The sequence below is a fragment of the Octopus sinensis genome, linkage group LG4 (assembly GCF_006345805.1).
Source record: "Octopus sinensis linkage group LG4, ASM634580v1, whole genome shotgun sequence".
In the NCBI taxonomy this organism is placed as follows: Eukaryota; Metazoa; Mollusca; class Cephalopoda; order Octopoda; family Octopodidae; genus Octopus; species Octopus sinensis.
Genome location: NC_043000.1, coordinates 66,117,244 through 66,189,332, shown reverse-complemented (window position 1 = coordinate 66,189,332; position 72,089 = coordinate 66,117,244). Strand labels below are relative to the sequence as shown.

At 33.8% G+C, this 72,089-nt stretch overlaps 2 protein-coding genes across 4 annotated transcripts in view; one reads left to right on the top strand and one right to left on the bottom strand.

The window, feature by feature from the left end:
- The first annotated feature begins 17,876 nt into the window (after positions 1-17,876).
- LOC115210750 (glucocorticoid-induced transcript 1 protein-like) lies at positions 17,877-54,657 on the top strand. Its single transcript, XM_029779463.2, has 7 exons — positions 17,877-17,986; positions 18,246-18,347; positions 33,983-34,204; positions 40,361-40,414; positions 44,314-44,641; positions 51,191-51,329; positions 53,826-54,657. Exons 1-7 carry the CDS (start codon positions 17,975-17,977, stop codon positions 54,013-54,015), a joined length of 1,047 nt encoding a protein of 348 aa, XP_029635323.1. The 5' UTR covers positions 17,877-17,974; the 3' UTR covers positions 54,016-54,657.
- An 11,522-nt stretch (positions 54,658-66,179) lies between these two features.
- Positions 66,180-72,089, bottom strand: part of LOC115210683 (rac GTPase-activating protein 1) — a 39,524-nt gene continuing 33,614 nt past the window's right edge. For all 3 annotated transcript variants that reach the window (XM_029779358.2, XM_036502086.1, XM_029779359.2), the window contains 7 exons: positions 71,141-71,204; positions 70,275-70,389; positions 70,034-70,139; positions 69,751-69,883; positions 68,470-68,581; positions 67,165-67,252; positions 66,180-66,992 (listed from right to left, as the gene is read on the bottom strand). In XM_029779358.2, coding sequence (XP_029635218.1) covers positions 66,920-66,992; positions 67,165-67,252; positions 68,470-68,581; positions 69,751-69,883; positions 70,034-70,139; positions 70,275-70,389; positions 71,141-71,204 — 691 coding nt within the window. In that variant the 3' untranslated portion in view covers positions 66,180-66,919. The remainder of the gene's footprint in view (positions 66,993-67,164; positions 67,253-68,469; positions 68,582-69,750; positions 69,884-70,033; positions 70,140-70,274; positions 70,390-71,140; positions 71,205-72,089) is intronic.

The following is a 72,089-nucleotide window of genomic DNA, read 5'->3' as shown; positions in this document are numbered from 1 at the left end:
AAATTTCAATTTCAACAGAAAAAAAATTTCGGTCTTTTTGGCTACACATACCAAAACACCATGTGTCTCAAAAGGGTTAAAGAGCTAGTGTGTATTTTGGTCTGATGATCATTGGTTTCTCACAAATATCTCCCTCAGAGATATCTCAGAAGTCATATATAACATTCATGAATTTCATTTCATGAGTACTCCCCTACCTAAATATTACTGCAAAGCAGTAATACTTAGGTATTGTAACACAGTTTGTCCTCTTCCCTAAATATTTAAATCAAACAGAAGCTGATTTTGCTCATTAGTTTATTATTTATATGTCCATATATTTCCCTGTCTGTCATGTACATTTTTCTAGGTTCGTGTTGTACTACCAGTTATGTTTCTATCCACTGACAACACAAGGTCCTACACATATTCTAATCCTGACAAAAGATTTTTGGTATTGTAAGTGGTTTAAATATTTTATGAGAAAAAATCATGACCGTTGTAAATCCCAGTATCCCCTTGACATTTTCCACTCCTTTGTGAGGTTTCAGCCACTCTCAGATTAATCACTGCTATAAATTTACTGTTTTGGTTCTCCCTAAATCTTTTAGAAAACCCACTGTAATTTTTGAGTACACATTTTTGACTACAGCCTTTTGAACTCTATACTATTATCCTAGGTTTGTAATTTTTGTCTGCAGCTCATCGTTGTCATCAACATTTAATGTCTGTTGGACCACTTGACAGGAACTGGCAAGGCCAGGGGCTGCACCAGGTTCCATAATCTGTTTTGGCTTGGTTTCCATGGCTGTATGTCCTTCCTAATGCCCAACACTTTACAGAGTATATTGGATGCTTTTTATATAGCACCAACACCCACACCAATGCTTTTTATGTGGCACCTTGATTTTAGGATCTCGATTCTATTGTGGTGGATGGGTCTTCTTGAGTATAGCAATTCACCACATCTCTCAGTCCTCTGCCATCTCTTTCATGAGGCTCAGTATTTTGAGATCAGCCTTCAATACTTCATCTCATGTCTTCCTGGATCTTCCTCTTCTACAACTTCTCTCCACTTTAAGTGATCAGGACTTCTTTACACAACTGTCCTCATCCACCCACATCACATAACCAGACCAACATAGTCTCCTTGCACACTACTTATAATTCCTCCTATGTCCAACTTCTCTCTATACAACTGTACTCTGTCACACAATCACACTGACATCACACATCCAGCAGAGCATACAAGCTCCTCGTCTCCAGCCTTAGCATGCCCTCCACATTCAGGGCCCATGTTTCCCTACCATCAAATGGTAGGGAAATGAAGTTAACATCTGAGGTACTTAGAGCCTATTATGTATGGAGTGTTTGGCCATATGATGAATTTTTACAAATGTAAATTATAATTATTTGTTCAGAAATTAAAAACTTGTTTCACAGCTTTCACATTAGAAAAATGAAAATGCATTCATACTGAACTAATGGAGGATCTGCATAGTTTCCTGATCTGCTAAAAATAACAGTCAAATCACCTACTTTGAGACTTCATCTTAAAAAAAGAATGGGACATATTGTATATAGTTGTCTGAGGTGCATTGCGTTTCAAAACTGTTGGGATGATTATGGTTAGATTGCCTTTGACTGTACATCTCAATAAAGATCAATTTAATTTCTAACCAATGAGTGCCTAAACTGAATTGTATCCAAGCTGGCCCTATTCTACACTAATTTTATTATGACACTCTCAACTGCTTTCAGAATTTAATCTTTCAAAGTAATGAATGAGAAGATGCTGTGATAACACATCTCTGACAAATCTGTGTCCTTATATTAGTTGATGATGATACTGTTATGTCAGTTACTGGAGGTAAATCATAATTTAAATTACTAATTTTGATTTTAAAAAAAGATTAGTGAGACAAACCTGGAATTTTAATTATAGGATACTAGAAGTGAGTGTTATTTTTATCAGTAGGTAACAACTTTGAATATATGTTTTAATCTTATTAGACCTCCTCAGTGAAGTATTGGTCTAACTGTAACTACAAGGTTTTATAGAATGACTAGAGAGATAGATTTTTCATTAGTGAACTCACCAAGTAAATGGATAACTTAGAAAAGTGACCAGAAAAATACCCTAGGCCTCTTGCTGCATGGAAATTTGGTAATTGCCATCATACTGCTAAAGATCAGACACACTCTTCATTACATTCAATATTTAATTTTGATTAATTAAAATTTTGGGGTTGTCTCCCCAGCTATTTTTAAACAGTGTTTAAATAATTCTAATTTTGGCACAAGGCCAGACATTTTGATGGGAAGGATTAAAGGTAAAGTCAGCTTTGACAGGATTTGAACTCAGATAATAAAGAGCTGCAAAAAAAGCAGCTAAACATTTTGTCTAGCACTTTAATGATTCTTCCAGCTTGATACCTTTAACTATAGTTTAGATCAGCATTTCTCAACCAAGGTTTCCCAGAACCCTAGGGTTCCACAAAAGGTTACTAGGGATTCTCCGAGAAGGAATGAGATAAGCTAATGCTAATTTCATGACTAATATTACTATATATGCACAACATATTATTGGTTAGTGTAATATAAACATCATCCTGTCTAACCTATTATGTTATCAAAAAATATAACAACCATATATAGATATATATGATATTTACCAAGTGAACTATGATGAAAAAAATAGGAGAAAGGTATATTATATAATTTTTTTTGTGCAGATGTTCCTTGAGACATGTAATTTATTTTAAGGATAATCAAGGGTAAAATGGTTGAGAAACACTGGTTTAGATGATGACTTTTTATCACTAAGAATACAATTTTGATTAAAATTTCTTGCTTTACTACATCAACTGTGCTTGCACCCACTTTACTGTAACAATGGCTGCATTGTAAGACAATAGGGTAACACCATTAGTAGGGGAGTTTAGAAAGGTTCAGAAATTTATTTTTTTTAAATCTCAAATCTCAAAAAAATTTCAAAAATCACTTAAATTGCAGCATTTTACTGTAATACAATTTACAAGTTACTGTAATACAATAGGATTCAATGGCCAATTTTACAAAACAACTACCTATCTTGACTTGTATTGAAGATTATACAGAATGGAAGAAAGGCTTGGGAATATGGTTGGTATATATATAAAGATTTACCAAGTACAAAGCATAGAACTGCTGTGTTCTTATTACTGTTTGATATACATAAATGTTTATGTAATCTAACAACTGCTGATTTTGGTAAAGACACTGAATTCAGACTAACTCATTACTGATAGGCTTCATAAGCTTTATCTTCATAATGACAAGACAAAGGCACACATGGCATTTAAAGAATTTTATTCTTTCAAAAGATCATCAGACAAAAGTTGGAATAATTTCTGCAGCTGGTATAAATTTTTTTTTTATCAAAAACCTATTACAATTTAGAATTGCTTTATCTGAAGATGTTCAAGAATTCTTTCTTCTTAACACTGTTAACATATTAGAAGAAAATGAAAAGCTAGCAATTATATGAGGAGTACTCCACTTACATTTTGGGAATTAAAAAATTCTAAAAAATAACTTGATTTTCTTCTATCACTGAGTTTGCTTCTTAGGGTAATTATCTTTCCAGAAAATTTATTCATTATTTTATTGTTTAATTATGACCTCATGTATTGTTGTTAGAATAGCTCTTGAAGACATCCATTGTTCATTTTTATGGTGTGTTGCTAGATTGGCACAAGCAAATTGAACCAAATCTTTGGAATTCAGTGTTAGGAAGTAGGGAATCCCAATGGTGTCTGGGAAAGGTATGTCAATATTAACATTTATGGAATCCTTCCTTCACCCAGTTTCAGCAACCAAATGACATAGTGGTTTAGTTGATGCAGCAAAATTGTTGTTCAAAAAATTGAGAACTCTCATATTTGTCTGGATATGTAAAATTTTGCATTGACTCCAAATGGAAGACTTTTCCATGCATGTTTCAGTTAGCAAAAATCATTGAACTTTATGGACTACTGGGAGAATTCATTGAAAATTTCCTCTGAGGATTATTAATTTCCCTCTTAGAATTTTCTCTTTGTTCATTACATCTTGGAGTACACAATTCAAAGCTTTGAGATGTTGATACATATTGAGAATTCATCCATCACTAACAGCTGAGCATCATGGAGATGGTGACAAGTTGCATCATGGAGATGGTGACAAGTTGCATCATGGACAATATACGATCAGCTGATATAAAATTTAACAGAATGGGAAACTTGATAGAATATTTCTTGCTTCTGGATCTTCAGTGTTTTTATTAAAATAAACTGTGGGTTTAGTCAGTTGAATGTGTGGAAGGGAATTTGCTACTTTGTTTGGGCAAAAATTTCTTGATTAGGTATGTGGATCAGAGGAGATTCTAAAGAAAGATTTTTTTTTTTTCACAATATGGAATTTGAAAAGTTTCCAACAACATTAAGATGGTCCAATGTATCTGCAATTTTTGCATTTAGTGATCTCATCTTGCTGATTTGCATTACTGTTATCAAGAAGAAATTATTCTTCTCTTTCTAGTTAGGTCTTAGAATGATTTGCTCTTTTGAATATGTATTTATACAGATATATAACAGCTTTGACTGATGTGCTCCTTTCGACAATGACATAGATTTGTATCTTTGAGGTAATCAAGCATTATGGAGAACTACATGTTGGTTATTTACCTCAATGTTCCTAATTTCAACTTACACAGTAGGATTTTGCTGATGATACATACAGTGGATGGTGGTTGTTACCATTCATGAATAGAACTCATGGAGTATAACTCTTACTGCAGTATCCATTTAGCAAAGTTACATTCTGTTCTCCACATGATGCGTGTGTCATGAATTTCTTTACCAAACTATAAAGACCAGCTATATATGCATTATTTGGATTAGGAGTTTCAACAGAGACAAGTTTGTGAATATCTTGCTATGTGTTGTGGTTGTTTTCTGTTATAAAAAAAATAAGCCATTTTTCTTGAATTTAATTGTACTCACCATGCGCATTTGTTTTTCCCAAAATACCAGATTTTAAATCTGGTAGAAATTGCAGCACATCAGTTTGAAAACTTGTGCAGTTAGATCTGAATTAAGTTCTCTTGGATTGTGGGTATATGTCACAAATAATATTGGCTTTCCAAATTTCCTTTTGACATCCATCGTATCTTAGTAGTGCTTTGCCGTATATCTTGGACTGCCTGTAAGTGTGTTTGGGAGAATGTATCATCTTCCAATATTATTAGCATAGCCTGCAATGATTGCATCTGAGAGACTATTGTACAAGTCCACTTGTAGGATCTGTTGATTGTTTTGAATATACTGCAAGCAAGTAGGCTGGACTTTGGAATATTGATCTGTTAGAATAGAAGGTGTCTGTGATTCAGCTTTCTTCATTATCCAAAAGCATAAAATTGAAAAACATCTCGCATTTCTGTTGCCTCTATGGTTTAGTATACCAAGATGCTATCTATCTGAGCCACCAGGAGAAAAACATGGATCCATCATGAGCTAAAAGAGAATCACTAAATGTTTGAAGACTTAGCTGGTTGTTCTCTACTTGAAAGTTGCCTACCAACGTGCTTCCAGCTTGATGAATTTTCTCATCGTTATCAGGTATCAATACAGCAGTCTCATTGTATGTAGGTAAGTTACACCTAGTGGAATACTTACCATCTGGGTCAGTAAGTAATCCAGAAAAAACATTTTGTGGTATTATGCCAGCATCAATTTTATTTGAACAGACAGGAATAGTTGTAAATAAATGTTGTTAGCAGAAACTATTGAAGAATGAAGCTTACAGAAAATAACAGCATCAAGATTTTTTCTTCTACCTGTAACTAATCTCTGCATACACTTTGAATCTCTTTTTCAAAAAAGCAAGCTTGCACTCATGACAGTATTTTGAGGTGTTGCAAAAAATTTATAAACAACTGCATAAATTCTATGAATCTAAAGGTCCAAGCAGTGCAGTATCATTTGATTTTATAGCCATAGCACCATTGCATTTCCAACATGCTTCATGAAAAGATTTTGCTTCTGGTGAATCAAGTATGAAGAATTGAGGTAACAGATTAAAATTTTCTAAGGATATTAAATTTGATAAACTAAATATTGATTATTAGCACATTATTCTGAAATTTTTAATATTTTTAACTATAAATATTAATTGCATAATGAAACAATTCTCTTGGTAACATACATATGACAAAAATTAATTTGCCTGTCATTTTATTTCACTATTCTTATAAATATATACATATTTATAGTAAAATATACTTACTACTTTATAGAGTTGCAGTTCTTAAAAAATTATTTTATAATAAAATATATTTTTGATATCTTGCATTCCTTATAAAATAAAATTTTAAAAATTGAAAACTACCTCTTAAACAAAGTTATGCAAGAATTAAAATTTGCTTGTAAAGAGTTATGCAAGAATTACAATTTGGTTGATATATCATATTTTAACCCTTTAAACTGCCCCAAATATTTTACCTACTTTATGTTCAAATGAGCCATATCCGACTTCTTATACCTTTCCTACAATGTCACCCTGAAAATAAACAATCGCATCATTGAGGTAATGCAAGATTAGTTCAAAACAATGTGAATGAATAATAATTACATTTGACAAAGTAATCTGAATGCCAAAGAGTTAAAGACAAGTTATGTTAAGAACTACAATATTAAATGTAAGGATCATAAAACAGTTGAGATATTCTTATCTTTCAAAACAAGTGAGATTTATAATTACAAATTAATATATAGCACTAAATTGTAGGTGAAAGCTAGACAGCATGTGAATCCACTATTCTTATTCTTATTTTTCCAGAATTTTCTAATTTGTCTTATCAATGTAATGTTTTCTCTCCTATGTTCAATTTTAATATAAATAGAGGTTATAGCAAATTTGTAATAAAATCATAGTCTTTTTTTAAAATTTAATCAGTATATATATATAAGGCAAGATGTGTGTGTGTGTGTACGTGATTGTAGTTTATGCACATCCACAAATTAGCATGCATGTCGCTCAAATTTTAGGAGGACATTCGTCAACATCCTATCTGGGTTTTGTCAACTTATTTTTTTCCCAAGGCACCCACGGATAGCGGTAAAATTCTATTTTCAGCCATAAATTTTAGCCATAAAAAATATCAGCCATAGCTTTTTGACGGCGTCTGACAAAAAAAAAAGATAAAGAAAATTGGAAGAGAGGCAGAGAGTTTCACGGGAAAGAAAAAGTGAGAGAAGGAGAGAGAGAGAGAGAGAGAGAGAGAGAGAGAGTAAGGGACGATGTTCATAAAAATCTATTTTCAGCCATAGCTTTTTGAAACGGTGTCTAACAAAAAAAAACAAAGATAAAGAAAAGTGGAAGAGAGTTTCACAGCGTCTAAACAAGAAAAAAGGGAAAGACAAAGTGAGAGAGAGAGAGTAAGTGATGATGTTCAATGTAAAATGGTTTGTTTTTTTCTTAAACACGAGATATAGTGTTCAAATTCAGGATGTTTTTGAAAGACACACTATATAATCATAGTATATATACTTTCTCACACAACAATTACAATATATTTATTTTAAATCGTTCATCTCTCTCCCCCCTCTCTCTCACACACATTACTTTAGGTGTGAAAGAGTTTTGTTTTTATTTTATGCCGAGCAAAAAAGTGTTTTGTTGAGAATCCATGTATTTAACAACAAAGAAACAAAGAGGTGAGTAAACAATTTGTCAGTGAAATTACACAATATAAATGGGTATAATTTCCGAGGCTTCCACCACACCCCACTCCGTTTCACGGACCACAAAAAGGGTTTTGTAGCATATTAGGATGCCAGAGTAGTTGATTCCACACAAAAAAAAAACGATTTTTTTTCTTAGTGAAAATAGTGTGAGTATTAATCTACAAATTTAACAACATTTTTTCCATTCATTTCTGTTTATGAACATGTATGCATGCACAAAACATGCAATAAGTGTATGTACGTATGTGTGTTCATGTCTGTTGCCCATATATATTTATATTATATATATATATATATATATATATATAATATGACCAATTTCAACGGATTTTGCCCAAATTTGATGTCGATATTACATAGTTTGGTTTGAAATAAAGAACTTGATTAGCTTAATAATTGTAACTTAATCCCAGGTTATACTGCTAGTTATTTATATATTTCTTTTTAACATTTTAAACTTTTTCCTTGAATTCCATTTTACTAATGTGTTCTGTTATTTTATGTTGTTTGTTCCTTCTCGAGCCACGCCTGACTCATAAGGGCTGGTTTCCTTGGTGTATAGGTTCCCCCACCAGGACGGGATGCCAGTACATCACAGGTGAGCTGCAAGATGCAGGAGGAAAGAGTGAGAGAAAGCTGGGGCGAAAGAGTGAGCAGAAGTTCACCATTACCTTCTGCTGGAGCCGCATGGAGCTTAGATGTTTCGCTCATAAACACATACATCACCCCGTCTGAGATTCAAACCTGTGATCCCTCAACTGCGAGTCCACTGCTCTAACCACTAGGCCATGTGCCTCCACGTTATTTTATGTTACTCTCCTGTTATTCAAATTTTTCTTTATTTTTCTTTTTTAAAAAAGCATGTTCTGGGAGACAGCTGTAGGCTAAAAAATTTGCCTTTTGAACTTGTACTTAGGTGTAGGCATGGCTGTGTGATAAGAAGCTTGCTACCTAACCACATGGTTCCAGGTTTAGTTTCACTGCATGCCACCTTAGGCAAGTGTCTTCAACTATAGCCTCAGGCCAGCAAAAGTCTTGTGAATGGATTTGGTAGATGGAAACTGAAAGAAGCCCGTTGTGTATGTGCATGTGTGTGTGCGTGTGTGTGTGTGTCTTTGTGTCAGTGTTTGTCCCCTACCACCACTTGACAACTGGTGTTTACGTCCCACTAACTTAGTGGTTCGGCAAAGAAACTGATAGAATAAGTACTAGGCTTAAAGAAAAGAGAAAAAAAATTCAAGGTGGTGCCACAGTATGGCTATAGTCTAATGACTGAAACAAGTAAAAGATAAATCAGTCAAGTAAAAATCTGTCTAAAAGTATAACATTTCAGATAAAAAGAGAAGAAAGGCCATAGGATATTTCATTGTAGGTTATGTGTAAAATCTTAATGACAACCAATTTAGGAAATTAAATGGTTAAGTTAAAGGTGTGGAACCTGTAATTGTTGAGGACTTTAAGCATGGCCTTCTGGAAGAAGTACTGATTTTGCACAAAACGACAGCATTGTTAATTATTTAAAATCATTTATAATTTCTTAACTTCTCAAAAATGTCATTAAAATGTTAGTAAACATTATAATTTTTTAAACTTTAATATTTAAATTTTTAACAATAAATGTAATTACGTTTTTCAATTTTTCATAATATTTAATAAGATTTTCTTTAATGAAGCCTTACACTTAATTTGTGGCCCAATGTGAGAGTCTCTACACCAGTGGTTATCTTCTAGCTTTTACTTGTTTCATGACTGTGGCCATGGTGGGGCACCTCTTTGAAAAATTTTTAGCCAAATGAATCGCCCCGAGTACTTTTGTTTTTTTAAGTCTGGTTCTTTTAAGTCTTTTGCTGAACCACTACATTATAGGGATGTAAACACACCAACACTGGTTGTCAAGTGGTGATGGGGGATAGACACAAAGACACACACAAACCCCGTCATATTTACATACATACATACATACATACATGCATATATATATGACCGGTTTCTTCCAGTTTCCGTGAACCAAATCCACTTACAAAACTTTGATCGGCCTGAGGCTATAGTAGAAAATACTTACTCAAGATGCCACACAGTGGGACTGAGCCCAGAACTATGTAATCAGGAAGCAAGCTTCTTACCACACAGTCACTTTTTTTTCCAGTTTATCCTTTTTTTTAAAAATGTGATAGTTAAAATTGACCTAAGATGAAACTGCACATTATACAAAATGCAAGTACACAATTCTAGTGCAGCTCATCACTGTATACAAGTCTGTTATAAATTTAGTCTAATTGGATGGATGAAATTGTTTTGTCAATGCTAGATTTTGGTTGCATATTTGAGACTTTGACATGGTCATCTTCATATCTGAGTCTGAAACAAACTGGTTTCTTTTGAACTTGACATGGTATGTTGTCAAGAACCCAAGCAAGAAATGAAAGAGATACATCAGTAGCCCAAATTATTAGGGCTGGGTTTATCATTGCTTTTTGCTGAAACCAGAAAGAGGATACAAAAATTTAAAAGAATGGGATGTTCATAGTTGGAACACCTTTAGTTACAGGTATACTCAATCAGGACAGGTTAAGATTAACTACTAAAAACATCACTTAATTCAATATGGCCTTATAGAAAAGCTGATATAGGGACTGCATAGGTGCTGTACTTGTTGGCCAAATCTCTAAGATCTACTTACGTAACATTTCACTAACATTTAAAGATAAAGGAATGTTGTTGGTCAAATCAATTTCTATAAATTACAGGTACTTAGTAGGATGAAAGTGAAAATTGCGTACAATTTAAGACTAAATGAAGGTGGTGAACTGGCAGAATTGTTAGCATGCTGGGCAAAATGTTTAGCAGCATTTCATTTGTATTTATGTTTTGAGTTCAAATTCCACCAAGGTCAACTTAGCCTTTCACCCTTTCGGAGCAATAAAATAAGTACCAATTGATCATTGGGATCGATGTAATCAGCTTACCCCCTCCCCTGAACTTGCTGACCTTGTGGCAAAATTTGAAACCAATATTACACTAAATGAGAACCATTCATTTTAAAGTGTGAGTTGTTTGTTTGTTTGTTTTTTTCTTGGCCCATGTCAACAGTGATGAAGGAAATCTTTGAGCAAAAGTGCTCCTGCTACAACTGTTGCATTTTTTTTAGTTTGTATACCTAAAACAATTGCTTTCAGTGTTTTCTTTCTTTTCTTTTTTTTTCCTTTTTTTTTTTTTTTTTTTTCGTTTTTAAGACAGCAGTATATGATTTGAAGGAAATTACATTTTTTGATCCCCACAGTGTCAGGAAATCAAAAAAAAAAAAAAAAGAAGATTGAGAACCATTTCCATAAAGACTTTTGAGTACAAGACTATAGATGTGACAAAGTTTTGGGACTGTGTAATAGGTTGGAGTGCATTGGGGGTGAAGCCTTACCAATCAGTGAATATAATAACTGCTCCATCCCTGATATGTGAGCTGCGGTTATCTTATGTGTGTTGATGGTGATGATGGGGATGGGGATCATACTTGTGCCTTTTAGAATTCAGCAGCTGTTTAAAGCAGAAGTAATTTCTGGTTCTGAAGTGATGGCCTAGGTTTTTTTTTTTTTTTTTTTTTTCAAATATTGTTTTTGTTATGTTGTAGATAAGTGGAGGTTCTTCTGGCAGTTTTACAAACAGAAAATGAGAGAGATAGCACAAACAAGCAAGTTATTTTCTATCTCTTTTAAATTAATTGGCCTCTTATCTCACTGCTGGATCACTGTGCATTCTATACAACTGTATCAAATAGCACAGTTATGTTTATAGTGAATAATATGTGATATATATATATATAAATATATTTATATAATAAACACAAACAAATTCCTAATTATTCAGTGCATGAATAGTATGAAGTCTCTGGAGATTAGCATGAATATATGGTAGTGGTAGACTGGGGGCTAGGGTAGAAAGAAAAAAAAAACTGTTTGTGCTCTGGTCAATATCCTTATCCACTCAGATAGCTGTACTGGGTCACTCATATTCGCCAGAAGAAAGAAAATAAAGTTCACAGCAGATGGAAAAGCTGTAGTATCAGCTGGGAAAACAAACTTGTTCATAATGACCAAGTAATTTTACATAGTTGAAACTAGTTGTTATTACCAAAAGTGTTTGTATCCGTAGCATTCCAAAATTAGGATTAGAACAAAATGAAAAAGAAGAGTCAATGAGTGCAATCATGCCAAGACAGGGGTCAGGTAATGAATTCATATTAAATGATCTGCACTTCAGTTTTGATAGCTGTTGTAAATGAATGGTAAGCTGGAAATGAAAGGTTATCTCATTTTCAAAAAATGATTAATGAAAGTTATTGTAATAATGTCAAAATCCTTAAGTTGAGATCATCTCGTTACTTATTGTAGAACAGGTAAAGCTGGAATAAGATCATAAAGAGTAAATATTCATTTTACAAATATTTCCAAGTGAGTAGACATTATAACCAAGCTAGCATAGATAATTAAATGTAAACTGGTTTCTGAAAACACTCCATACTTTCTACTGCAAATTGAATGCTTTTCAGCTGCATAAATTATTCATTGTTTTATGACTTGACTTCCAAAGATTCAGAACATGTATATATCCAGGCAGTTTTTATTACTCCAGGGATTCATTCAAAGTATAAACTATTTTTATAGGCTGACTGAGTTTGAAAATGTTCTTTGGGGCTACGCATACTTGTTTATTTTTACTTGTTGCAGTCATTGGATAATGACCATGCTAGAGCACTGTTTTGAAGAGTTTAGTCAAACAAATCACCCCCCTCACCACCACACCAGTACTTATTTTATGTCTGGTATTTATTCTATCAGTCTCTTTTGTTAAACCATTAAGTTATGGGGGATGTAAGCAAACCAACACCGGTTGTCAGGCAATGGTGGGAGGACAAACACAAACACAAAGTCACATGTGTGCTTTTATGTATGCATGTATGTATGTTTGCATACATTGCCTGGAACTTTGTTGGTAACAATAACGAGTATTCCAGTTGGTACAATCAATCGAATAGTCTGCTCATGAAATATATGTGCAAGTTGCTGAGCAGTCCACAGACATGTGTACCCTTAGCATAGTTCTCAGCAAGATTCAGCATAACACAAAGTTTGATAAGACAGGCCCTTTGTACAACAAGTGCAACTCATTTTTGTCAGCTGAGTGGACTGGAGCAATGAGAAATAAAGTGTCTTGCTCAAGGATACAACATGCTGCTGGTAATCAAACACATGATCTTATGATCATGAGCCAAATATTCTAGCCACTAAGGCATGCACCTTCTCTTAATTCATAGATACATACATATAAGAGACCCATGTGGCCAAGACCTATAGGTCCACAGCATGCTTGAATATTAAGTACAAACTGTACACATGTTGTTTGAATATGTTTCTCCAAGTCCACTGCCAAACAAATGATGTAATAACTGATGAACATATAGGAAGAAAGAAACAAGTCTGGTGCTGTACTGAACAGTTCCTTCTCAACAAAGCTGTCTTTAAGGAAGCCAAATTACATCACTGTAATCTCTTAACAAAATAGCTAGACTACAAGAAAGCGTTCAACTCTGTGCCTCATTCATGAATGATAGAATCACTACACCTTACCAAAGTACCAGCTGCTATAGTGAATGCCATTGAAAAACTGAGCACAACATGGTCTACACTGACTACTAAAGCAACACCTATTTCTTACAAACAGAATTAAGCTATCAACAGACATATTCCAACGTGATAATTTATCTGTAATGTTGTACTGGCAGTGAACCACTTGTCATCCCTGTTAACAAAATGCCAAGACTATCTGCTGGGATATGCAGAAAAGAATAAAATTAATGTCACCCATGCATATTTTGTTGGTGACCTAAAGTTCTGATAATATGGTCAACATCAAGAGACAACTAGAACTAGTTGCTTCATTCTCACGAGATACAGGAATGGAGTTTGGGCAAGATAAATGCTCATATATTGTAGTTAACTGAGGAAAGATTGTCGACCAGACAGAGAACATGTACATCAATCTCCCCTATCTCTAATGATGAAAACTACAAGTACCTTAGAATTGATGAGAATGTTGCATACGTTGGTGTTGTGACTTGTCAGAATAACAAAAGAGTACTTCTGTAGACTCTGGAAAATATGGAACTCTGAGCTGTCTGCATTTAACAATGCTTTTGCAGTGCCAATGCTAGTACCAACATTTGGTATGTTGATACAACTTGGTAAAATTAGAGAATGTTTTATATACAGAGTTGCATGAGACAAGAATGATTCGCTGATATAGATAAATTAATTGAAGCAAGAATAGTAAAAAAAACAAGAAATATGTAGGAAGAAATTAGTACAAATGAGTGTACTTGTAGAAAATCAGGTGAAGGAAAACATGAATTTAGTTATTCATTTCAGAAATTGGTTGTTATGAAAGGAGAAGATAACTCATAGATATTTTCACTGTTTAGATTAGTGGATAAAAATAACTTGGTAAATTCATGTATAGTTTACATTGTTGCAAGTTCATGATTTGTAGAAAAACATGGTCTTGGAATCCATTGGAAAATTGGTGAGGGTTTGAATGACATTAAGTAGGCATACTGTGCTGGATGTATAATGTTAGAGTACACCAATAACAGAGCACAAAAGAGCTGGCTACAAGAGGAGTCAGATGTAGTGTGCAAAAGAGAAGACTGCACTGCTGTGAGCATGTAAAGCCTATTGAGGATGTCAGTTGAATAAAGATGTGCCGTGTACCCAATGTGGATGGAATATACTGATGAGCAAAACTTAGAAAGAGTTGGGATAAAATAGTTAAGATTGATCTCAAGTTGAACTTCACTAAAAAGATGACAAAAGACTGATAATTTCTGATACACAGTGCTGGAGAAAACCTGTCTGCCTATTTAAGCATGGCAAAATGGATGTTAAATGGTGATGAAGGTTGGAATGTATATTCACATTGGATCTCTCACCATATATATATTCCTGTTGTGTCTCCAAGTATTGCCTTCACACCTCTCCATTTAACCTCATGTCTAACACTCCACATCTTTTGTATTCACTGTACCATACCACCTGTGTAAAAAAAAGTTGGCTGAACCATCTTAGTATTATAAGCTTCTGAGCAAATCAGTGAACTTGGTCCTATAATATTTATTTATTGACTGCAAACCACATCATACATAGATCAAAATTGGGCTTTTAGACCTGTGAGGCCCCTAGGTTATGCCTTAAGATGGCTCTGAAGGTTGGTGTCTAATCTGTCCCTATTCAAGCCCCTACCATCACCCTTCTTTACTACTAGCTATCACTCTCTTTCCTCATCACTTCTCTCTTACCCACTTGTGTTGCTATCCACCACTCATTGTCACTTACTATCACCTATCTTTATCGATATTCTTCAATCTTTCATTCTCTTTCTCTCACCTTATTCACTCTCTATCACTTTTGTTGACATATATCAATCTATTTTCCCCCTCTCTTTCCATTTTCATTGACATTCCACTTATGTTGTTTTTCTAATCAATTTCTTTACCGACAATAAACATTTATAGTTACCTATCACTGTCTTTCTTTTCCTGTCTTCACTCCTATCACTCTGTTATACCCATCATATTCATACTCTCTCTCTTCCTTCACATTCTCACTTCGGTTCTCTTTTCATTATCACTTTCTCTCCTAATCACCCTCTTAGTCATATCTAAATGAAAGGTGTAATGAACAGCTTCCAAGGTTCTAAGCTAAGAGTTGAAACCAAATCTACATTTTTCTACAAGTTCTCTTATTGTTCTCAGCTTTTGCACTAGGAAATTTGAGTGTCAATTGTTAATGTGTAACCTTTTGAGTCAAACTTAGATCAAGGCTGATTACAGAGAAAAAATTTTTTGTTCCATCAGATCTAATTTAGTTAGAAAAAATATAAATACAGAACCCAGAATTGGTTCTGAGTCTTTGGTTACTTAACATCTAGCTGAAGAGCATTTATTTCTCTCCTCTTATGGCTTGTCATCGTGCAGCAATACAACTTTCACTCTGTCTACTTATCATCCCAGAGAGGTAGACTCTCTTACTTTTTCCCGCTCCTTTTCTATCAGTCTTCTAGCAGTCAACAAAAGGAGAAACTAATTACCTACAGAATGGAAAATTATCATTATATAACTACGACTTGAAGAAGTTGTATCTTATATTGTAATGATGACGATATAAACATAGAGCCGTTTCAATTAACAATATTTTTTTCTTTCATTTAAATGCTACGTATAAATTGTTACACTTTGTGATGCTTATGTGCCAATGTGTGCACATTATCATTACACTTTATAACTTCTGACTCAAGAATTAAATGACTTCTTTATAAAATTCTACAATAATCATTACAGTCTGTTGACACCCAACTTAAGAATTGCCACTTTCTCTACCAGATGATGCATTCCTGTGAAGATATGACAATTGGAGATGAAAATTAAACTATCTGAACTGACTTTTGAGCTGCATATATCAGAAAAAATATCTCTATTGCATTTCCAGTTACTCTGAAGTCTTTCAACTGTTAAATCCTAGATTCATAATTTTGAATTTTCTTTCACATTGAGCACTTTTCTGAAATTTTTCCTATTATCATTTGTTTGCTTTTGACAAACTCTCTAAGGGGAAGAGTGATGTAACAAATAGCTTCCAAGATTGCAAGCCAGGATTTGAAACTGAATCTACATTTTTCTACCAGTTTTCTTTCTATATAAAGTGGTTGCCAAATGAACAGAGACAAAAAGGATAGAGAAGACTTTTTCATCTTGCTGAGGACACGACAACCTCTCTAGACCTGGTGCCATAAGATGCATCCAGACCACTCTGTAAAAAGGCTGGTGACAGAGAACATATCCAGTTGTAGAAACTATGTCAAAAATAGGATATATGAATGGAACATAGTTGCTGTTCAGCTCATTTAGGATGACAGTATCCCCCAAATAAGAACTGGTTCAGAAAGTTACTACTATACAAGCCATGTCTACATAGAAATCAATTATAAATGATGATGATGATGATGATCACTAATCATAACAGGGATATTAACATTCTTAATATCTATAAAGAGTTTTTTTCTTTTTTATTAATCTATTTAAAAACACACACCTGTTTTAAGGTTGCATTGTGTAGGAAATTGCTAAAGGCAAGACGTTTTTTTTTAAGTAAATCACCAAACACATTTTATTTGGATATATGCTATAACTGTCCTTTTGAATATTGTAGACTTAAGTTCTATGTGGTAATTAATCATCTAATGCATTAAATTATTAACTAAAATCTTTACATGTATATCGTACACTTAAATTGCGTTATTTGTAGGCCAATATTCGATTTGCTATAAATAGCAGCCAAATTCATTTCAAATCAAAGACTCCTATTTTGAAAAACTCAGGTAATATAGTCCTAAATATACTATATATGATTGAAAAAAATTAATAAACAAAATAAACGTGATAGTCACGACCGGTATGCCTACTTTCATAGGTTTATTCGATCTGGGTTGACCTTGTGATAACCAATTCTTTATTTATATATATTTTATAATGCTATATTGCATATTTGGAATAAGTCTAGAATTTTTATCGTAACATAATCGTGAATATCTTTTTAAACCATTCTTATCACGCTGTAAGCATCTCAACACTTCTCACCAATATTTTCTACTTTTTTTTGTAGCTTAAATCATTCATATAAACACAACTTTTGTATTGAAAATCATTGTTGTTGATGTTTAACCCTAAGTCAGTCTTGATCGAACAAAACAATGTTTAACTGTGTTCCAGCCATGATTATCCCGTATTATTTTGAGGTATAAGTATATCTGGGACCACATTATCAAATGTGTCCTTCTGTTCTCTAAGATTGTTAGGGTGAAATTTGAAGAACATTTAGCTACTATTTCCACCAGATCGAACGACGATATAGAGGCACCTTCGTTTTATTGCTTCAATTGTAATATTTTTAGTATAAATATTGTTTGTTAGGTTTTAGAAGTTATTCTGTTTTTTTGTTTTTTTCTTAAGATATTTTGTCCTCGCCACTTCCACGAAAGCTGCTGCTGCTACTACTGTTATGATAAAAGCTGCCGATGTTATTACTACTGTTAAAGCTGCTGCTGCTTTTGTTGTTGTTGTTGTTGCTGCTGCTGTTAGATTTCGCCGTTACTAGTTAGTCTACTGCTACAACAGTGTATATACAATGGATAATCTGGTGGGCACTCATTTCTCTTTTTCTCTTCATTATTATTATTTTGTTTGATTCTTATTTTGTTTTTAGTGGTCATTTTCTTTTTTATTGTCTGAAGAATTCAGGTTAATAATAACTATATATATAAAAAAGAGTAATTAGCTATGGGAAGTTGTGGACAGATGTTAAATGTAAATATCTTCCTAAATTGTATATTACCGGTAGATCAATAGTTATATGAATGGTATTGGTAATAACCTTTTTCTTTAATATCGTATTGTAGACTTCAGAAGACTGGGATGTTTTATGCAGTACTGCTAGTGAAAAGAAAGCCAAAAAGAGTCACAGGAGATCTGTTTCTTTGGGACATCACGACCAACTGCAGGTAGGGAAAGACTTGGCTAATTCAATTGGAATTTTTTTCTAATATAAAACTCAGTTTTGCTATCAACGGAATTTCTATCTAATCACACAACCGTCCCTGTCTGTCTCTGAAATATACCTCATCACGCTTTTCATTCATTCACCCCATCCTTCGTTTTGCTAACTTTATTTACTTTCATATTCTAATGCATTATTTCATCAGACACACACACACGCACACACACATATACAAGAAAAATATTTTTTCTATCATCGTTTTAAGTCGAATGAATTCTCTTCTGAAAATGTTTTACACTCATTGTTTGATCTATGGGTCGCTTATAGTGTGTTAGTGTTTGCATAACTACATTTAAAAGGCTTTGCCGCGATTACTATAACATAATTTTACTCGTGAACAAATTACATTCATAAGATGTTGATGTTTTAGAAGCGATAGTCACAGACTGATGTCGACTCTGGTATCATCATAGGCAAATTTATGATGAGTACCACATTCCTCTGTTCGATATCCAAATCAATGTTTTTTTTTTTTTTCATTTGTTTTCTCTCATGTTTGAACAGGTCAACAGTCAGTTTTTCCAGTTTAATATTCGATATAAATATAATGAGAATATTACTTCTTTTTAAAAATATTTCGTTGTGTCTTAAATTAGACACGTTTGTGTTATAATGAAGAAACATATCATTATCCATCTATTTGATTTAATTGGATTGTCAAACTGTCTTGAATGACATGTACTATTATTAGAAAATGTAAGGTCAAGTCACGCTAGTGAAACATACATCGCCGCGCACCTGCTCCTTTATAATATTGAAGTTTCGCACTCTGTAAGAGTGCAACACAATATACAACTATATACAATGTATTAATTAATACTTTATTGAACTCTTCATTGAAAACACACTAAAAGAAGTGCAGGCATAAGATGATTGAATTGAATTGTGAAAGTTGATAAATCATTAAACAAGTACACCTCAGCATTAGTCGAATTCGATCAATCACCACTTTATATAATATTGTCAGCCTGTTGATCTACAAGTTCTAGATTTTTCTAGATAAATTCTAACTAAATCATTCATTGACTTCACTGTAATTAAACTCTAAATATAACACTAATTAGAAGCAGCCATCTGGTTCTTGATTTTAAGATTCAGAGTTAAATGTATCATACTTAATGGGTTATATTTTAATCAGTTAACTCTCTTTCTGTGTGTGTATCTATATGTATGTCTATATATATATATGTATGTGTGTATATATATATATATATATGTATGTGTGTATATATATATATATGTATGTGTGTATATATATATATATGTATGTGTGTATATATATATATATGTATGTGTGTATATATATATATATGTATGTGTGTATATATATATATATGTATGTGTGTATATATATATATGTATGTGTGTATATATATATATGTATGTGTGTATATATATATATTGTATGTGTGTATATATATATATATATATATATGTGTGTATATATATATATATGTATGTGTGTATATATATATATATGTATGTGTATATATATATATATGTATGTGTGTATATATATATATATTATGTGTGTATATATATATATATATTATGTGTGTATATATATATATATGTATGTGTGTATATATATATATATGTATGTGTGTATATATATATATATAGTATGTGTGTATATATATATATATATGTATGTGTGTATATATATATATATGTATGTGTGTATATATATATGTATGTGTGTATATATATATATATGTGTGTATATATATATATGTATGTGTGTATATATATATATATGTATGTTGTATATATATATATATATATGTATGTGTGTATATATATATATATATATATTATATATATATATATATATTTGTGTGTGTGTGTGTGTGTATGTATATATATACATGTATGTATATCTATGTATGTATATATGTATGTATATATGTATATCTATGTATGTATATATGTATATATATATATATGTATATACATATGTTTATATGTATGTATATATATATGTGTGTGTATATATATGTATGCGTCAATGTATGTATCTGTATATATATATGTATATATAATAAACCTTAACATTTTTTGTATGGGTTGATGAACCCTCTGAATCTTCCTTTGCACCTAGTTTGTGTGACGCTTGTCAAGTTACAGTACAGAGGGCCTTAGGAGATGTTTAGACACATTCATACATTATTAGTTACTCGATATTTTAGTTGTATTTTTATCTCTCTAGAAGTATTGCATTACTTCCAGGGTAAACTGTGGCATATGCATCCCAGTTTAATGTTGCATTAATTCTTCGGTTATTTAGTTAATTTGATTGATGTAACCCTGTAAACAATGATACTAATATGTATTTGGAAATAATTCTCTAGCTTGCATCCCATAACTAGTTCTCTCTTTACCCAGTTTAAGCTTCAGTATAAAAGTATCAGAGGATTAAATTGTATTTGCTTGAGCTGTGGAACTGTGACCAGGTTATTCAGTTTGCTAGAGATAGCAATCAAATCTATCTCTGCTTCACCCTGCTGTCCTCAACTAGACAGCAGCAGAGATTATTCTAGAGGATGAGACAAAGAGTAGATACAACTATAAGTTGGACCCCCAAATTATTGGGTGTTTGTAAGTAAAAGAGACAGCTGTTAATCTCTCTTGGTGGAGGGTAGAGAAGGGTACATATGCAAACACAGGCTCTCACTTTTCATTATTATATCACAAATATGGGAAAGTAAATTTTCAGAATGTCCTGTCATATATTTTTGGCTCAGACCATCTCAGTTCAAATTCCACCTTGGCCAAATTTTCCTTTCATTTTTCCTTGGTCAATAACACAAAGTACCAGTTAAATGCTGGGGCTGTCAACATCAACAACTGTACTTGATTGGTACTTTATTTTATTATTTTTGAGAACTACAGCCTCACAACTTTCTGGCATTGTGTCTATAATAGAAATTATTATTATATCAGAAAGCATTTAAAAACCAAAGCATCTCACTGGAAAGCATGGTTGAAAAATTCATTTTGCAACTACATGGTGGAATTTTAGGCAAGTGTCTTCTACTACAGCCCCAGGCCAACCAATGTCTGATGAGTGAATTTGTTAGATAGAAACTATATAGAAGCTTATTGTGTGTATGTGTTTAGTCATGGACAACATGTGGACGACACCCGTACATTATAAAGTGGTTGACATTAGGAAGGGAAGCCAGCTGTAGAAACCAGGCCAAGTCAGATGACTGGAGCTTGGTGTAGCTCTCTGGCTTATCAGCTCCAGTCAAACCATCTAGCCCATACCAGCATGGAAAATAGACATTAAATGATGATGATGTGTGTGGGCATGTGGCTTGGAGCTATGCACTTGCTTCTGGAAACAGCCGAAGCAAAGCAAAAGTGGTTAAGTTACTGTCTTTGCAATACTTTCAACCAATGATGAAAAAGTTCAGCCATATATGTCTATGTGTGTGCATGCCTTTGTGTTTGTCTCCAACCACTTGACAACTGGTGTTGGTTTGTTAACATCCCTGTAATTTAATAGTTCAGCAAAAAGAGACTAACAGAATATGTACCAGATTGAAATAAGTACTGGAATTGATTTGTTCAACTAAACTTATCAAGGCAGTGCCCTAGAATGACTGCAGTTTAGTAACAGAATAAAACTGATGAGTAAATATGTCAGAAGTTGAGGATTAAAATGTTTGAAATGTTGAGACAAATATTTAGGAATTCACAGAAAGGATTCATTATTTTCACTGGAATTATCATCAAAATAACCTATATAAACTTAACTTGCTTTGTATTTGCTTCACTTGAGAACAAATCTTTTTAGCTTGAACATAATTATCGTGGTTTCCAACTTTTCAGATTGAGCTAATGAGGAAATCTTTACTTGGTTATTTGCCTGAGAGAATTAGCAACTACTGTTTCTCAAATCAGACTTCACAGTTTTAAAAATGGAAGGACACAGTGGATAAGATAGTTCATGGTACATTATGTCCGAAAAGGAGATAGGAGGGTCATGACTCGAACATTTTTGATTATAGGTTTGTTTAATTCAGGTTGTTCAGTCTCTAAACAACAACTTGTTTAGTTCTTAATCAACTATTTCATTTTCAGGCCCAGTTGATGCTTTAGCTTGAAGAAACTTTGAAGTTACTGTCAAAACTACTCTTACTAAAGTATAAAAAATGTATACTCAACCAAATATATTGAGTAATCCTTCAATCTAATGTAAAATTGTTTTCATTGCCTCATAAAAATAAACATTAATATATACTTATTAATGTTTGCGTTTTTTTGTCAAATTATGGAAAATAGAACCAATCTTACATTAAATTGAAGGATTACTCATTTTTTGTAGTGCATATGTTTATTATTCTTTCTCAAGAATAGTGTTGACAGTGATTTTGAAATTTTGGCTTGCTAGCCTTCATTGGACTGTGGTATATATTTGAGTTCATCTTGACATTATATAGTCTCTGCTAAGATTATTTTTTCTGGGTTAAGTGGAGCTGTCTTAAATGATAATTAGGTTGTAGGATAAGTTCTGATGGAAAGTTATTGTAGAAAGTTTCTATTGTTTAGAGTTCATTCATGTATGTAAAGCTTTGTGATTAGGTGTGTCAACTTCAGGTCTTGGGGTTGTTTTTAGGGCTCACTTTTTCACCTACTTCTTTCATGAATCCTAAAAAACAACCCTAAGACCATGTGGGTAGGAAGCAAACTTATTACACAGCCACACCTGATATATGTAATCTAATTATAATGAATTCTGAGTTAGTTCATTCAATTATATAAACAAGCTTAGAATACAGTACAGAAAAGCCCCCCTCCCCCCGTTAACATATATATTAAATAACTTAAATAGGAGGAAGGGCCATGTGCATGACCTTCAGGCCATCTGATATAAGAATCTTCAGAATAGAGATCTGCTCATAATGTTTTCAAACTAAAGGCAACCAAAGGCCAGGTAGGGCTACTCAGTACTGTGTGGTAAGAAATTTGCGTCCCAGCCACATGATTCCGGGTTCAGTCCTCCTGCATGGCACTTTGGGCAAGTGTTTTCTAATATAGCCTTGTGAGTGGATTTGGTAGACGAAAACTGAAAGAAATCTATTGTATATATACATGTGTATGTGTATGTGTGTGTGTGTGTGTGCTTCCCTCCCACTGCTCGACAAGTAGTGTTGATGTGTTCACATCCCCATAACTTAGGGCTTTGTTAAAAGATACCAATAGAATAAGTACCGGGTCAATAAGTTTGACTAAAAATTCCTTAAGATGGTGCCTCAGCATGGCTGCACTCTAATGATTGAAACATGTAAGAGATAAAATATAGGAATATTTCAACTTATGTTGGTGGCTGGTTCCAAGACATATGACTTCACTTGAAATCCAATGTAACATATTTGTAAAACTTTATTGGCTTATATCTGTTTTAATAAATGGCTTGTACATATTTTTACATGTGTTTGATGTTCCTCTTTGATGTTTTAAGTATTTTTGTGTTTTTTTTAATGTTTGTGCTTTCAAATATGTTCACTGAAACTGATGTAAAGTTGGATAAATTGATTGAAATTAAGATTTATTTTCTCTATTAATTTCTTTAAGAAAAAAATATGATGTAAAGGCAAAAGTGATGTAACTCGAAATGATATGAGGTATGCCTGTACTTTGTTTTATGTTCCATCATATTTCCATTCCAGCAAGGGTTACAGAAATTAATATATGTTATTGAGGCATTGTTTTATAACTGGATTCCTTTATTATCATCAACATTTACTTGCTTTTCAAAGAAAGGAGTTTTCATTCCCTTTGTAGAATTACTGAACAATTTATTGATAAGGAAATGACAATAAATTTCATCATTCTTAATTCAGCGATTTTCATCCAAAGTACAGACTACAAACACACACACACTCTCTCCTTCAGAGAGAGAGAAAGAGAGAATCTGATATGATGGGCTTTGAACAGTTTCTGTCTACTAAATTCCTTGCAAGGTATTTGGTTGACTCACAGTTATACTAAAATACACTTGTAACAAGTGCTGTGTTATGGGATTGAACCTGAAACTATGTGGTTGTGAAGAGAAATTCTTAACCACACAGCTATGCTTATGCCCAATTCATGTCTGTTGTGAATTGAAAATTAACTGATACTCTACAAATTTTCAGCATTATACAGCAGACATCAAACTAACTGTAGCTTTGGATTTATTCATCCTCAATAGTTTAATTTGCTTATTGCATTACCCTTTAGCATTTTGAACTGGCCATATCCAGTCCAAATATTCTACCTGTTTTATGTTGAAACTGGCTACATTCAACCTTTCATGACTATCTCATGTCATTCCAAAGATAAACAGTCATGTCATTGAAATCTGAAAGCTACAAGATAAAGCATGGTTAATTCAAAACAATGTGAATAAATAAGCATTGTATTTGACAGAGGAGCCTGAATGCTAAAGAGTTAAACATATAGATGTACTCCTGTATACTGAATTTTCAAAAGCTTTCAAAAACTGTATCAATAAAATTGTTGCCAATGTTGTTTAGCTCCAAATCAATCCTGATCTGACAGACCTATACCATGTAGATAGTAAACCAAATAACTATATACACAATGTGCAGATATATTATGTTACTGTCTCACTGGATTTATGATGATGATGATGTGTGCTGGGTGCTTTTAATATGGCACTGACATGGGTACTTTTATGTGGCACTGGTACAAGTGCACCAGCACAGACTTTTGCAGGCCAATCCTCTTCACCAGGGGATGTGGTCTTAACACGTCTGCTGTGGAGGTGTCAGGTATCTCAGTCTTTAATTATTTCATCTGAAAGATTCAGCATTCTGAAGTTGTCCTTCAGTCCTTGGTCCCATATCTGCCTGGGACTTTCTCTTTTACAAGTTCCATCCACTTTGGGCGAATGGCATTTCTTTATGGAGCTGACATTATCCATTTGCATCACGTGACCAAACTAGCACAGTCTTCTGTCTTGCACACTGCATCTACTTCCTCTTATGCCTAACTTCTCTCACACTAACATTGTTGCACATGTACACTTACATTACACATCCAGTGGAGCACACTAGCCTCATTCCTCTCTAGCCTTTGCATGTTCTCTGCATTCAGGGCTCACATCTCACTACCATGTAGAATTGCTGTTCGCATGCATCATACAATCTTCCTTTCACTCGGAAAGAGAAACCTTTAGTTGCTGACAGAGTAAAATCTCTGAATTTTCTCCATCCTATTCTTATATTAGCTATTACACTCTCTGTACATCCTTCCCCATTATTAATTTCGTCCCCTAGGTAGCAGAAATTATCTCCTACCTCTAATGAGCCACCAGAGCATTTGAGAGACTCAATTTCTGAGTATCTGTAGTTTTTATGGCTCCTGAGTATCTTCCACATATGGGCACAACTTTCTCTGATAAGCTTCCTATTATTCCACCGCACCTCTTGTGTGTCCATAGCTTACACTGGGTACACTGTATGGAATCCTTGTCTACACCTTTCCTACAAATCGAGTAGGGCCACTTACCTGAAGCGGGTAGAGTCCTCTCTGTTTTCTTGTTTACTAGGATCTTAGTCTTTGCTAAGTTAACCTTAAGGCCCTTTTGCTTCTACACCTGGAATTTCTTTTCTAGCTCTGATATAGAATCTGCTTGAATTCCTCTAGTATGGCCTGGAGGACAATGATGAAAAAGTAGGGAAATGAGGACTGAGCACTGATGAACACATACCTGTACACCAAACTCTGTATTTGTGGTTAACTCTCACCTTACTGACAGCACACTTAATACATGGCATCCCTCTGTTGAAAGAAAAATAGAAAACAAAACTGATGCTTGCTTTTTACTTATAAACACTTTACAGCTTTAGAGCCATCTTCCATCTGTATCCATCCTATTGTCTCATCATCTAGAATAAATTTAGATACTCTGAATTTGCTAACTCTATATTGCTTTTATATTAAAGCTGCTTGTTCTTCACTTCATATTGTATTTCATGTCCCAGGTTTCTTACGAAACACACTCTCCTTTTTTTCTCTCAGCATTTCTCTGCTGCAACCTCCCTGTTAGTGTTATTTCCTCCTTCTATTCTTCTCCACAACACTGATTTTGCAATCATTTTCTACCTTAACCTCAGGTTGACCATGGCCTTAGTACAACTTAGTATATAAATTAATATTTGTACATAAACAAAAAGTGGTGAACTGGCAGAATCATTAGCATGCTGAGCAAAATGCATAATGGCATTTTGTTTATCTCTACATTCTGAGTTCAGATTCTGCAGAGGTCCACTTTACCTTTCATCCTTTTGTGGTTGATAAAATAAGTACCAATTAAGCTCTGGGGTCAATGTAATCAACTATCCCCATCCTCCAAAATTTTAGGCCTTGTGCATATAGTAGAAAGGAATATTTATTTATAAAAAGATAGAGTGCTGGGGTTTGTGTTTCTTGTAATTGAATTAGTTGTATCTTTGAGTGTATAGATTAAATAGTTTTTGTATTAAATGTATAAAACATACAAATATTAGAAAAAGCAAAGGTTATCATGAGTTTTAAAATTTCATTATATATATACTTATAGGTGCAGGCATGGCTATGTGGTAAGAAGTTTGCTTCCAAACCACATAGTTCTAGTTTCAGTCCCATTGCATGGCACCTTGGGCAAGTGTCTTCTACAATAGCCTTGGGCCGATCAAAACCTTGTGAGTGAATTTGATGGACAGAAACTGAAAGAAGCATGTCATATATATATCATCACTATTCATTGTCCATGCTAGCTTGGGTTGAACAGTGTGAGCTGGTGGACTGCACCAGAGTCCAGTCTGATTTGGCATGGTTTCTATGGCTGGATGCTGTTCCTATTGCCAACCACTTTACAGAGTGTGTTGGATGTTTTTATGCAACACTGCACTGGCACTTTTACATGACACCACCATGGGTGCTTTATCCACCCAGAAGGATCGGTCTTAGCACTGCTGCTGCGGGGTACAGGTCTTCTTAAGTATGGCCAGGTGCCAGGTGTCATCTCATCTGAAAGGTTCATTTTCTTGAGATCATTCTTCAGCACTTTGTCCCATGTCTCCCTGGGTCTCCCTCTTCCATGTGTTCCATCTACTTTGAGAGATCAGCACTTTTTTATGGAGCTGTCAGCATCCACGTGCATCACATGACCAAACCAGTGCAGTCGCCTCTCTTGCACACAACAAATAATTCCTCTTACACCTAACTTCTCTCTCAGAACACTGGTACTCTGAAGAACATGTACACTTGCATTGAGGCATTTGAGAGAATCAATTTCCCAAGTAATCGCTCAATAAGTATTTAATGTTTTTAAGGATCCTGTGCATTTTCCACATATGAAAACTATTTTCTCTGATACCCTTCCAATTAACCCATATATATACTCTTACTCTTTACTCTTTTACTTGTTTCAGTCATTTGACTGTGGCCATGCTGGAGCACTGCCTTTAGTCGAGCAAATCGACCTCCTTATTCTTTTGTAAGCCCAGTACTTATTCTATCGGTCTCTTTTGCCGAACCGCTAAGTGGCGGGGACGTAAACACACCAGCATCGGTTGTCAAGCAATGCTAGGGGGACACACACAAACACACACACACACACACATATATATATATATATACATATATACGAAAGGCTTCTTTCAGTTTCCATCTACCAAATCCACTCACAAGGCATTGGTCGGCCCGGGGCTATAGTAAAAGACACTTGCCCAAGATGCCATGCAGTGGGACTGAACCTGGAACCATGTGGTTGGTTAGCAAGCTACTTACCACACAGCCACTCCTGCGTCTCTCTCTCTCTCTCTCTCTCTCTCTCTCTATATATATATATATATATATATATATATATATATATATATAGGCGTAGGAGTGGCTGTGTGGTAAGTAGCTTGTTTACCAACCACATGGTTCCGGGTTCAGTCCCACTGCGTGGCACCTTGCGCAAGTGTCTTCTACTATCGCCTCAGGCCGACCAAAGCCTTGTGAGTGGATTTGGTAGACGGAAACTGAAAGAAGCCCGTCGTATATATGTATATATATATATATGTGTGTGTGTGTTTGTGTGTCTGTGTTTGTCCCCCTAGCATTGCTTGACAACCGATGCTGGTGTGTTTATGTCCCCGTCACTTAGCGGTTTGGCAAAAGAGACCGATAGAATAAGTACTGGGCTTACAAAAGAATAAGTCCCGGGGTTAAAAAAGGCGGTGCTCCAGCATGGCCGCAGTCAAATGACTGAAACAAGTAAAAGAGTAAAAGAGTAAAAAGAGTATATATATATCTCTTATTATAAAAGGCAGATTTTATCTGCCTCCCTTTGTCACATATAGAAATCTACAATATAGGATTTCTTCAATTACAATTTACTTAGCATTTTTAAGAGTAGAATGCATTGGGTTTTGCCAGGTCCACTTTTTAAAATTTAAACTCCAATTAAGCAAAATTTACAGAAAACTCACATTCTGGTGTGTATGTCAAATGCTTTTCTTAATGTGTTTTACACCACATGCACACGCACAGTGTGCAACGAATAAAATGAAAGTAATTCACCTTTTGTAGTGAGTGACTCTTTCAGTCTGCCACTTCCTCTTTACACACATAGACACGCAAATATATAAATAAAATTGTAAGCTAACGTGCGTGTGTGTGCGTGAGTGTGTGACAGGAAAGTATTTTAGGACGAATATAAGACCTATATCGGCGATGTTTCGCTTGTCGTAGCACATCGCCATATCGGCAATGTTTCGCTTGTCGTAGCACAGGTTTCCGTCGATTTCCGTAAAAAACTTTTAGTTTTTTACCTAAGTAATGAGAGTGAAAGAGACTAAGAGAAAGCGATTGTATGACGAGGGAAGTTCTTTTGAAGTTACCGTGCATGGGACGCATTGATGTACATGTGTGTGTGTGTGTGTGTTTGATGGAGTGTGGGAGACAGACAGTATGTTGTGTAAGTGAAGTGCTTCTGTTAGTGTGTGTGAAGAGACAGAGAGAGTAATGTGTGAAAGAGAGAGATAACTGAAATTTTTTACTCGGTTTATGTGTATATGTATGTATGCATGTGTGTGTGTGTGTGTGTGTATGTATGTGTGTGTGTATGTATGGCCGATTCAGTGTTTACATTTTTTATGGAAATCGACGGAAACGTGTGCTACGACAAGCGAAACATCGCCCCTATATCCAAGTAGCAGAAAGATCGCCCAAAAGTGTATATAGATATTTAAATGTATTTATATATTCATCTATACACAGATGTATGTATAATGTGTGTGTATATATTTCCATACACGTAACCATTCACTCCGCACAAAGTTTTTTAGGATGAAAATAAGATCTAAAGTTATCTTTAAGTAGCACAGAGATCGCCCAAAAGTGTATATAGATATATAAATGTATTTATATATTCATCTATGCACACATATATGTATAACGTGTGTGTATATATTTCCATAGAGGTAACCATTCACTCCATACAAAGTTTTTTAGCACGAAAATAAGATCTAAAGTTATCTCTAAGAAACAGAAAGATCGCCCAAAAGTGTATATAGATATTTAAATGTATTTATATATTCATCTATACACACATGTATGTATAATGTGCGTGTATATATTTCCATAGAGGTAACCATTCAATCCATACAAAGTTTTTTAGGACGAAAATATTTATATATAAAAGAAAGGTTGTGTGTCTGTCTACTCCGATTTAGATTCCTAACTACTCCCGCATTTTGCGATGCAGTTTAACCAAAACCGGGTATCTTATAGTCGTGATTCATATCGAGTCCTTCTGGGTATTAGCGCGCGTCTACGATGAGACTACGATTTAAAAAAAAAATTACCATCATTTTTTTCCATTTTAATGCATATTTTTAAAAATAAATGGAAGTAACTCTCAAACTTCACACCAATATGCGTGCTCATATGCGACGTAATATCACATCACCAGCATTTCCTCACACCCTCCTTGCACTTGGCGAAGGCAAAATACCAGGGGATGAAAATGGTAATATTGCCATCGATTCCATTTGTACCATTGTTAAGACGCCTTCTGATCTCAGAGATGCAGTGTTCCCAGATCTACAAGCTAATTATCAGAATATGGATTGGATTGGCAAAAAGGCTATACTGGCCCCGAGGAATAAAACTGTTCACCATATTAATGATGAAATGCTAAAACTCATTCCTGGGGAAGTCTATGTATATCAGTCTATCAATACAACTCCTGACCCAGAGGACGTCATCAACTATCCAATAGAGGTACTCAATTCCTTTGAGCACCCCGGACTACCACCACACTTTCTCAAACTTAAAGTTGGTGCCCCTATAATGCTCATCAGAAATTTGGTTCCCCCAAAACAATGCAATGGCACACGTTTGATCGTTAAGTCCTTATCTCTCACCGTAAGCTTATATCAATATTTGCCTGAATAATCATCATAATTCAGTGCAATCATTAACAGTACTTTCAAGCAATTCAGCCCCGAGCAACGCCGGGCAATTCTGCTAGTATATATATATATTTGTGTCATGTAAAAAGCACTCTGTCCGCCCTGCTGGGTGGCTGGTGTTAGGAAGGGCATCCAACCGTAAAAACCATGTCAAAACAGACACAGGCGTCTGATACAGTCTCCTGCCTGGCCAGCTCCTGTCAAACCGGTGAACCCATGCCAGCATGGAAGGAGGATGTTAAACAATGATGATAATGATATATATTTATATATCTGTGTGTATCTTGGTGTCTGTTCCCCACCACTGCTTGATAATTGGTGTTGGTGTGTTTATATCCCTGTAACTTAGCGTTTGACAAAAGAAACCAATAGAACAAGTACCAGCCTTAAAAAAACAAAAAAAAGCACTGAGATTGATTAATTTGACTAAAACCTCTTCAAGGTGTTGCCTCAACACAGCTGTATTCTAATGAATGAAACAGGTAAAAAATAAAAGACACACACATACAGACATATATATATATATATATATATATATATATTATATATATATATATATATATATATATATATATATATATATATATATAACAAAAGTGCTAATGCAGCTTAGTTATTGATATACGGATAAAGGTATTTTCTGCACACAGATTTATTCATCACCGTACTATGTTGTTGATACTTTTGTGGTTAAATCAACATTGTACAATTATCTGTTGTTTTTTTATCTTTTCATTTACTTGTTTCAGTCATTGACCTGTGGCCACGCTGGGGCAACACCTTGAAGGGTTTAGTCATCAACTCCAGTAATTACTTTTTTAAATTCTGCTTCTTCTATTCATCTTTTTTTTTTTTTTTTTTACCAAACTGCTAAGTTATGAGGGTGTAAACACACTAACACTGTAGCAGTAGGAGACAAAAGCAAAGATATCACATACACACACATACACACGATGAGCTTCTAGTTCCTATCAACCAAATTTATTTACAAGGCTTTGGCCAGCCCAGGACTATCATAGAAAACACTTGCCTGTGATGCCACACAGTGGGACTGAGCCTAGAACCATGTGGTTGGGAAGCAAACTTCTTACCATACACCCAAGCCTGTGCCTTATTTTAGGTTCTTAATTTTATTTTTATGTCAACAATATAACAGATTGTTAATAGAAAGATATATTTTTCTTAATTTTGAGAGTTAAGAAAGATTAAACTAACCAGATAAACCAAATTCTCAGCTGCTGATATTTCTTAAGTTTATCAACAGATTAATTTTCACAATGAAACTAAAATTTATGTTTATTAAACACATTGTGTGTGTGTGTGTGCATGTGCGCACGTACCTGTGTGTGTGTGTATGTGCGCACGTACCTGTGTGTGCGCGCATGTGTGTGTGTGTGTGTATGTGTAAAGGTAGTAAGTTGGTAGAATTGTTAGCATGCCCGACAAAAAGTACTTAGTGGCATTTCTTCCAGCTCTACATTCTGAGTTCAAATTCTGCTGAGGCCAGCTTCGCTGTTTATCTTTTTGGGGGTCAATAAAATAAGTGTCAGCAAAACACAGGGATCAGTGTAATTGACCAATCCCCTCCCCCAAAACTCCAAGCCTTGTGCCTATAGTAGAAAGAACACACACACACATACCAGTGAGGCATGGTTGAATGAAGATTCGGTGTGCTACTCAGCCATACAAGATTGTTAAAATAACTACTAGACAAAGTGCTGAGGTTGATTTAATTGACTAAAACCCTCAAATATGATGTCTTAGCCCAGCAGTAGTTTAAAGTTTGAAACCAGTAAAGAATTTTAAAAAAATAGATACTTGTACTAACATGCTATCTTAAAGATAGTGTATTTACATTGACTTGGGCTTTACTCATTAACTTTGTAGAGATTAGTTCCTAATCTCTTGAAATTTTGTCCCTTTTTCTTTGAGAGTTACTTTCAATTGCCACTTTTTCTTAAGAATTTCTCTCAGAGGTAACTTTCAATTTTGAATTTTTATTCAGATCATTTCCTATCTTCTCTCATACACCCTTTTATAATGTGGGGTAGGCATATGTATGTATCTCCTGTACCTGAGTCTCTATCTTATTTTAGCCTCTCAACACCTGGCCTAAAGCTACCGCACTCTCTTCTATAATTCAACTCCATTAAGGGTCTTTTCTTTGTGTTGCAAATTATTTCACTACTTCACTGGTGCCTATGTTACATACATTCACATGCACACATATGCACACACTGCCTTCTAGCACCACTGACAAGACTGGATGTCATTGCTAGTACTAATAAATTATAAAATGTATTGAATCTCTTTAATGGTTTCTGATAAACAGTTGATATATATAACTATTTATCTATCTTATGTCTATGTTTTTGGTCTTGCAAGATTCTTGATATGAAATTATGTGTTGAAACGGATATTGTTATAGGATACACATGGGATGGAGAGTTGCTGAAGAGGTCACAGGATGTGTGACAAAAAGATTTCAAACAAAAGACCTTAAAATATGAATAATAATAGATCTGAAATGAAAACCAAGTATATAGTGTGTATGGTTAATTGGCAAAAATATGACCATCTCCAAATATAACAATGTTTATCTATCCATCTTTGCCCAGTATTCCTGGAAAGGTCATATGGATAGAGGCATCTTCTCCATAGGTTCTTCTCTGAAGCAAACATCATTAGACTTTCAAGATGGATTCCTAAGTATGGCTAACTAAGACTATGGATATTATCCATCCAGCTCATTCTTGGCCCACCCCACAGTTTCCTGTCATCTGACTTGGCTTGAAGAACCTGTCTTGCAATTCTTTTCTGCAACATTCTAAACACATGTCTGTAGTAATGTCTGAAAGAGTACAATTGCGAATGTAAGCACCTGAAATGGGGAACCCTCCAAAGATCTCTGGTGTAACATTACTCAACAGGCTGTGTAACTCAACAATCAGTTGAGTTGCTTCTTCTCCCCATTGAAAGTTCACAGCTTCAGTACAATTTATTAATTAAAAAAAAATTGTGAGCTATTACAAATAATGATGATAATGTCTATAATTTTAAAATATTTTGTTTAATAATTTGCATAATTTATGTTTTCTATAAAATTTGTCTTTTTCAGCTCATTAGACAACATCTACAAAAAAACAAAGAAGGAAGCAAACAGCCCAATTCTTCAAAACTTAGACACAGTCCTGTATCTGCAAATCATTGTGCATTAACATCAAGCCAATCAACCAATGTATTCAGCCAACCAAAGTCAATATCACCTAGTATCAATAATAATAATAATAAAGCTACCATGCCTAGGTATCAAAGAAATAGTGTAGAAGGTTTAAACACAGTAAGTCATTTATTCATTTATTTATCTATTTATTTTACTACTATTTTGCTTTTTTTAATGGTTTATTCAGAGGAGCAAGACTAGCACATATGACCCTTTTTTAGGGATTCTGTAAGTGGTGAGAGTTAAGGAAAAGAAGTTATCCTTTGATCAGAGTTTTACTTGAAGGTTTGCAACATAGTGGAATCTGCTATAGGCACCCAAGGTCCAGGTAGTGATGGATTAAGTCCATCATCTCTGCTTTATGCTGTTGAGTTCAGTGTCATGTAATTATCAGCTCAGCAAGATCAGATTTGCCTTTTATCAACTTCCAATGTTGACGAAATATATATATATGTATCAGTAAATAGACTGTATGTGAAGGTGTGTCACTTAGTGGTTAGGGTGTTGGATTCATGATCATATGATTGTGGCTTCAACTTCTTAATTGGGCAAAGTGTTGTGTTCTTGAGTAAAACATTTCATTTCATGCTACTTCAGTCCTCTCAGCTGGGAAAAATGAGTAATCCTGTGACAGATCAGCATCCTGTCCAAGGAAGAGTATTTGTGCCACAGAAACCAGGAAACCAGCCCTATGTATTTATATGACTTGGAAAGGGTCTTTATCCTTTATTTTATAACTAACTACAGTTTGTTGTGCCTGTAAACTATTTCACATCTTGCTTACATGAAACCTGAAAGCATTAAAACAAATATTGTAACATCTATAAATGCAGATGTGGCTCTGTAGTTGAGAAGCTTGCTCCCCAACCATGTGGTCTTTGATTCAGTCCCACTGCACTGAACCTTGGGCAAGTGTCTTCAGTTAAAGCCTTGGGCTAACCAAATCCTTGTGAGTAGATTTGGTATGTGGAAGTTGAAAGAAGGTTTCATGCATGCATGCATGTATGTATGTTTATGAGTGTATTTATGTGCACCCTTGCCATGACAATATGTGATGATGGCAAATGAGTGTTACCATCATACAAGCAATGTTGTTTGTTTCCAATTTTTAGTCAAAAGCTTATCTAGCTATGGGGAAAGATTACCTTATCTGGAAAGTGGTGAGGTTGGTAACAGGAAGGGTTGTAGAAAATCTGCTGCAACAAATTCTTTCTAACTTATGCAAGCATGGGAGTGGATTGTAAACAAGGATGATGACCGCATTAGCTGTAGAGGCAGATGAGAAGGATGTGTTGTTGCATGTATACATTTTTTTTTAACTGGGTCAATGTCGATTAAGCAAGCCTCTTATCAGATGTTTTCTAGTTATGACCAACTCTGTCTTTTCAGAATTAGAACTACATTAGGAAACAAACTGGCAGAATTGTCAGAACAGAGAATAAAATATCTTGTAGTATTTGTCCTGGCTGTCAGCCTTTTATCTTTTTGGGGCTCAATAACGTAACCAGTCCCTCACCATCATCATCATTATCATCATCAATATTTAACATCTGTCTTCTATGCTGGCATGGGTTGGATGGCTTGATGGGAACTCGCAAAGCCAGATTCCGTACCATGTCCCATAGTGTTTTTGGCTTGGTTTTTGCAGCTGGATATCCTTCCTATCATCAATAACTTTACAGAGTGTACTGGGTGCTTTTTATGTGGCACCATCACCAGTGCTTTTTATTTGACACCAACACCCACACAAATGTTTTTTTATGTGGCACCTAGGTTTCAGGATCTCAATTCTGTTATGGTGGGCAGGTCTTTTTGATTAAAGAAAGAAAGAAGGGTAAAAAAGAAAATAAGATACTTACTCCAGGACAATGGTTGCTGATATTGTTAGCAGTTTGGAAATCAGATGCTTTACAATATGTGTTCTGGTTCTTTGTATCCTGAGTTCTTGGGTAATAGACTTGGTCTGTCAACTGGTTTAATGCCGGTTTCAAAATAATTCACTCTCTTCCAGTTTCAGGGACCTTGGAAGAAAACAAAACAAAAAAAAAAATAGGGAGTTATGGGTGCTCTCCTACTCTATCTGACTAAACTATATATATATATATAAAAATATATCCAATGTGTTCTTTTTTCTTTTAACCCGTTAATATTCAGATTACCCTGTCAAATGATTTGCTCATTTATTCAAATTGTTTTGAATTAATTATGCATTATCTTGTAACTTTGAGATTTCAATGATATAATTGTTGATTTTTAGAATGACATTGTTGTATAAGTGTGTGAGGCAGGATCTGGCCTGTTTGAATATAAAACAGGTAGAATATTTAGGCTGGATATGGCTAGTTTAAATGCAAAAGGACTAAATATTAGGAGGCAAGTTGCCAGGGATTTGGTTGTTATTTATAGCATGCTATATGTATTTATTCTATATCTGTCCCACGTGGACATACATTGAATAAACACATGTGTTTGTAAATAGAATACTTTCTATACCTATAAAAAAAAAAGAATAGATTGAATACAACCTGTCTGACAATTTCACAGGTTTATCTTTAGATATTTTATAATGTTTCCCACAGTTTTCATCATCAGGTATATTTATTTTGTATATTTAATATACAAGTTAATCTAAAACATTTTACACCTTGCAAGGTGAGATATTTTGCCAACATGAATATATAATGTTTTCCAGAACAATGAAATATTCCCAATGAGTTACATTTTATTTTGTTTGCATCTAACCTAATATTAAACCAAGTTTATTTTAGCTCTTATATTGCTTATTGTTTTATTCATTTTCTTCAATTTTGTTTTGTAAAAACTGAGAGAAGCTTATGCTTTTCTCATAATTTTTAAGAAGGTGGGGTATGATTTGGGGAAGATCTGGTTGCTATTTCTCTTAGGTTCATAAATTATGTAGCGGCTACTTCTTTGGTACACCTTTGAGGGTGAAGTTTCTTCACTCAAAAGGTAGTTTCAAGAGTATGTGTAAGTGGTGTGATGTTGTATGAGAATGAGATATTCGCATTGAAAGTGGAAGATCTTAGGTGCTGAAGAAAAATGAATTGAGACTGATCTGTTAGGTGTGTCATGATAATTTGTATGAAAAAAGCAGAACACAAGTGTACTGACTGAATTGTTTTGTTTGAAACACACTAATCCTTTAGCATTTATGTTATTCTGTCAAAAGTAATACTTATTTATTGATATTATTTTGAATTAATCACGAATTATCTTGTAGCTATGAGATTTTGATGAGGTAACTTAATTTTTTAAAAATGATATTGTAAGATTAGTATGAGAAACCAGATCTGGCCTGTTTGAATGTAAAACAGATAGACTATTTTGGCTGGAAATGTCTGGTTTAAATATTACAGGGTTAACTAATATATATGCAGTAGAGACAGTTTAGTGGTTCAGACACGTGAAATAAATTGAGTATGAATGAAGTAGTGTTGTCATTGAAAAATATTGATGTTAGAGGATCACAGGAGAAGACATAGGAGGATATGATATTTATAAGTTATTCAGAAAAGAAAATATAATCTAAATAGACAACTTATAAAAAATTTATATTATTGTTATTCTGCTTGTCATGAGTGAAAAGTAAAATATATGAGTTCAACTTCTATGGAATGGAATTGAAAATATAACAAGTGTGGCTGTGTGGTTAGAAGGCTACTTCCCAGCCACATGGTCCCAAGTTCAGTTCCACTGGGTGGCACTTTATGCAAGTCTTTTACTATAGCCTCAGGCTGATCAAAGTCTTGTGAGTGGATTTGGTAGCCAGAGACTGAAAGAAGCCTGTTGTATAATGTGTGTGTGTGTTTGTGTCAGTGTTTGTCCCCCACCACCATTTGACAACCAGCATTGGTGTGTCTGTGTATCCATAACTTATCAGTTGGCAAAAGAGACTGAAAGAATACCAGGCTTAAAAAGAAAATAAGTACTGGAGTCGATTAATTTGACTAAAATTCCTCAAGGTGGTGCCCCAACCATGCACTGAAGCAAGTAAAAAGGAATTAGGTTATTGTATACAATACTCAGATGTACTACAACTTGCTGAAAAATGGTAAAATAGGGAGCAGAAACCAGCAATAAGTAAAGACAGCAACAGAACTCCAAAATGCATGCACAGTACACAGATTAAAACACAAAAGACAGTAAAGTGAACAGTTCAAGACCTGTAAAGAGAAAAGAGTGCATAAGCATGTCAGATGTAGAGTTGGCGAATTTCATGAAACATGGAATTTTAGAAGGGTGCAATATACTGACATGGATAGCTTATTCTATGCTTCAACAATTCTGAGTGTAGTTAGTGATCAAATTCAAGTGTTATGTTTTAACCCTAAAGGGTTAAAGATATACTTTGTCATAGGTAATACTTATTTATTCACATTGTTTTGAATTAGTCATGCATTATTTTGTAGCTTTGAGATTTTGATAATGTGATTATATGTTTTTAGAATGACCTTGTAGGGTAGGTGTGAAAGACCAGATCTGGCCAGTTTGAACATAAAACAAGTAGAATATTTGGGTTGGATATGATCAGTTTAAATGCTAAACAGTTAAGCTATGGACTAAAATCAAGGACATGATTGAAATGTTCTTCATAGTGAAATAATGTTAAGAAGATCTATAAATTTATGTATCAAAATAGAAATATGAACATTAGGAAGACATGCACTTTCCATGGGTCCTGCTAGTATTTTACTGATTCTTTAAAAAAAATCATTCATTTGCAAGTTAAAATTTGAAGGAAATGGGCTAGATGACTCTTGATACTGAATTATAAATTCTATGAATATTTGAAGTAATGTTTGATAGTTCATTCCTTATATTCCTTCTTTATAAAATCTAATTTTGAATTTTGCTTTGGTTGCAGAATAATATGAGAATCTTGTATTATAAAAAAGCAGATTGTTTTAATTGGATGCTGAAATTGTCACATATTTAATTATTTAACCCTATGATCACTCCTCCACCAAAATTAGGTTATTCAAAGAAGATTTTTCTGTAAATATGTTTGTTTAACATGTGACTTAAAATCATTTGACTATTGTTGTTTAACCCTAGGTATCAACTTTGCCAGCTCTGATCCACTGTGATCAAATGTGTTCCAGTTGTGATTATTCCTCTTTTACTCAGACTGTACCTCTCGGACTACATAATCCAATGTGTCCTATTTTTTTTAAAGACAGTGCAATATAGTTTGAGGGATGTTTGGCTGCTATATTTACTAGGTCAAGAGACTGCTTCATTGACTTAGTTGTTATTTAATTCCATGTAGCCCCTGATTGTGCAAACTAATGTTCAAATGCATCCATGCCTTGACCACCCCATTTTTATTTCAGGTACAGTTTACTCAGAACTGCTACTTTTAGTGTGTCTTATGACCATGTAGTGATTCCTTCATTAGCTCGTTACTGACTTAATTGTAATTAGAGGTGGATTTAGAACCCATGATTCGTTAGCCTCATTAACTTTTTTTGTGTTATCTAAGTGCTATATTTATTTTAGTTCCTAACAGAGTTTATTTATTCTTCCTTTAATTATTATTGTTAATTAAGTAGATTCTTTTTAAAAAGTAATTAGGAGTAAATAGAGAAACATTCCTATTATAGAATGTGAAAAAAGTTGTAGATTAAAATAATAATTATTTTAAATATGTAATTTACTTTGCTTCCACATAGTTTTGGGCATGGTCTCATTCTATGGCATCTTGGGCAAATATTTTCTTCTATAGCCTCATGCTGACTAATACCTTATGAGTGGAATTGGTAGCTGCAATTTGTGAGGCACTCAGTTATGTGTGTGTGTGTGGGTAGTACTAAATCTAAATAAAATTTGATGTCAATGACCTGAGATGCTAATAATGTTAAAAAGAATACTAAAATGTGAAGCTAGAGAAGTTGTTCTTATTGAATTTAATTGAAAAAGTTCTTTTTATGGGAGAGGCAATGTTAATTTACATGTATGGCTGATCAGAAGTGAATAGTAAAAGTGGCTTGCTACATTGGTATAAATGCATATTGGGTGGAAATGTTATGGATGTTGGCAGTGAAGGGTTACTTAGAGTTGGATTTATAAAGAATTGAAAACATAGGTTTTCAAAAGGCAATTCAATAAAATTGAGATAATAAGATACAGAATATCGGGAAACTATTTGACCCATACTAACAAGTAAAAAAATAAATTAAAATGATGTTGATTTCAATGCATTTAGTGTATATTTACATTCTAAATTTCATTTTTACTTTTTTCATTTTTCAGGAGATTGAAAAGTTAGTTTTAAAATCTATTTCCTTAATGGAAGATGAAGATAATGTATGTATATTAATAATTTTAAAAATATAATCATTCTGTTTTTTGTTCCAATACAATTTTTTTTTTTTTTTTTGGAAGCATTATAAATAATAGGAGCAATATTTTATCTCTAACTTAATTTTCATGTTTTTATTTGATTGATATGAAGGCACAGAGATGGCTATAGGTGCAGGTGTAACTGTGTGATTAAGGAATACACTTTCCAATCACATGGTCTCAGGTTCAGTCCTACTGTGTGGTGGCACCTTGGGCAAGTGTCTTCTACAAAAGCCTTGCTAGTGGATTTGGTAGACAGAAACTGGAAGAAAAAAAAAAAAAAAAATATATATATATATATATATATATATATATATATATATAATATATATATATATATATATATATATATGTGTGTGTGTATGCATATATATGTATATGTGTGAAAGCACATGGCTTAGTGATTAGGGATATTCAACTCATGATCATAATGTTGTGAGTTTGAGTCCAGGCACCATGTTTATTTTATTTCATGTTGCTTTGGTTCATGGAATAAATTGTACCTGTAATTCAAATGGCCAGCCTTGTTATATTCTGTGTTAACACTGAATCTCCCTGAGAACTACATTAAGGGTATGCGTGTCTATGGAGTTCTTAGCCACTTGCACATTAATTTCATTAGCAGGCTGTTCTGTTGATTGAATCAACTGGAACTCTTGTTGTCATAACTGATGGAATGCCAGTTATGTATATGTGTGTGTGAGTGTATGTTTGTATCTCTCTGTCTTGACATCATGTGATATTCATAAATGTGTGTCACAGTCATAGAAGCAGTATCATTCATTTCCAATTTTCTGCAAAAACATCTCTGGTAATGAGGAACTAATACCTTGCTTAGAAACAGGTGATGGTGGATAATAGGAAGAGCATCCAGTTGTAGAAAATCTGTCTCAATAAACACTATCCAACCCATACAAGCATGGAAACCTAGATGTTAAAAAACATAATGGTGATGAGACTCTCCATTTCTGTTTATGATTTTATTTTCAGTGACTAAAATATTAGCTTCATAAAGTTTCACTCACTTGGATATAAAATAAAAACCAAGAAAGCTAATGGTAACCTGTATTGGCAAAAATACTTGTAAATACTTTGTAAATATGGGTGCAGGCATGGCTGTGTGGTAAGAAGTTTGTTTAGCAACCACATGGTTCTGGGTTCAGTCTCACTATGTGACATGTTGGGCAACTGTTTTCAGCTATAGCCTCAGGCCAATCAAAGCCTTGTGAGGGGATTTGGTAGATGAAAACTGAAAGAAGCCCATTGAATATGTGTGTGTGTCTTTGTGTCTGATGGTGACCCCCACCACTGCTTGACAGCCTCTGTTGTATTTACATCCCTGTAACTTAGTGGTTTGACAAAGAGACAAACAGAATAAGTACCAGGCTTAAAAAAGTAAAATAAATACTGCAGTTGATTCATTCCACTAAAAATTCTTCAAAGTGGTGCCCCAGCATGGCTGCAGTCTAATGACTGAGACAAGTAAAAGATTAAAGATATGGATACAAAATTTTTTTTGAAGCTTCGAGATTCTTATCACATTAAAATTCTTATTGCATTAAAATTTTATTTTAATATAATCAGAATTAGTTGTAAAATAAACAAAAAATGGCAATTTAAAAAAGAATTGATTCCACTGTTGTTGTTAGGTAACATATTTCTTCACAAATATATTATTGGTTTAAAGACAATAAAAATAGAAAAACAGTTGAAATTATTTTTATTCATTATATTACTAGATATCAAATAATTAAGTCGTGCCATTCTCTCAGTGTAAATAAATCAGATTATATGATTTTTGAAATGTACCATTATTTCAAAAAGTGCTTGTAATCAGAAGTTTTCTTTTTGTGCAATATTTATGCTAAGAAACTTTTGTGTGTTTTTGAAAGTTGTTGCTTAGCAATGTATTTTGTTTAGCAAATATTTGAATTATCATCACTGTTATCATTTTCCTAATTGTCATGTCAGTAATCAGGTGAAGGTGATATGGTGGGAAATGGTACATAAAAGTTAAAAACAAAGACAAAACTAGACAGAATGGAAAAATATGGTGAGCAAGAAATATAATAGAATGAAATTGTTTTTGTATTTTTATTCTTTTTGAACTAATATATTTCTAAAGAAATCACTAGAAAAGAAATATAATAGTGCTTGAAAAGAATCTAGTTGTCAGGTATACTTACCAAAGAGAAAAGCTGAATGTCAAAGCTTTCCATTGTTCTGTTGTGTGAGGATCAAAGGTATGAGGCAGTCCAGATTGCAAAGCAATGTGTCAAGATAAATCAGGATGTTGTTAATGAAAAGTGTGAACTAAATAATAACAGTGCAGTAGCTTTCAATTCTATGGGAGGTCAAAAAAATATGGGAGAGAGGACTTCCCTAACTAGGGCCAAGAGAGAACCAGACAGCTACATTGTTGAAAGGGCAAATAGCAATATGAAAGTAAGAAAAGCAAATGGGCCAACAGAAATAGTTGACAAGATGCTGAAAATAAGCAGTGAAATAGGTTACACACTAGTCAGCATTACAAAGACTGACCTTTCTCTTCAGGGCTAGAAAACACTTCGTTCTCCATCAACCTTGGACCCTCTACAAAATGCAAATGAGATCCACTATAAAATACTGCCCACCACATCTGGGATGGTACTGCTATACATACAGACATTGTAGAATGTACACCACAATTCCTTTGAAGACTACTTGGCTGATTTGCATGAAGTCACTTACCAGCACACTCCAATCTGTGGTTCATCAACATGCTGTCTCACTTTTCTGCAATTTGTGTTGTTACTAGAGTGGCTTGCTTTGTTGATCTTGTAGAAAGTATTTGACACTGTTAGTCATGAAGAGCTTTTGATGATCATCACTAAGTACAACTGTCCTGATAAGTTTATTGTCTTTCTATGGCCATTCCATGAAGGTATTCTTGCCAGAGTTATTCATGATGGGAAGTGCTTTTCAGCTGATTGATGCATTCTTGGAAGAATGACAGGCTTTTCAACTTTAAGAAGTCTCTAGGTAAATGCAAGGTGAAAGAAGATATGAATAAGCAAATTACTGTTAGCAGATGACTGTGCTCTCATTGCACATTCAGAGTTTTGACAGACATCAGGGCATGAACAGATTGTCCTTTGCCTATAGTAATTTCAGCTTCACTATCAGAAGAAAGTAAACTGAAATCATGTGGCAACCAGGCCCTTGCAAGATATTTGTGGAGCCTGCAGTGACAGTTAAAGATTAGCCTCAACAGACCTTTGACAGGTTCACCTAGCCTAGTAGCACTTTATCAAAAATTGTTCACTTTAGTGAACATTCTGTGCTGGAGAAAACATATCTAATCCATTGCAAATGGATTAGATGTTTCTTCTTCAGTGCATGAAAGAAAATGGTAGTGAAACAAAATGAAGGAAAAATGATGATGATGTTTTCTAGATACACTGTCTAAAAAGACATTTCTGCTGGTAAAATGAAATAAAAGCACTTGACATTCTTTTTCTTTATTAAAAATTTATAAATTGTTATTTAGTTTGATTTTTGATCTAGTCTTAATTAAATCTTTCATTACCATATTTTTGTTGATATACAGTGACTTTGTTTCAATTAATTTTGAAAATAGTGAACAATTAAATAAAATAATTTTGTCACTATTAAAGCTGGTGTTTGGAACATAAATTAACATGAAAGGAAAGTTTTTATTTTGATCACTTTAAAATAGAAAGTTTGTATCACAGAACCATGGGTGGTCTTAGCCAGGTCGGTATCAAAAGGGTTAAGAGGCTCAGTATTTGTTATATATTGTCCCCTTATTTTTGTCTTGAATATCTTTTGCAGTACAATGTCAATGTTTGATTTCCTTACAGACTCATGATATTCCTGATGGCCATCGAGCACCCTTACCCGATCAACAGCAACACCAGCAATATTCACTAGGTGGTTGCAATGCCAACAATAATGGCCCCAATTCTCTGGCAACAACACGGACCTTATATACACAGACTCCTTCAAGTTGTTTTGAGAGCAGAGAGGTATCTTCAGTTAGTAGCAATAGCAGTAGTTCTTCAACAGCAAATAGGTCCCATTCTGTTAGCCCTGCAATGCCAGTTATTCCAAATGCACATATAGACACTTCTCGACCATCTAGTCAAATAGCCAGCAAATCAGAGCATAGTTCAACAGATACAGAAAAAGGTGAGTCAAATCAAATTAGTTAATCTCGCTTTCTAATTTGTGTCTCTCTTGCTTAATAGGAAAATAATTTGTGACATGTTTTAAGGCAACCAAATTTTAACAATTATGTTTTGCATTACTTTTTTGCAATATTATTATTATTATTAAGGTGGTGAGCTGACAGAATTATTAGCATGTCAGGCAAATTTCTTTACAGCATTTTGTTCACCTTTAGACTCAGAGTTCAATTTCTGTTGATATCAACTTTGCCTGTCAACCTTTCAGAGTTGATAAAATTAGTACCAGTTGTACACTGAGGTCAATGTAATCAATCCCCTAAAATTATTGACCATGTGCCAATATTATTGTTACAAGTTGAAAATTAAAGCTAGTTCTCTTTAAACCTTTTGTTACCATATTTCTGTTAAAATACACTGCCTTTCTTTCAATTAATTTTGAAAACAATAATGAATTTAATAGAATAACTTTGCCATTACTAAAATGGTGTTTGAAACATAAATTAATAAGGTAAGTTTTGATTTAGGTCGCTTTAAACAGGAAGTTTGTATCATAGCACCAGAAGCAGTGTCAAGCAATTTGGTACGAAAAAGGTTAAATTAGTTTTTATCAATTTTATTCTGGTTAGCAAATTTCTTTTGACAATTCAATTTATCATCTACAATCAACTTCTTATCCATTTTCACAAACATGTTAGACAACTTTTTACTTATAAGAATCATTTGATATCTCTTATTCCATTTATCACATATTTTTCACATTAACTATTTTTTTAATATTATTTCACAAAACATTCAACAACTAAATGTATCTGTTAGTTCTGGATGATAGTAAAGCTCTTTTACACTGGTTGTGCTGTTGTTCAGTATTTTATAAACATGAAATAAGGCCAATTATTGTGTAATTGTTTCAAATAAGTTATAAATGTTATTAGTTTTGTAATTAATTTTGAAAGTTAAAAAAAAAAAAACAAGGGAATATATTTGGTTTATTATACAACACACTGGGGTGTTTTGAAATCAAGAATGGAAGGGAAATTGTTAATCCCTTTACACAGTATTTAAATAAATGTGGACAAGTTCATTATCGTCATCCTTTAATGTCTGTTTTCCATGCTGGCATGGTTTGGGCAGTTTGGCAGGAGCTATCCAGGCTCCAATTGTCTGTTTTGGCATGGTTTCTATGGTTGGATGCCTTTTCTAATGCCAATCACTTTACAGAGTGTACTAAGTGCTTTTATGTGGTACCAACATACACACACACACGTACATATATGTATCTATGTGTGTGACTTTGTGTCTGTGTTTGTCCCCCACCACTGCTTAACAACTGGTGTTGGTGTGTTTATGTCCCCATAACTTAATGGATCAGCAAAAGAGACTGATAGAATAAGTACCAGGCTTAAAAAAATTAGTCCTGGGGTTGATTTGTTTGACCAAAACCCTTCAGGGTGGTGCCCCAGCATGGCCTCAGTCAAATGACTGAAACAAGTAAAAGGTAAAAGATATGTTAAATGGAAGTATAGTGAAGTATTTTGTTTTTTGAATTAGTCAATCAAAAGAAGAAAATACTGAGCCCTTGACCATTATAAGGCTCTGAGACTGGTGACATTGATGTGTTTGATGTTCATCCTGAGTATCTCTATGAGAAGAATCATGGTGTAGTGGGGAAGGAATTCCAGATGGTTGCAGTTTCTGATTAAGAAGAAATGAATATTGTGCTAGCTTGTATGTGTTGAATATCATTGCATTTAATTACAAGATGAATGCTTATCTGTGTGTGTGTATATATATATATATATATATATATATATATATATATATATATATATATATATATATAATAATAATACACACACACACATACACAGAGTCAAAAGGTGAGAACTAGATATGCTCAGTATAGAAAACAGTATTGCTCAAATGATTTAAACTTAAATTCTAAATTCTTAATCCATTACTTGGTCCACAACATCAAGAGTGACTGTAAGAGAAATCCAGGTGAGTTGATATGGAGATAGTGATGTAGATAAACACGATTAAGCTTGACATAAATAATCGTATATAAATATATAGAGATACACATAGATATATATAGACATATGTAACTACATATTTCAGAAGATAGGCACATATATCATCATCATCATCATCATTTAACGTCCGTTTTCCATGCTAGCATGGGTTGGACGGTTCAACTGGGGTCTGGGAAGCCAGAAGGCTGCACCAGGCCCAGTCTGATCTGGCAGTGTTTCTACAGCTGGATGCCTTTCCTAACGCCAACCACTCCGAGAGTGTAGTGGGTGCTTTTTATGTGCCACCTGCACAGGTGCCAGACGAGGCTGGCAAATGGCCACAATTGGATGGTGCTTTTTACGTGTCACCGGCACGGGGGCCAGACGATGCTGGCAACAGCCACAATCGGATGGTGCTTTTTACATGTCACCGGCACGGAGGCCAGTCGGGGCGGCGCTGATATATATATATTTATAGGAATATGTTTAAATAGGGCATAAAAATACAATATTAAGGAAGGCTACTTAGTTTTTTTTAACTAAACAGCTGTTTCTGGAGGCTGGGAATTATGTAATAATTATAAGGTTCATAATTAACAAATGGAATACGCAAAAAAAATCTTGGGTATAGAACCAGTAAATAGTCATATAGATATATTATTATAAGTCTGACTTCCTTTATGGGGCATAGTTGGCAAAGGCATTTCACTTAGTAGTACGAGAGATTTAAAAGTTGCAGGGAGAGAGGAGGAAGGATAAAGGCAAAAGCAAAAGCCACTTTCTTCCCCTCTCTCTCTCCCTACATTTTTGGGGCACCTACTGCAGGATTCCAAGCAATCATAATGGTGAAACATGTGCAGGAACTATAACTTAAACTTGTTTTTCTCCCTATTTCTTATACATACATATATGCTGGGGCACTCCTTCGGTTATAATGATGAGTTCATATGATCAACGAAACAGCTTGTTCATGCAAGTGGCTGAGCACTCCACGGACACATGTACCCTTAACATAGTTTACAGGGAGATTGAGCATGGCACAGAATGTGAGAAGGTTAGCACATTGAACTACAGGTACTACTCATTTTTGTCAGCTGAGTGGACTGGAGCAATGTGAATTAAGTGTTCTGCTTATGAGATACAATGCACCACTGGGAATTGAAATCGTGACCTTATGATTGTGAGCCAATACACTAACTGCTATGCCATATGCCTTCATGCATACATAAATACATACATATATAGTGAAATAGAGATTAACGATAAATTTGTGTGAGATATTATCCTCCTACGATAATTCAGCAGTTATGTAGGTGAAAGTTTATTTACTAATTTGAATATTAGAAAGCCAAATTATGTTCAGATATGTGAGAAATATATTATTTGATGATCAATAGTAATTTTTCATTGTTAGGTATGGGAAGCAGCTTCAGATACATTTTGTTTTGTTGAAGCTCATCAGCCTTAAAATAACTTAGTGAAATTGTATTGATTTGATCACATATTAAACATAATGAAATGTGTATTTATTGATGTTGACTAAGAGAGATACTGAAAACTCAAGTTTACTTGAAATACTGTTCACATGGCAATCAGGCAGTTATGTGGGAAGAAGCATTAAATTAATTAGGATATCAAAAGGACAAAGAATATTTGGATATTTGCTAAAAGAGGGGCATCCAGCATTAAATTAATTAGAACATCAGAAGGACAAAAGAATATTCAGATACATGGTAAAAGAAGGACATCTAGCCATAGAAACCATGCCAAAGCAAACAGAGCTTGGTACAGTCTTCTGACTTGCCAGCTTCTGTCAAACTGTCCAGCCCATGATGGCATGGAAGGAGGATGCGAAATGATGATGTCAGTGATCATTGGCAAGTATGGTAGTCATGTGATTATTTTGGCTATTTAATTTATCTACATATTGGGAATTTAGATATTTTTTGATAGCTATGGTACATCAATGACCTTTAAATTTGTGATCATGTAGTAAGGCACATGTCTGGCACAGGTGTAAGCATAACTGTGTGATTAAGAAGTTTACTTCTTCTTCATCACCTTCTTTTCCTGTTGCTATAGTTAAGCGTTTTTCTTTATTTACCCAGACCCATTCTTTTCTTTGTTATTGAATATTTAGGACTACATTATACAGATTTTCAGGACGATAGAGTAATGTAATTTGAGGATAGTTTGGCTGCTATTTCTGGCTCTTCTCATTAATATCCTATTGGAGGTAGTGTCTGTGTGGGGCATCATAGATATTTGTATTAAATTTTCTGATTTCCTGCTAGAAATTTTAGGGAAAGCCTGATCAAATGATTTTGCTTGGACAGTCAAAGTCTGAAAGAAATGATTTGTAAATGTTAGTAAATATACTGTAACTGAATGGTAGCCAATTGCAAACAGTATATATGTTTGAATGTATGTATGGGGTCACTGGTGTCACATGTAGGAGTAGATATTAAATTTGTCTAAGCATGCAGTTGCTAGTGGATGCTTGTTATTAATGATGTATAAATTCCCAGAAATCTGGATTTACCAATTCTACTGCTGTTATCACTGGATGATTTTTATCTGCTGCTGATACACTTCTGTGGATTGAAGAGTCATTGATTTAAATTCACTATTAGCAGCAGAAGCAGTATTAGTTCAGAATAGCAATCTGTATATCTTAACATGGATATACTATAGAAAGCCACAACACTGCAATATTTGTCTCAAGAAAATTATCTCATAGACATATAATACTAAAAAGCACAGAAGAACATCAGTAACAGATGAAAGTTGTCTGGTGTCATGCAATCTAGATTTAGCAGTTTCATTGTCACTACTGGACAAAAATTGTCCACTGCTGATATAGTTCTGTGCTTTTTAGCACTATATGTCTGCACAAAAGTCTTTCCCAAAACGAATGCCACAGTTTTGAGTATTCGTTTTGAGAAAGATTTATATAGAATACTATTGTGAAGTAATACTGCTTCCATTGCTAATATCAATTTTTTACCTAGCTTACTTCCTGGTTATATGTGGCATCAGTGATTTGTTAATCTCAAGTGTCACATATAGCAGTGGAGGCTAAATTTATCTAAGCACATAGTTGCTAGTGGATGTTTGCTCTTGATGATGTCTAAATTCACAGAAATCTGGATTTAGCAATTCTACTGCTGTTGGTTGCTGGATGATTTTTCTCTGCTTGCTGCTACACTTCTGTATTCTTTAGCATTATACATCTTCGAGAAGCTTTATAGTGATGAATACAGCAGTTTTGTGGATTTTTTCATTTTTCTTTTTCTTTTCTTTTTTTTTTTGAAATAATACTGCTTCTTTTGCTATTATTAAATTTTTATCCTGCCTGCCAATCCTGTCAATCACTGTTTTTCTATCTCAGTAGAGGCTAAATTTGTGTAATTTAGTGCATTCAGATTACCCTGTCAAATGTAATGCTTATTTATTCACATTGTTTTCTATTACTCCTGCATTATCTCATAGCTTTGAGATTTTAACAAAGTGATTGTATATTTTTAGAATGACATTTTAAGATATGTGTAAGAGGCCAGATCTAGCTAGTTTGAACATAAAACAAGTAGAATATTTGGGGTGGATATGGCTAGTTTAAATGCTAAAGAGCTAAGTATGCAGTTGCTAGTGGGTGCTTGCTATTAATGACTTGAAAAGAGGCAGAAATCTAGATTTATTAATTCCACCACCACTGCTGGATGATTTTCATTTGCTACTGGTATAAATGTATTTGTGTATTGATGATTGGACAAGTTGTGTAAATGATGCAATTCTAGTATGTAATACATTTATGAACTAACAAAATTTGATATTTCAATGAATACTGATTCAAGAATGGGTATGAAAAATATATTTACAAGTTGTGAAAAGGAAATGTAACAATGTTGGTTAAAAATGTTTGTATTTTATTTGCATGAGTGTATATTTACAGGTTGGTTGGTAGGTCAGTTAGTGGCAGTTAGCTGTTGTTATTATGTCTATTATGCCATTTTAGTGGTGGTGGTGGTAGAGACAGTAACCTTCTCATTAGGATGACCTAAGGGTCAACAGGCCCCTGGGTCATCATAATGTTGCCTTTTCAGTGGGACGGCAAGTACTTGAAATGAATTCTCTGTATCTGTTTATATTGTGGAGCTAAGTGGATGATTTAGAGAGATATAGTTCTCAAAAGGTCAAGTAGAGCTTTTGAACACAGGCTTTGTGCTTCCATGGCAGGTAAAAGGTTGATAACAATAACAATAAGTAATCAGAGCTCAAATATAAAATATATAAATCAGAAGTTTTATAGATCTGATCTTAGCAAGTTTTCCCATTACAGATTCTGTGAGTCATTTTAGTTGAGTAGTGGATAAGTGATTACACACAACTATTCTTGAAGCTATTGACATATTCAAATTTGTGACAACTCATTCTGATAATGCCAGAAGCTACTCCTACTTGACAAATGATACTAGTTGGTTAATATCTACTTTTTTTTTTAATGAAGAAACAACTTATCTACTTTATCTCTTTTATAGGTGATCCAGATTTCTCAGTTGTAGATTCTCCTGAACCCAAATTTGTATCCAGTCCTAAGCCCAATATGTCATACTCTTTTGCAAGAGAACCTCCTGATGGTTGTGAGAGAATCAAAGCTACATGTGTTGAAAGTGCCAAGTAAGTTACATTCTGAAAGAATATGTGATTATTATTATTTAAAAAAAAAGAAAAAAACTAGAGCAATGATATGTGTGTTTCTGTGTGGTTACGAAGCTTCAGTTCCATTGCACAGCACTTGGGTCAGTATCTTCTACTATAGTCATGGACTGATCAAAGCCTTTTCAGTGGAAGCCTCTGTGTGTGTGTGTGAATCAGTGTTTCTTTATGTTTGTCTCCCACCACTGATTACAACCAGCATTGGTTTGTTTACATCCTTGTAACTTAGTAGTTCAGCAGAAGGGGCCAATAGAATAAATAGCAGGCTTAAAAAGTAAGCACTAAACCCTTCAAGGCAGTGCCCCAACATGGCTGCAGTCTAAAGACTGAAACAAATAGAAAATAAAAGATGAGGCAAAATTTAAAATGTTGATACCTTAGAAAACTCATCTCTCTATGTAGAAAGTCTATATGTCTATTCTGGTATCATTCTTTTACTTGTTTCAGTCATTAGACAGCAGCCATGAATAATTTTTAGCTGAATGCATCAACCCCATGACTTATTTTTTTAAGGCCTGGTACTTATTCTATCAGTTTCTTTTACTGAACCACTAAGTTATGAAAGCATAAACAAGCCCACACCAGTCATCAAGCAGCAGTGGTGGTGGGGCAAACACAAGGACGCACACACATAGATAGATGTACATATATATGATGGGTTTCTTTCAGTTTCCATCTACCAACTTCACTCACATGGCTTTGGTTGGTCTGAAAGCTATAGTAGAAAACACTTGCTCAAGGTGCCACTCAGTGGGACTGAACCCTGAACCATGTGGTTGGGAAGCAAGTTCCTTACCACACAGCCATGCTTGTGCCTATATATAATAGATTTACTTGATACGAATTATCTTGGTTTTACAGATGAGGAATTATGTACATTATTTATATTTGATGGTTATTTGTCGTCATCTTGTTTGTTGTTAACACAACGTTTCGGCTGATATACTCTCCAGCCTTCACCAGGTGTCTTGGGAAAATTTCGAACCTGGGTTCTCATTCCTAAGGTATTTTTCGATGTTGTTGTCGTCGTTGGCGGCGTCATCATCATCCTCTATTCATTCATTCATTCATTCAGGTCTCTGCCTGGAATCGAATTTAGAATCTTGGGGTTAGTAGCCAGCGCTCTTATTTACTACACCATATGCCGTGGCGTAGTGGTTAAGAGCGCGGGATACTAACCCCAAGATTCCAAGTTCAATTCCAGGCAGTGACCTGAGCATTAGCGATAATAATAACATCGAAAAATACCTTAGGAATGAACCCAGGTTCGAAATTTCCCCGAGACAACTGATGAAGGCTGGAGGATATATCAGCCGAAATATTGTGTTAACAACAAACAAGAAGAGGACAAATATCCGTCAAATGTAAATAATGTAAATATTTTGGTTTTGCTCTAAATTCTTGTTCAACAAATAATTTTTCTATGCTTTTATTTATTTATTTTTTTTGCTCTTTTTCCTATCTGCTAAATACTGATTTGTCATACCTATGATGTTAATACAGAGGAAATTTTATCATGGGGTACTATGGGTGATTGTTTATAAACAATATTGTTATGTTGTATATAGATAAAATTTAAGATTATCAAAAATGATATCATAACCAAAATAGGTCAAATGTGTGTATATATATCAATTTTCAACGTTAAAAAGGAAAGATTACATAGAATCAGTTTAATATTCATTCATGTACATAATTATTTACTTATTAGGTGGTTTCTATAAAGACTGCTCTGGGCATTTACTTATGGAATACTGGAAAGATAAACATGCTATCTACATATTAATTATAAACCAAGAGTCAGAAAAAAATAAAGATGTGTACAGATACACATACATATTGATCTATGTGCACACAGGCACATATACATAAATATTTATATGCTTATATGGATATAGTATAACCATCTTGCATAGACTTAAGTAACTAAAAAGTATCTATTTATGAACAAGATAACAATTTATAAGGGATAAGAGGTTAATTGGTTATGCACACATATATGCAATGCCTTTTACATCTAAAAAAAAAAACTGAGGTCACTAAACTGGACCCCACTCTGCTATTCTTCTGAGCAGGACTAAAAACAAGACCTGTTGAAGGGTGGATGAGCTCCCTGTGGGCCAATGGCCATCCAGCCGAGGAAAGCAATGGCAAACCACCCCATTATCTCTGCCACGATAAAAAATATGACAAAGTCACAATGAAGCTATGGCTACATTTGATAGGAGAACTCAGACTTAATTGGGAAGATTTTCATTATAGTGTCAGCAGCATACTGCAAAAGCATATGATACAGGACAATGAAGGGGATTTGGTATTCAGTAACTATTTCTAGCAGGTCAAGCAACTGTAGTTCTTATTAGTTGATCTTTAGGCTTGATATAGTTTATATTTCACTTATGTTAAAATGGTATTTTTTTTCTGCATTATTAAAACAGTATTTCTTTTGTTTTGTAGGAAGACTCCAGCTATTAAAGAACCACTTTTGTTTTGTTCTCCGAAGAATACAGCATATGTTCTAAAACCAAGTGTTACATCAGCATTTAACCCTTTATATAAAAGTTTGATGACTCAAAGCCCAGAACTTGCCTTATGCAGTCCTGCAGCTAATTCTAACCAGCCCCAGGCCAGTTTTGAAGGACAATGATTACTTAAATATTTCTTTAACAACAATATTTATTAAGAATGTCACACGGTATTTCAAATGTTTATTTTGGCATATTCTTCTAGAATCTGTTCCAATTAAAACATTAATTGTAAACTAGTTGTTAATCATATCGAACAATTGAGCATTGTATACCAGACATGGAGTGATACAGTCAATGGAAAAGGTTTGCTAATTAACAAACAATATTGGCAAATTTCTGGGCTCTAATTATCATAACATCTACAATTTATGTTTCATTTCACAATTTTTATTTTATTCATTTTTTTTTTTTATATTTCATTATTCCTTATGCAGATGGATCCTATCTGTGCCTTTTTTGTTTAGTAGTCTGCAGTTTGGATTTTTTTTTGTCTTTTTGGTTTAATGAATGCTTAAAGCAGAGAAATGAACCAATAATTGGTGAGATATTACTCACTTAAGCTGAGATTGTGATATCTGATTTTACAGATTTGAAATTGATATAAGTTTTGTTCTATTGTTATGGCTTGGATGCATACTTTCCTATTCTCCTCATATGGATAACAGTAACAGATATGTTGCTTTACCAAGGTAATATGCCCCCTTCCTTTTGAATGGGATATTCTTTCTATTGCCATGCTTTGTCTAGTCTTAAAAATCTAAGCAAAAAAAAAATCACATTCATTAGAGACCTAGTATTGTGTCAATAAATAGAACATTAATTCAATACCATTATAATGTTGGTGTATAAGTGAATATTTGACCTTCATATCACAGTAAGTGGAGGTACATATGTAATAGATTCACCACACTGTCACCACATGTATATTAAACATTTTTTGCACATAAAACCATAAGCATGTATGTTACATATTAACGTATGTCTTAATGCTATAAGAGACCTCCAGTTTAAGGCAAGAGGCAAAATGAATGTTCCAGTTAGGAGCCAAAACAAGGTGGCAGATTTGGTTTGCTGTAGCATCAGATGGCATGTCAAAGATTGACAAACAATAGTTTTTACATTGGTTTAAAGTTCTAGAAATATATGATAGGGAGTAGTGAGTTATGAGCTCCATGTTTTTGTTGTTTACCACCATGTCAACTCTGAGCAGACTTATAATTAAATACTTTTCACCTATGTCTATCCTTTCTTTTAAGGTATAATATATCTAGGACTACATTATATCCTTACTATTTGAAAAGCTGTCTGTAAGGTGTGATGTGGCTGCTAATTCTAACAGGTTGAGCTACCATATTGAGGCTCCCTTGCTAGCTTATAAAATCTATATTGTTCTGAAGAGCATTAATGAAATGGTTCTTTTAGAGTCAATTTCTGATTTTACCAGAAATGGATTCATAACAGAAAAGCACATAGACACATCTGTGTCAAGTATTTAGCTTAATTACATTAAAAATATTGTATAGGATTGTATTTTGGGCTTCTAATGATCTCTTATGAAAGTCTCTGCTATTTTTCTTTATATACTAGTCGGGTGTGTCCTTTATGTTGTTTGAGGACAAAAATCTAATTACATGTTGAATCTAAAAACCCCTTATTAGTATATCCTTAATATTTTGAAATATATAATCTAACAAAATTATGATTTAACTTTATTATATAGAAAATAATTTCCAGTTTTGTTGTGTCTAGGGAGTCATTATTCCAATATTATTAATACACACACTGAAAATCATTGAAAAGGTTGGAAGTAGCAACAAAAGATCTTTGACAAACAAAAACAATATAAATGACTTACTGTTTAACCAAATTAAACAATCAATTAGTTAGTTGGATATTTAACCAATTGACTTAAAGGAGTGGAATTGAACCAATGCATGTGTTAATAATATTGTTATAATGGCTCTCCCTAGACACAACAAAATTTGTTTCAACACACGAATTCACATAAAGAATCTTGCAAACCAGATACAAAAACCAAATAATTTCCAGTTGATAATTGTAATATAAATGTTGTTGCTAATATTAGCACTAGGAAGGGCAATGACTGACAAAATGCTTTGCGCTTTTTAGTCACATTGATTTCAAATCCAGTCATGCTCAGTTTTGGTTAATCAAATTAAGTAGCAGTTGAGTAATGGATTTGATTTAATGCATTGTTATATGTTCTCTTAAAATAATAGTCTTGTGCTGATGTTAAAATATTAGCAGTAGAAGGTGGTGAATGATTGAATAAGTAGAACACCATACAAAAGCCTTGTGTTGTTTAGTTACATTTCTGTATGTTTTAACTTCAAATCCCGTGTGGTCAGTTTTGCTTTTCATATCCCAAGGTTAAGACAATAAGCCCTTGACTATACTCCTTCCCTATAAATTTGTGGCCTGGGGCCAATGTCAGAAACCTATATTAGCACTTGGAACATTCAGTCCATTTTATTCATACTGTGATTTTATTGAATACTTTTGAGCAGTCTTGGCAAATTGCAGCCCACAGGACTCTCTGAATGGCAAACCTAATGAAAAATTACCTCAGACTTTTTTAGTAGTGTGGGCTACCTGATCATGACCCATGTCTTATGTATCCTGTTTCTTGAAAAAAGTTGCCCATGTCTGCTTTAGAATATATTTTACTTCATATGAAATATATTTTCATTTTGAGAAAGCATCACTGATATGTTATTAGTAAAATTATTTTTTAAAACAAGATTGCATTAGCTACATTCGTCGCTAATCATTTTTAGTTAACATTCCATTCATTTTTATTTTAAAAAATCCAAAATGTTTATTTTTTATTTTAACAATTTGTTACATATTCTGTTCAAATTCGTTTTATTCAGTGTATTATTGCAACCTCGCAAACCTCACTCTTTCCAGTCATTTTTCTCATGAATGTCAACCTTCTGGAATGCATTTCATACTGAAGTCCACTTAGATGTTTAAGCAATGTCAGAAGGCAGGTACAAGTCCAGTCCTTCTGACTGAAACTATTAAAAATAATTTATTAGTACTGCAGCCATTAAAATATTAAAATATTACTATTTTTATTATATCCATGGACTGTAGACAGTCTATATATCAGGTCATTAAGAATGAAATCTCCAATTTTGAACTGAAAGTTAATTTTTCTTTATCTCAACAAAGAGCAATGCAGTTAATCAAAGTATGCACCTAAATTATCAACATAATTTTGCCGTTTTATTGGTAGCTTATTTATACTTACGTGATAAAATCACGAAATGCTGTTTTTGCATCTTCTTCCGATTTGACATTTTACCTTGTAAAAAGTTGTCTAATGCCTGGAAAATGTGATAGTCAGTTGGTGCAAAGTCTGGTGAATATGGTGGATGACAAACTACTTCCAAGTTCAGTTGCTGTAACTTGAATAGCGTTCTTTGTGCAACATGTGGTCAAGCATTGTCTTGCAAGAGAATTGGACTGTCTCTATTGACCGATCTCGGTTGTTTAATTGCAAGTTCACTTATCATTTCATCCAAAAGGTTGATGTATACATCCACTGTAATTGACTTACCAGGTCTCATAAAGTTGTAGGGGATGACACCAAACTGACACCATTAGCTTTTTTTGGTGAATGTTCTTTTTTGGATAGTGTTTTGACATTTTCTATCCAACCATCTTGCTATTGTTGAAAAGAATCCATTTTTCATCACATGTAACAATACAATGCAAAAGTGGTTTGCTTTTATGCTGTGACAGCAAAGAACAGCAAGTTTCAAGATGATATGTCATTTGATGCTTGTTCAGTTCATGTGGTACCAGCTTCTTTACCTTGCTGATTTGTTTCAGATGGTCCAATACAGTTGGAATTAAAGCATCAAACCTTGCTGCTAACTCATGTGTTTGAGATGTATCCTCTTCCACTATAGTTTCAGGTCTACCATGGGGCTGATTTTCAAGAGTAAAGTCACCAGACTGGAACTTCTCAAATCATCGACATACAGTGCACTCATTTGCCACATCTTCACCAAACACCTCATTGATGAGTTCCACAATGGAACTCATATTCATAAACAACATGAATTTTTAATCTATCCATGGGTTCACAGAAATTGATTTATAGAAGAAGACTCTCAAAATAATCAGACACCATGAATTGCATTTCAAATGATGAGCCTGGTGCAGCCTTCTGGCTTCCCAGATCCCCGGTCGAACCGTCTAACCCATGCTAGCATGGAGAACGGACATTAAACGATGATGATGTAACCCTTCAATGTTGTAAAATAAAGAAATGTCAGGATAAAACATTAGAGTTAATGACTGTCAAACTTGGTGCATACGAAAATCAGACATTTCAATCTTAACGACCTGATATATTGATACACACACACACACACACGTACATGCTTGCTTGCTTCATGCTCTTACTTGATGGGGCTGGGATCATCCCAGGCTAGTGGTCCTACCCAGAGTCATCGTCATGTATAGAGTGGACCAGGTTCACCAGTGCTTTCCATTGCTGGCAGTCCTGTGCCAATCCCTCTACATCCTCCAAAATGATGTCAAGCCTCTGGAGATCTTCACCAATCATGTCCAGCCATACATACATACATACATGCTTGCACATATACATGTATATATTTGTGCAAAAATTGATGGAGACTTAGACAGTCATTAGCACGCAGAATAAAATACCTTGTGGCATTTGTTTCAGCTGTTTGTTCTCTGAGTTCAAACCTTGTTATGGTCACCCTGTTCTGTCCCAGTCCAGTGTTGAACAAGATTCCTTGTGGCATTTACTCCAGGTCTGAATTCTTAGATGGTAAACTTAATCAGATTGCTTGGGTTAACATTATCATTTGGTCCTTGGATGACTTTGATGGAGATCTCTGCCACAAGCATTTGGGTTATGTCTCTAGTTTCAGAATGACTTCTTCTTTACCATTCTTGGAAGCCCAGAAAAAATGCTAATGGGTCATAGATGCTACACTTTACTCTGATTTAAAAAAAAAAAAACCTAATAGCAGGCTTAATGATATTTTTCCATGGATTCAAAATTACTTTTAAATCTGTAATTATCATAATAGTGGGAGTTACTCTTGTTGGATTTAGAACTATTATATTTAAATAGTAATGCAACAAACATAACTTAGAGATCTTCCTACTTTGATTGGAAGTACCTTTGGCCTGTTCTTTTATTTAAAAGATTTTTTTAATGTGTGTTTGGAAACCAAACATATAACCGAGAAAGAAAGCTGTCCATTTAATTTGCAAACTATTTCTTAACTATATTTCTGTTCAAATTCACTGCTGTTGTTTCAGTTAATTTTGATAATAATGGAAAATTTAGTAAAATAAATTTTGTCATTATTAAGCTGGTGTTTCAAACAAATTAACATTGACTTTTGATGGAAGGTTTTAGCTAAGATATTTTAAAGCATGACATTTATATCATAAAAGTAAGGGCTGTTTCAGGTGGGTTGGCATCAAGAGGGTTAAACCTCCCCACCTCTATTCACCAATCTTTAGCTTCTTCATTCCAGTTCCTTCTTGGTATGCTGTACATTTTTACCTCTTCATACAATCTTCTGTCTGTCCTTGTAATACTTCTGATGCCTCAAATTTCACACCTGTTAAATACAGTTAAACCATTTTTTCTATGTTTGCAGCATGATGACTATTATAAACTATGAGTGACATTGTTTCTTTTTCAACAGGCTTCTTGACAACCTTAAACACCATTAAACTATTTTAGTTTAGCTATTATAGATCAGTATATTAGTATAGATTTAAATTTAAAAGGAAGTTTTGTGTATATTCTTTTATTATTCTACATGTTTCAGTCATTTGACTGTGACCATGCTGAAGTACCACCTTAAGGGGTTTTAGTCAAAGAAATCAACCCTAGGACCTATTTTTTGTAAGCCTAGTACTTATTCTCAGTTTCTTTTGTTGAACCATTAAGTTATGAGGACATAAACACACCAACATCAGTTGTCAAGCAATGGTGGTGGGGTACAAAGATACACACACACACACACATAAATACATATATATATATGATGGGCATCTTTCAGTTTTCATCTACCAAATCTACTCACAAGACTTTGGTCAGCCTGAAGCTATAGTAGAAGACACTTGCCCAAGGTGCCACACAGTGGGACTGAACCTGGAACCAAGTTTCTTACCACACAGCCATACCTGCTAGTAATGGTTTTAAATACTTTTTGTTTACTGTCATATTAGTCTATTTTTATGGGATTTGATTTTAGCACAGTAGGAAAACACCACTTGGAACTAAAGAAGACAGCAAAGATGGCCTCAATTAAGGGTATGCCAATCCCATCTTTTTCCCCTAGAAATATTGTACTCCATACGCATAATATACACTGTGTCCTTTTAGATAACAGAATGTGGTTAGGAGATTTGCTGGCTATTTCTAGCCCATTTGTAGTGACCATCTAGAGGCTCTCTCATTGGCTTACTGGTTAATTCACTAAATCATGAGGCAGGAGCTCAGTGTTACAATACAAACTTGTTACTATTTACAAGCAGACATTTTACTCCAATCAACGATTGCTGAATAAATAACTCAGATAAATAACATTCTAGGAGCTACCTAGACTAATAATTTATTTGTTGTACATTGGTACAGAGACTTATGTTTATAAGGAAGATGACTGGGATGATCATACCTATCTTACAAGGAAATGAAATGATTCCTAGTCAGTTAGAAAACTTACATCAATCCAGTTCTACTCTGTAATATCTTATCTATTAAAACAGTCATTGAAAACTGTTTCTTGCCTTTTATAATGCGGAATATTTTGAGTCTCTTCAGTTTCAATATTTTTATAACTTAATAAATCATGTACCAGCCTGCTAATTTTTTGTTAATGTGATCAGTGGCTTTCTATTCTAATCAATTAATGTTTAACTCTAACTAACTAGCTTTCTACAACCAAATAGTTTTTCTTGTGAGGTTAACAAAATTATGTTATTGAAAAATAATCAGGTTTTATAGCTGTTGGAAAGCAATGGTAACCTGGACAGAAATATAATTCACTCATTATTTTCTGATGGTCAGTTAATTCTATGCTAAATCAAGTATAAAGTCTTATCAGTTTTTTTTTTTAAATGTTCAATTTTATTTAACTTTTTTTAAAAAAAAGCTTTGGCAAACGCCTCACCTGAAATGGTGTGTTGAAACTGAAATAAATCAGAAGAGTAAGGGTAACCATTTGAAAACACACATGCCAATATTTTACTGCAGTGAAATTAAGGGACTAGGTCGGAGATATACGACAAAAATATTGATGCTATTGTATACTCTAATACCTGAAAATTAAATATAAAGTGTGTTTTAAATAGCCCTCATGACTCTTCTGTGGAATTTGCTTATACCTTTTTTTCAACTCAATTTTCTATGAGAAATTATTATTCCAATACTTGTGCTTCCTGTTCATATTTTTGAGAACAGATTTGTAAATATCAGAAATTGAATTAGTTGGTTTGTTGTCAGTGTGCATGTTTATTTCCACTTCTTACATTAAATCTATATGATCATTCCATTATGACATTCTGTGATAAAATTATACTTTAGAACTTAACTAATGTACTGAATGAAAAGAAAAAAAAAGTTGTTATAATAAAATCAAATCATGTTATTTTTAGAGATAATCTTTATCTGAAAACACCAGCATGGAAACATGGATGTTAAAAGTGATGATGACCAGTATCGTGTTTTTGTTTTTTAAAATTTTTATAGTTTTTTTTTTTTTTTCAAGAAAATTTTAGATTAAAGACTGGATGGACTCAGAATCAAACTATTGAAAAAGAAAAAAAAAAGAGTAACCAGTATTTGATATATTCATTGCAAATTGTATTTCATGTAATTTGTTGACTTGGTCTCTCTCTCTCTAGATGTTCCAGCTTATTTGCTTTGTCAATAGTATTATTCCAATATATTCTCAGTCATTGGTATTTAGTTATATGCCTTCAAGCATGTGGTTCACTGCAGCCATCCTCTCATTTCAAAATTTTCTATTCAAAATATCTAATATTTTATTAAATATTCTGAAATCAAATAGCTTTAATTTATCATAGTTAAACTTTCAAATCATAAAAATATAATAGTTATACACTTGACAGGTGAATTCAAAGTATTATTATGTAAAAAATGGATTTTCTAATTTAACCGGTGACATTATGAAGATTATTGAAAGAGTATTCCAAAATTATTTGAGGCATTTGAAGAATTGAGATGCAGAAGAAAAAGAAATTTAACCTGTCACTAAAAATTTATCTACCATATTTACAATTAATCATATTTTCATTTAGCACTGGGGTGTGGGAAGAACCCCAGCATTAGATTCATATATGTTTTTATGTAATGAAACCATTCTAGATTTCCTAAATAAATAAATATAAAAAAAGCTTGTTATTTAAAATATTTATTTTTAAATCTTATAATAAAACCCAACGAATTCAGTTAAAGGTTTTGAATTAAAAAAAAAAAGTGAATTTTTATTGATATGTCATGAAGGAAATTATTACAAACTGCATATATGGGGCTTATTAGTGTACATAAATCTAAACTTCCCTTAAATTCTCCAAAGGAATTTTATCTGAAATTAGGAAATTCTTTATACAATTTGAATCTCGTGCTCTATTTTCATGTATGTCAATTTCTAACCTGGTGTTTAGTTACAAAATCACTGACAAAGCAAATAGTCTGGGTCTTACTTTCTATACTTTAAATAAAATATTTGAAATACGACTGGCCATAAATTGTTTTATTTGCTAACAATGTTTGATTATAATCATTGAGTCATGTCTTGGTTAATCATGAGTTGGCCTCGGTTATATTGACAGGATATTGTCTCCTTTCTAGGACAGGATTGTCATTGGTCTCAATAAGACAATAACTTTCTTGTATAGGTCCAAGGACAGAAATTTGGGAGGTGGGGAATGAAATAAATTGACCCTAGTATTTGACTACTATCTTATTGATGCACAGGTATGGCTGTGTAGTTAAGAAGTGGCTTTTGCTATGGCCTGGGCCAATCAAAACCTTGTGATTTAGTAGACAGGAACTGAAAGACGTCCATGTGTCTGTCTGTCTCTGTCTATATATATATATCTACACACACATGCATGCCCTTGTTTTGACATTGCATGATAGTTATAAATGGTTTGTCACTGTCATATAAGTGTACTTGCTTGGCACTTGGTGGTAAATACCTTCTACTGTAGGTCCAGGTCAGTCAAAGTCTTGTAAGTGAATTTGGTAGACAAATTAAAAGAAGCTTGTAAGTATATAATAGTTATACACTTGACAAGTGAATTCAAAGTATTATATAAAAAATGGATTTTCTAATTTAACCGGTGACATTATGAAGATGTGTATGTGTGTGTGTGAGCATTTGCTTATCTTGACAATCATGTGATAGTTGTAAATGAATATTACAGTTGTACAAGTGTCATTCATTTCCAGTTCTCTGTAAGAATAGTGAAGGAAATACATCCAGCCAGGAGGAAATATTACATTTCTTGGAAACAGTTGAGGGTTAGCAACAGAGAAAACATCTCAATATCCTTTGTCTGATCCATGCAAGCATGGAAATGTAAAGGGTAAGACAATGGTGATGAAAGGTAAAGTTGATCTTAGTGAAATTTTGAATTCAAAAGGCAAAAAGCTGTAATGAAATATTGCTAGACATTTTGTCAAACTAATGTCTTGTCAGCCAATCTAACCCTTTAGTGTTTAAACTGGTCATATCCAGCCTGTTTTATGTTCAAACCAGCCAGATCCAACTTCTCACACCTACCTTACAATGTCAGTCTAAAGCATAAACAATCACAAAGTTAAAATCTTGAAGCTATGAGATAATGCATGATTAATTCAAAACAATGAATAAATAAGTATTAGATATGACAGAAGAATCTGAATCCTAAAAGTTTAAGTTGTGGTTTAGAGAGTAGACAAAGCTGTGAAGGGAGCAGATATGTATAGCCAAAAAAGAAGTTAAAGATGTTAATATCGGTAATATAGCCATAAAGTCAATTTTACTTGTTAATACTTTTAATAGAGCACAAGAAGTTACTATATGTTGGTATAACTGAGCCAGAGATATTAGCTAAAACTAGAGGATTTAAAAATTTTATATCTGTTATTGAAAGTTGGAACACTTAGGAATTGGATATTGTGAATGCAGGATTTGTCATACTTTACAAAAGCATGTAAAGTACCTTGGATAAGTTTAACCAATTCTGCATTAACAGCAGTTAACTTTTTAACCCTTTAGTATTCTGATATTTTTGTCAAATGTAATATTTATTTATTCACATTGTTTTGAATTAATCATGCATCATCTTGCAGCTTTGAGATTTTCATGATGTGATTGTTTATTTTTAGGACATTGCAGGGTAGGTGTGAGAAGTTGCATCTGGCTGGTTGAAATGCTAAAGGATTAAATGATTTCAAATTTTCAGTATGCTGGAAAAGATAACTTCAGTTCTGGCCAATATCACTGGTTCAATAAATCCAATATTTGATCACTTTTAGTGGTTCTTTAAAAAACAAACACTTAAATTGATTGAGCTTGAAGTACTATCATGATCATTTTAACAGCCATTTCCATGTTTGCATAGGTTGGACAGTATTTGAGGCAGATTTTCTACAGTAGGACATGCTTTCTGTCATCAACCCTCACCTGTTTTCCAAGCAAGGTAATATTTCTCCATGACCAGACATATTTTCACTGAAAATTAGAAATGAAGGACACCACATGATGGGGACACTCATTTACAACTATCACACATATATGAATAGCTTCTTTCAGTTTCCATCTACCAAATCTACTCACAAGGCTTTGGTCAGTTTGTGACTATGGTAGAAGACACTTGCTAACTGTATCATGCAGAATTACTGAACCCGGAACCATGCAGTTGCACATGAAGCATATGATTATTTTCAAATGTTTAATTCTGTAAAGCATTTGTCATGTAAACTCATATTCTTAATCCATTATTTATTTATAGAGTTTATTTGTTGTGGTAGATACTATCTCAATTGCTAACTCATAGTGATGTGTTGTACTCAACAAGTATGTTTAGCTTTAAATCATCTCTAATCCAGAACTCGTTGGTTGAACGAGGCATTATTGACCATTCCATTATCCTAATTTCCCAATTATATCATATCTCCACCTAAATAAGGACTATTGTAGAAGACACTTGCCCAAGGTGCCACCAGCTATCAAAATTTACAATACTGCTAAATATGTGAATAAATAGAGATGTTATTTAACCTAGGTTAGCCTTGATTGTGCAGACCTGTGATCACTACCATTCCAACCATGACTATCTGGTCTTTTTTTTTCAGACGGAAGGGTATAATTTGAAGAAATGTGGCTCAAAATTTCATAAGTTGTTTCCTGTTATTAGACAGTTTATATAAAGAATGCAATGAAGGCTTTTTATTCTCTTCACAAGCACAACCTTGGTCAAGAAGTCTTTACAACCCTGTGGTTTCAGGTTCATTCCTGCTACAAAGTACAATAGGCTGACCAATACATAGATGATGGCATTGTTAATGCATGCCACTGACAGGTTCATTATTCAAAAGATCAGGGAATAAGTACCTTATCTTGAAACAAGTAAAGATTGATGAGAATAGCATCCTGCCATAGAAAACAAAACAAAAAAAACTGTCATTAAATCTTGTTTAATCCATGGTAAAAGTGAATGTTACAATGATGAGGATGTTCTTTATTCTAAAAATAAAAACAAAATATGCCAACACATTAGATAATATTTTATTTACATTAAGTATGGACAATATTACATTATAATTAATATCACCTTATATTTTTCGATATAAAGTATGGATAATATTAAATTATCAAAATAGTAATCCTATTTGAGACTTGGAAAAAGATTTTAATTCTTTGATTAGAAAACAAACTGAATAGAGAATTTATAAACACTTCATCTCAATTATAAGATACAATTAAAAGCAAAAATTAGCAATATGACAGACCAATAAAATAAGCACTGGAGTTGAAATGATTGACTAAAATCATTGAAAATATACCTCAACACAGCAGCAACCCATTGATTGAAACTAGTAAAAATGAATAATGAAGATTGTAAAAACTTGTAACAAGCTCTCATTTATCAGTAAATACCAAAGTTTGAAGAGAAGTGATTTTGTATGAGTCAGCTTAGGTGAAGAGATGATTTAAGAAAAAACAAAAAAAGATGTGAATGTAAATGAAATTAATTTTACTTTCTAATCAACATAAGAAAGCATTTTAAAATTATATTATTAGCAAATTTCAAATACATGTTTTATTAAAGTTGTGCGAAATGTTAACTTGATTTGGCATAGTTATGTTTGCTCTGTGTTTCTTTCAATTACTTTAAATATGATAAAGAATTTAGTAAAATTACTTAGTTATCATTAAGCTAATGTTGGGAGCATAAATTGTGACTAAGGTTTGGTGGAAGATTTTATTTCAAAACTTATGGAAACAAGACATTTGTACTCAGAGCCAGAGCCGGTTTCAGCCGGGTTGGTATTGAAAGGGTTAAAAGTAATTATAAAATTTAGAATTTATAAAAAAAAGTTCAAAGATGAGTGGCTCTTGTTCTATGTCATGAAGTTCAGCATGTGTTAAAAACTGTCTAGCAGTGATTCTAATTGCTTATTACTATAGTTGCTTGTTTGCTACAGAATTCCAGATGATGACCATAACACAACAGCCATGTCATAGAAAATTACTACAAAATCAAAGTTGAATATAAAAACATATCAAAAGCATTATAAAAGGAACCTTTACAGTTGGTGAGTTGTAGAGCATTAGAGAAACTTCTGTATTTACCATAAAGACTATGAATGCAGAAAAAGTGTGAAACAATTTTATAAAATATGCTTTATAAAAATGTACATGTGTTTATATTCATAAAGAAAGTGAATAGTGTGAAGATGTGGAGAGAAGAAGCAAGTCACTCTAGATTCGGTGAATCAAAGAAGTGTTTAGTTCTTTTATTTTGCAATCGTCCATTTTTCTGTCCAAATCTGAAATAAAGATAATAGAAATAACTCATCAAAAGCTTAATGTTTGACCCGCTTTCTCCCCCACACACAATCTTAAAACAAGAGTTGCTGTAACGTGTATATAGACAGAAAAATAAAGATTTGTGAAAACTGGCTTGTAGCTGAATAAAATGGTATTACTAAGCTTACTTACCTAGGTGTACATGACGAAGCACTAGTGAATTTTTTGTTTGAAGATCCTGTTGGTGTTAGTCCAACTGGCCCCAACATGCTGTGTAACACTGCAATGTTAAACAAGACAAATTATGTAACGAAACAGAACAAAGTAGAGGATTCTATATAAAATTTTAAAAAAAAACATATTTAGATTTGTATTTTGTACTAAAATATACTTTAATGAATATATAAGTTGGACAGCTGAAGGATTGAGATTTCAACCTATTTTCATGTTGTTTAACAATGATGCAACCAGAACTGGCTAAATATATTTCCTTACATAGAATTAAGGAATGGTATAAACCTAGTGCAATAATGCAATTATGATACTCTGCAACAACACAACAAGTAAAATTATAATACCATAATAAAAGTCTGTTGCAGCAACAAAATTTATGTAATAAAAGATGCAAGTCTGATTTATTGCAAAATAACTTAGATCTCCACTTGACATTCACTAATTCTTCAAGTCCATTCGTTTTTCCAGAGATATGATAATCTAGTTAGTGATATTTCACAACACTATGAAGTATTTTCACCCTCAGATAACAGAAGAGTATTTACAAGGAACAAGTATCTCAGATGTGTGTGAGCAGTAAATGTCACAGTAACCTCAAAACTCTTCAGGATTCTGGCAATAAATGAAGGAGATATAAATCTCATCCTAAAATGATGTTAACTATTCGCAATAAACATTCTCATATGATCAATAATCCATTTTAAACAGACAAATGTTTAAAGACTTTATTCAGAAGCTAGGACTAATTTTACAAGGGTGTTCACTAATAATGTACACTCTGAAAGCATACAGCACATCCTTAATTATAGTAATATCATCAGATGAATAAACGGTTAAGTGGAAGTTACACTTAGACTAACGAGGTAGCAAACTGGTTATAGTAAAGCACCCAGGTCCAGTGTTAGCAATATACTTGACATGAAAGTCATTATTGATACTGTAAGCCAGGGACCTGAAATTTATATATATATACACACACAATGTTTGATTTTATGTTCAGTTGTAATAAAAACAATTTTATATTAATCTGACGGGTTATGGGTTACTCTATACTTTTGTATAGTACAAATTTATTATTCTTCTACAAGAATGTTGTTGACTGACTTCAAAGTTTTGGCCAGCTAAGCCATTGTCCTACAATGGCATAGCTGGCTGAACCTTTCAAGTCACTATCAACAACATTCTTGCATGAGGATTATATATATATATATATATATATATAAATTTAATGATACATTAAAGTTAATTTTGATTAAAGCTAACCATGTTTTTCTTCAGGAGTATGATGAGGTGTGTGGTTTTCTATGTTTGCGTTGTTGGACATTAAAAATTGATTCCAGTACTCTGTTGGTATATCAAGTAAATGCTCCATAACCTGAAGTTCAGAAGAGAGAAAATATTATTCGCAAATGACAACCCCAATTGAAGAACTAACCAAAGGTGATAATTAGGGAGAAGAATAGAACAAAAAAAAAAAAAAAAAAAGAAAGAAAGAAAGAAAGAAAGAAAGAAAAGAAAACCTTCCAAGTATTTAAATTTTGACTCCCTTGGACACAAAGACCTGTTGAGGCAAGCAAAGTCAATATAGAACCTCATCCGACGACAGGCACCCATGCCAACCCCCTTCGCTTGCGAAGACATGTTGGGGCAAGCGAAATCGAAATCGAATTGAACCAGCCAGGACCCCTGGTCTGGTGGTACGTAAAAAGCACTATCCGACTCGTGGCCGATGCCAGTGCCGCCTCGACTGGCTTCCGTGCCAGTGGCACGTAAAATACACCAATCCGACCGTGGCCGTTGCCAGCCTTGCCTGGCACCTGTGCAAGTGGCACGTAAAAAGCACCCACTACACTCACGGAGTGGTTGGCGTTAGGAAGGGCATCCAGCTGTAGAAACATTGCCAGATAAGACTGGAGCCTGGTGCAGCCTTCTGGCTTCCCAGATCCCCGGTCGAACCGTCCAACCCATGCTAGCATGGAGAATGGACGTTAAACAATGATGATGATGATGAAGTATAGCAAGCAGAAATTTCTTAAAATGTTAGGATGGATATAAAATATGGCACTTGGTGACAGACATAAGAGCCAATGAGGGAACTTCTGCTCAACTCAAGAGAAATAGCAGCCATATCTCTCAATTACATTCTTTGTGGTAATGGATAAGGAAGTGCTGGAAAAAAGATAGTCATGACAGTCATGGCTGGAATGCTTTGAGATGGATCAGCTCAACTCAGGCTGACTTGAAGCTAAACAGACATAAAAATATCGACTACATTATATTTTGGTTAGCATTGTTCTAATTTTTAGTAAGATTACTCATTGCAATAAATACTTAACACTATTGTAAACTGGAATACAAATTGGTATTAAGAAGGTGCAGACGTGGCTGTGTGGTAAGAAGTTTGCTTCCCATTCACATGGTTCTAGGTTCAATCCTCCTGCATAGCACCTTGGGCAAGTCTTTTCCGTCTGATTCATGTGAGTATGGTAAAAAGGATGTTAAAAAAACCCCAAAATGAACCCATAATAAACAGAATGTACTTACTTCTGACTGTAATTTAGTTTCTTTAAAAATTTCAGCAGGATTTGGATTAAGAGACGAAAACCCAACAATGGTAGGCCCAAACACTTTAGCTAAATTCTGTTTAGGCATTCGGCAATCAGCAGTCTGAGAAACACTGAAATAAATAAGATTTAATAACATGATGTAGTAATGTTGTCTAACTTGTAATCCTAGTTTTGCCCATAATTGACAAAATTTAAATACAACCAGCACTACTTTTGACACATATCTATGTATGAAAAACAAAATTTAAAAGATTACTTACTATTGTAGATGTTTTATCAAGAATGCTAATGTGTCACGATTAGCCTGTGGCATGCATTTAATTACTTCATAAAGAGCAGCTTGAATGTTGGCTTCATTACCATATTCTGGAGAAAGAAAAAGAAAACGATTTTTTTTTTACTTTCCAGAGTTTCAGCAGTATCCAAATCAACAACACTTTCATCAATATGACTCAGATTAAGTAGAAAATAATAATAGAAATCAAACTATGGAGAACCTACCAGTGACGGCTTTTATGAAACTAGGCCACAATTTATAAGTGACTAATGTATCTTTCAGAGATCGTAGGAAATCTTTCAAACAGCCACAAATAACATTGATGTCATCAATAAGAGACTGAAATAGACAATTTGTAGTCACATGATAGGGGTGAATACAGCAGAACAAATAATGGAGTGTCTGACTAAAATACCTTACAGTAATTAGGTTTACCCATCTTATAAATCAGTTGGGGTTCAGTTTGGTCCTTATCCCTTAAAAGTTCATAAAATAAGTAGGAATTGTGAACCGAAGTTAATTCAATTGGTTATAGCTGCTCTGAAACAAATTCATGTCCTTGTATCAAATTAATAAAAAAAGGTGTCTGTGAACATACAGAGAAATACTGTGGTGTTCCACTGAATCATGGTACACGTTTAGTATGATTAAAGAATATAGTTGCAGTATTAGCAATCAGATGTTCATTCTTTCAGACACTTTTAAATGTGTCATCCATTATGCATTGTACTTCTAGCCAAGTGTCACAACATTTAAATTTAATGACCATATATGTATGCCAAAAAGCAGTCATGTCATTTTAAAAATATATAAATTTTAAACATTGTGACCATTAACCCATTTTTTTTAGCATACCTATGTTGACATATACTGTCTTTGAATCAATTCGTTTTGAAAAGAATGAAGAATAGAGTAAAGTAACTCATTAGTAAGTTGGTTAATAGAATATGAATTAACATGAAGTTTTGACAGAACTTTTTAAGTTAAATTACTTTAAAACAAAAAATTGGTATCATTGAACCAGGGCAGTCTCAGATGGGTTGGTATTAAAAGGGTTAAGAAATTAAGATGTAAAAGCTATATTACTCACCAAGTTTGGTGTCCCTTTGCCTCTAAGAAATTTATCCTTAAGTTCCCTGACTTCTCGTTCAGAACTATAAACCAAAACAAAAGTGAATGTCATATCAACTAACTTTATAAAAAAAAATTCCTGTTAAACTCAACTTGAGTAAGGCTGTTTTTGGTGCTTGTGACATGTCCATGCCGGTGACATGTGAAAGCACTTGTGCTGGTGACATGTGAGAGACACCCAGAACATGCAAAAGGCACCTTTGCTGGTGATACATGAGAAGCACCCATGCTGGTGACATGTGAAAGGCACCCATATCAGTGACATGTAAAAAGCACCCATGCTGGTGACACATAAAAGACACCCAGTACACTGTTGAGTCATTGGCATGAGGAAGGGCATCTAACCATAGAAACCAAGCCAAGGTAGACTGGAGCCCGTTGCAGTTCTCTGGCTTATTATCTCCAGTCAAACTATCTAACCCATGCCAGCATGGAAAATGAACATTAAATGATGATGATGATGTAAATATATTTTGGCAATACATTTTAAAGAAAGTCAGCTGAGGTTTTTCTACAAATGTGATAAACTCAAAAGTTTCCAAGCAATTGATAGTATAATGTGGTTTGAAGGATATTTGTTTGTTTTTGTTATTTCTAGCCAGTGGAATGACAGCATAAATGTTCCATCATTTATTACTTTTGACCTCTTTCTCTACAATTATATCATTACAGTCACCTCTGAAATACTTTGGCTCATGTCTCAAGTGCTGACTTGGGGCAGAAATATCCATCAAGTTATTTTTAATAAAAATGTCTTTAGCCTTATAAGCACTGACATGATTGAGCATTTAAAAAGTTCCTTCTGCAACCATGTTGCCCTATGTTTCATTTCAATGTGCAACTTCAATTATAGCCTTGAGTCGCCCAATAACATGTGAACAGAATTTAGGCAGAACAGACATTGGGCA

What these genes read in the sequence shown, in the direction of transcription:
- LOC115210750 (XM_029779463.2), top strand. An exon ending in GTGTAGAAGGTTTAAACACA is followed by an intron (nt 34,205 to 40,360) that starts GTAAGTCATTTA and finishes TTCATTTTTCAG; the next exon opens with GAGATTGAAAAGTTAGTTTT. An exon ending in ACATGTGTTGAAAGTGCCAA is followed by an intron (nt 51,330 to 53,825) that starts GTAAGTTACATT and finishes TTTGTTTTGTAG; the next exon opens with GAAGACTCCAGCTATTAAAG.